General features: G+C 55.2%; 4 protein-coding genes across 6 annotated transcripts in view; 2 read left to right on the top strand and 2 right to left on the bottom strand.

The window, feature by feature from the left end:
• The window catches only part of CCDC13 (coiled-coil domain containing 13), a 38,984-nt gene extending 20,939 nt beyond the window's left edge, over positions 1 to 18,045 (top strand). The window contains exons 9-15 of the mRNA XM_034993024.1: positions 48 to 254; positions 2,335 to 2,474; positions 2,984 to 3,067; positions 5,298 to 5,420; positions 13,884 to 14,038; positions 16,845 to 16,959; positions 17,511 to 18,045. Coding sequence (XP_034848915.1) covers positions 48 to 254; positions 2,335 to 2,474; positions 2,984 to 3,067; positions 5,298 to 5,420; positions 13,884 to 14,038; positions 16,845 to 16,959; positions 17,511 to 17,712 — 1,026 coding nt within the window. The 3' untranslated portion in view covers positions 17,713 to 18,045. The remainder of the gene's footprint in view (positions 1 to 47; positions 255 to 2,334; positions 2,475 to 2,983; positions 3,068 to 5,297; positions 5,421 to 13,883; positions 14,039 to 16,844; positions 16,960 to 17,510) is intronic.
• A 5,595-nt stretch (positions 18,046 to 23,640) lies between these two features.
• On the top strand, positions 23,641 to 32,998 carry HHATL (hedgehog acyltransferase like). Of its 2 annotated transcripts, XM_034993015.1 has the most exons (13): positions 23,641 to 23,857; positions 24,229 to 24,290; positions 25,577 to 25,695; positions 26,099 to 26,166; positions 26,730 to 26,843; positions 26,960 to 27,154; positions 27,520 to 27,729; positions 28,081 to 28,252; positions 28,709 to 28,853; positions 28,972 to 29,007; positions 31,815 to 32,016; positions 32,413 to 32,554; positions 32,756 to 32,998. In XM_034993015.1, exons 3-13 carry the CDS (start codon positions 25,590 to 25,592, stop codon positions 32,878 to 32,880), a joined length of 1,515 nt encoding a protein of 504 aa, XP_034848906.1. In that variant the 5' UTR covers positions 23,641 to 23,857; positions 24,229 to 24,290; positions 25,577 to 25,589; the 3' UTR covers positions 32,881 to 32,998. The 2 variants fall into 2 exon arrangements, with proteins under 2 accessions (XP_034848906.1, XP_034848900.1); XM_034993009.1 differs by lacking the exon at positions 24,229 to 24,290 and having other exon boundaries at positions 23,642 to 23,857.
• Positions 32,999 to 33,228: 230 nt separating this feature from the next.
• Positions 33,229 to 40,217, bottom strand: KLHL40 (kelch like family member 40). Its single transcript, XM_034993006.1, has 6 exons — positions 38,939 to 40,217; positions 37,475 to 37,635; positions 37,084 to 37,191; positions 36,740 to 36,925; positions 34,612 to 34,758; positions 33,229 to 33,770 (listed from the first exon to the last, which is right to left on the bottom strand). Exons 1-6 carry the CDS (start codon positions 40,097 to 40,099, stop codon positions 33,659 to 33,661), a joined length of 1,875 nt encoding a protein of 624 aa, XP_034848897.1. The 5' UTR covers positions 40,100 to 40,217; the 3' UTR covers positions 33,229 to 33,658.
• A 14,489-nt stretch (positions 40,218 to 54,706) lies between these two features.
• ZBTB47 (zinc finger and BTB domain containing 47) lies at positions 54,707 to 67,391 on the bottom strand. 2 transcript variants are annotated; one of them, XM_034992993.1, is made up of 6 exons: positions 67,231 to 67,391; positions 62,044 to 63,864; positions 60,321 to 60,468; positions 59,056 to 59,171; positions 58,318 to 58,462; positions 54,707 to 58,084 (listed from the first exon to the last, which is right to left on the bottom strand). In XM_034992993.1, the coding sequence occupies exons 2-6, from the start codon at positions 63,520 to 63,522 to the stop codon at positions 57,723 to 57,725; spliced, it is 2,250 nt and encodes a 749-aa protein (XP_034848884.1). In that variant the 5' UTR covers positions 63,523 to 63,864; positions 67,231 to 67,391; the 3' UTR covers positions 54,707 to 57,722. The 2 variants fall into 2 exon arrangements, with proteins under 2 accessions (XP_034848884.1, XP_034848877.1); XM_034992986.1 differs by having other exon boundaries at positions 62,044 to 63,603.
• Positions 67,392 to 67,926: the final 535 nt, after the last annotated feature.

The following is a 67,926-nucleotide window of genomic DNA, read 5'->3' as shown; positions in this document are numbered from 1 at the left end:
TCATGGCTAAACTTGTCTGTCGTCTGCCCTCCTGCTTGGCCCCACAGGACCAGCTGAAGCAGCTCCAGGAGATTCTGGGCAGCCTGAGTCTGCAGGAGGAGAAGACCCGGGCGTCGCAGCACCATCTGGACCAGCAGGTCAACAGTGAGGCTCAGCAGAGCATCAGCCTCATCACCCAGCTGCGGGCCATGGTGGCTGAGCGGGAGGCCAAGGTACAGCAGCTGGAGTTGGAGATTGGCCAACTCAGTGTGCAGGTGAGTAGGGCGCTGGCCTGGCCTGACATCCATTTCCAAGCCCTGGCAAGTCCATCTACCGTCCAGACAAAGCTCGGCAACTTCCATTGTTTTCCACCTACCTTCACTCAGGCCACACCACGTCCTCCCTGGCTCCATTCTGCTTCCCTGCTTCCATCTGGCTTCCCACGAATTCTCACATACCTTTCCTCTCTTTGCTGATTATCTCCCGTCTCTGCACAAAACCTGTTTGTGGCTCCCGGTCACCCTTGGCCTCACTCAATCCTCAAGGGTCCAGGCTCCTTCCAGCTCTGCCTCACTGTCCCCAGCCGTGGCCCTCATCCTAACGATCCAAGATGGCGGCTACAGTGCCAGGCTCCACGTTCACATTCCAGGCAGTGGGATGGCCCAAAGGAAGCTGCTCTCCAGCCAGCTTGCAGGGCCCCACGTGACGAGCTCTTGCTGCCACCCCGCCTGTATCTCCTCTTCACCCCTCCCTTTCCCCCACACTCTGGCCACATGGCCACCATTAAGCTCCTCACAGCCCTGCTTTCTCCCCACTGCAGCTGGGCACATGCCTGAAGCACGTGCCTTCCCTTTCCTCCCCCACCGCCCCTGCCTGGCCAGGGGCCCCAGCTGTGTTCCTTGCCCCTCCTGGGCACTCTCCTAACTCCCTGTGCATCCCCAAGACAAACTTTTGTCACCCTGGGTGATCGTTTTCCTGCCCCCCCCAAGTCCTCCTCTCCTCTTGAGGCGGCGTGTACCTTGGTGCCTCACGCCCTGGCACAGGACTGAGAGGCCAGTGTAGATGCTCATAAATGCTCACCTAATGAGGGAGCCCCTGAAGAGCTGGACCTTGACAGATGCCTTAACCAGCACAGCCCGGGCTGCCGGGAGTCAGGCCCTGTGAGCTCTCTGTGGCTCCTTCCTGTGGTGCAGGTGCTCAGAGGGGAGGGGACCTGGGACTGGGACTCTGTCCCAGTGACAGAGAAGCCTCATAGCCAGGGTGACTGGTATCGCCTAAGGCATGTCACAGAGCAGCCTTGCCCTTTATTCCCAGGGATCCGTGGTCCCGTCAGAAGCATGGGAGCCCAGGAGCCCCTCAGCTGCAGCCTCAGGCTGGTGTTGGCTGGGGTTGGTGGTGTGTCTCCGAGCCGTCCATCCCCTGGGACCCCAGTGGCTGTGGTGGAAAATGCTGAAGTCCCCGAGGCTGAGGGGGAGCGCAGGGTTATGACAAAGGCCTGGGGACAGGGTGTGTGTGGCTGTGAGTGGGGACATTGCCTTGCAGTCCTTGCCCTGCTTGCCACTGGGAAGTGAAATCTGAAGGAGCACATGGGAACATTCCAGTATTTTCACCTCACCACTGTCCTGGCTCCAGGCACACAAAAGGGAAGCGCTTCTTACCTCAGAGATCATCAGCCGACTGGGGGCCAAGCATTACCCAGCAGACAGTTGAGGCATGCATCTCAGGCTGGGGGACATGCCAGCTTGTCTGGGGCTCACACCAACTGTCCACCTCTGGTGGCCTGACCCCCTGGTGGGGGTCCTCCGGGGCTCCTTCTTCAATCCGGCCTCTCCAGCTATCCGGAAGAAGGAGGTGTGAGGAGGGAAGGGGGCCTGGTAAGCCCAGCCTCCCTGCTAGACCGCTGGCCCTTGCTGAGGCCCTGGCAACCTCTATGGCTCCGGGTGTCTACTAAGTCCACGTGGCTCCAGCTGACAAAGGCAACTGGCCTCAAGTCACACCTGGCATTCACCCTGCGTGGGGGTGGCTGCCCCGAGAGGTGGGTCCACTCAAAGACATCAGTCTCTGATCTGGCCCGAATCAAAGGCCATGCACTTCCCTTCGGGACCTGAATGTAGAACAGCTTCCTGGCCCAGTCACCACCTCGTGCCATGTAGCTCCCTTTCTGAAGAGAGGCATTATTAGATGTCATTATCATGCAAGGAGTGCCTTCACCAAGCAGGCCTCGCTTTTCACTCCTGAAAAGAAGCCTCTTTCATGTCCCCTAAAAGCCCCGAACTCCAGCCAAGGCCCCCTCCTGCCTTCTCCAGGCCTCTGAGCCAAAGTGCTGAGAATCGAACCCACGTCTGTTCCCTGCAGTATCTTCAGAATAAAGAAGTGGGCAAGGGGTCCGGTGGGACTGAGGTCAACCCCGCCTACACCAAGTTCCTGGAGGACCCTGGCCAGCCCAAGCCCCCAGCCTCAGCAGGCGATCACGTTGGCAGGCTTGGATCTTCTCGGTAAGAAAAAAAAGGGGATAGAGTGGTTGGAAAGTGAATATTAATTATTCAGAAGAAAGGCTGCCTCTGCTCAGAAGCCACGGGTGCAATTTTAAGATGACTGTGGCGTTGTCCTTCCCAAATGTGGGCTTCTCATATTCCATTAGCCCTGCATCTGCATGGAGGAGCCAGTTAGGCCCAGATATTATTTCTGCAAGACATCTGGTTGGAGCTCCCTGTAATATCCTCTCTGAGCTGGCCTTGAAACGCACCTGTTTCTAGGATTCTCAAACAGCCCTGTCTTGGATTGCTCGAGGCTCTTATGTCTCCTGGTTCTGTCTCGTTTTGAGCCAGCAAGAGTTCTAGAAAGAAGGGCAGAAAATCTGCAGGACTGCCTGGCCAGGTTTGCTACGAGGGCCAGCACTGGCCACCTCCTCGGGCTCCCCAGATCCCTGCTGGCCCCTGCTCTCCTCCCAGGCCTGGCCCAGCCTGCCTTCCTGTGGTGATGTGCCCCTTCTGCCTTCACACAGCTCCGTGACCAGCCTGGGCCACACGCTGGTGGAATCTGCTCTCACGTGGCCTTCTCTGCCCAGTCCTCATGGGGCCTCACCCAGGTATGAACCCAGGACCTCAGGGCCCTCACAGTCCTTCCCACCCTGAATGCTCAGCCAGTACTGCCATCCCATTAAAAGGAGAGGAAACTGAGGCCAGGCCAAATCCAGGGACTCTTCCAAGTTTGCATAAAGGACATAGAGGATCAGGGAGGCCCAGTGCCTTATCCAAGTTAATAGAGGAAGTGGCTACTGAACCAGAGTCTTGACCTCTGGCTTGCAGTCTAATGTCCCTTCCTGCTACCACAGAGTTAACACAAGGAACCTTCCAGGGCCTGGAGCCCAGCTCCTTTCCTTGTCTTCTCTTCCCCACTGAGAACCAGTCTCTAGGGGGAGAATTTCATGTCGTATGGGTTCCCACTTTAAGTCACTGATATCCCCTCAGCGCTCTGGCCCCCTCTTTGTTGTTAGAATCAAGCCTAGGGCTTAAATGGGCCTTTTGTTCTTCCTGCCAGCTCACAGACAAATGGTGGCTTTGTCCTGTCTCTGAGCCCTGTCCTGAGCCCTGCCCACTGTCCACTGGAGCCATGCTCCTGCTGTCAGCCCCCATCCCCACCCCTCAGGCAGGTCAGCTCAGGTTCCAGGCCAGGCCTCTGAGTGGCCCGAGTCCGTGTTTGACTTGCTGTATGGCTCCAGGCATTGATCCTCTCTGGGATGCTGCTTCCTGACGAGGGCCTAAGACACTTCTGGCCTGACATTTGGCAGCACAGGGACTGTGGGCCAAGGCCAGCCCTGCAGCTGCCTCACCCATCAGCCTGGGGTCACAAGGGCGTTTGGGGGAGAGTGGGCTGCTCTGAGCCACAAGGGAGCACGCCACGCTTCCAAAAGTGGGAGGCCTCCTGGCGCCCCAGGGAGAATGGACAGGCTCTGTCTCTCTGAGGTTTGAGTCACAGTAGTGGGAGCAGGAAGAGGGCCACGGTGGTCCTCAAGATCCCTTCCAGGCCCGTGGGTCTGTGACCTGTGCACTCCACAGGGAAGCAGGACCAGATGTGCTCCTCAGCTGTCCAGACTGCTGGTTCCCAAGCTTCTGTCCTGCACACTACACAAGTACTTACTGAAGCCAACCACCCGTGGGCCCTGCCCCCACAGAGCATACCGCCCTCTTCCCTCAGTGATAGCACCGGCGGGAGCCACCCCAGAGAGGGGCTCTGTGGGGCTGGCGGGGTGTCTGGGAGGGGAGAGCCCCTTTCTTCTGCGGCTCCCCCTCTTCTCCCTCCCCCCACCCAATGAGCAAATCGTGGAGGTGAGTTGACCAGAGCTTTGCCAGAGCACGCAGGCTCTGATTCAGCAGGTCTGGATCTGCAGCCACTGACTCAGAGACTATACTTTGAGCAGCAAGGCCTTAAAGTGTATTTAGGTGTCAGAACAGAGAGGGGTCTGCAGTCCTCACACCCATCTCAGCCAACCCCCTCCATGTTCAGAGGGAGGACCCAGGCCCAGACCCCAGACCAAGTTAGCCTCTGGTCTCACACGCCCCAGCCCAGCTCTCCGTGTGTCCTGTGATGCTAGGAAAGCAAACCCAGGGCCCCCAGGGTCTCAGGGGGAAAGGTGGGGGCAAAGCAGAGAGCAGCTTGGGACTCACACATGGGCTCTGGGGGCTTTTGTTGGGGGGCAGAGTTCCCCTTCTGTCTGGGCTCCAGCCAGCAGCTAAGGGGCTAGTAGGCAGACCCAGTGATAAGGAGGAAAGCGGGGACCGGCTCGATCAGCACTGAAGAAGACTGACCAAGTCACAAAGCCAAGTGTCCAGGAAGGTGGGCTGGGCGTGGGGCCAAGCCAGGAGATGAAGGAGGCTGGGGTAGGCTGACAGGGCGACAGAGGCTGGGCCCACCTAAAAATGGGCAAGGTGGCCAGGCCCTTGGCCCCACAGGTACCCGGGGCACCCTAGGCCCTCAAGGGCCAAATTCCAGAGCAGCCAGCCCAATTCCAGGCCCCTACAGGGACTGGATGGACAGAGGTACTGATGCAGCTCTAGCCTGGGTGGGGTCTGGCTGTGCAGCCAGCTGAGTGAGGTCTAGAGACTTCAGCAGGCACAGGAATGGTGGGCTGAGAAGAAGACAGAGGAGGAGGACCAGCAGGGCTAGGAAGGACTGGGTTGGCTTCCTGCTCTGAGGCTGCCTCTGAGGCACCCTGAATGTTCTCCTAATCCTTCCCACCATCACAAGTAAGTGTATGTCTCCTGATAACCCCTCAAATGACCTCTGACCCCTGACCTCTGCCCCACCCTGGTCCGCAGGTTCTCAGACTCCCCCGAACAGAAAGGCTGGCAGGCACAGGTGGCAGAGTTCAAGGCCCTCTGGCAGGCCGCTGAAGTGGAGCGTGACCGGCTTACCGAGTTTGTCACTGTCCTGCAGAAACGGTAACACATGGCACCCAGGGACATGCTCTCATGGGCCTGTGTGGGCTGGGGGTATGAGAGCCTGGCTCAAGGGCATTGTTCTTGGGCAGGGACCCGGTCTCGTCCATGACTGGGTCCGCCTTCCTGGAGAGTTCGGCTTCCACGGTGTCGGTCTAGGGTATTTCCAGTCACCACTCAGGTGCTCACCTAGGTGTCCCACAGCCTTGGGGCCCTATTGTCACACTTGTGGTTTGCCCTGTCCTACATATATTCAATGGGACTGTTGCATCCATGCGGACATGAGGTGGGAGTCTCGGGGAGAGGCTCTCTGGAGTAGTTAAAGCAGTCACATCAGTCCACAAATAATTAAAATCTCTGATGAACACGGCACCTTCCTCAGGGCACTGGGGGAGTTGGTGGGAAGACAAAGGCTAGAAGGACATCAGAATTACAAAGGGCAAGAGAGTTGCTCAGAGATGGCAGCTGAGACTTCTTTGGGGAGGGGGAGGGAAGCATGTGGCCCAAGGCAGTGGGCCAGGAGGCATAGTTTTCTCCGAGGGGCTGTTGACAGACTTCCATTCAGATAAATCAGTGCTCCTCGCTCAAGTGGCCCTTTTGGCAAGAATTGCAGGTACTCAGGCCAACGCATGGCCCAACCATGTGACCTCCACACTGAAAAATATAAAGGACACCACTGAGTTCCTGCCCTACCGGGGCATGCAGCCAGGGCTCTTTGGTGACAGGCAGTAGAAACCAATCCTGGCTAAGTTAAGGGAAAAGCAGATTTTGGTAGGTGCTGGCCGACTTCAAGGGGCGGGGCAGGAGAGGAGCCCAAGGAAGTCTGGGAATCTTGGGGGCTGGACGCGGTAGCAGGAACCCTTGGCGGTCTCTCCTGGGGCGCTGGCCCAATGGCTTCCGCTTCCTGTGCCAGCACGTTCTGGGAGAGGTCTAGCTGACCTGGGTTGCTCACAGGTCCATCCCTGGACATAGGCCAGGCACCTTGACTGGAAGTACCTGCAGGTGCTCATAGAATGGAGGAGGGGCAGCTTGCCAAAGGGCAAAACAGAGTACCGTTACCAAAGAAGGAGTGAGGGGTGCTGGGAAGTGGTCAGTACCTAAGCAGTGAGAAGTGACCAGCTTTCAGTGTTTTTTCCCTTTTCATGTAATCCCTGAAGAGGATATGAATTTCAGACATACTCAGAGATAAGAGAAAAGTAACATTAATTCTTTTTCTGCAACTAAAATGTAGTGGATAGTACAAGCCTCTAGTCTACCAAATGGAAGAAACGTACTCCCATTTCCCTCGAGTGGCCCTGAGTGTTGGCCCTGAGTGAACCAAGGTGACTCCGTTATGCATTGCTGTGTAACAGACCATTCCACGCTTCGTGCTTCAAACACGATGGTTTATTCTTTCTCGAGGTTCCGTGGGTTACCTCAGGGATTCGATTCCACAGAACGCCTGCATCACTCACATGGCCCGGGTCCTCTGGAAGCTCGGCAGAGCTGCCTGGGTTCTCCTTTACTGGCCTCTCTCTGCACGTGCTATTTCCTCTTCCAGGGCCTCCCCATGCAGAGCTGGAATTCGTGTGAGGCAAGCAAGGCACTCACTATGAGCCACGCGTGTGTGCTTTTCTCTTAGCTTGACATTTTTGGGTTCACTCTGCTGTTCTGTGTCACTTTAGGGTGCAGGGGAGCTAGCCCTCGGAGGCTGTCCCAGGCCCATTAGCTAAGACACACGGCCTTTTCTGCTCTGGGGCATTGCTGTCCCACAGTGCTCACACAAGGAAAGCATTCGGATGCCCCCAAACCTCTTGGGATTTCTCACCCCAAAGTAGAGACCTGCCCTTCTCAGAGATCCCCAGTATCTACTCCCTTCTTTTTCTGGGGGGTCTGTTCCAGTCTCGCATCAGGGAGGCAGAGCTTCCCCCTCTCATACTCTGCCCTACCCCTTCCAGTGGCCTCAGGGCCCTGCAAGTCCCTGGTCCTGTGTCCTTATCCCAGTGAGACCACTGTGCTCTGCTTGGGGTCCCCTCACCCCCTCACCTGGTGCAGTCAGACTAAAAACAACAGTAGAGCTCGTCCTTGTTTCCCTTCTCTCAAGGCCTGTGTCCAAGGATCTGTGCCTCTCGTCCTGTTATCCAGTGTCTGAGAACATTGCTGTTTCTTATTTCTTATATTTTATCCACTTTTCTAGTTGTTTACAATAGGAGGGGCTAGTTCACTTAGTCTTCCATGACAGAGGTCACTAAACATGTCTCTTTTTGAAAAGCATATAATTGGCTTTATTTTTATTTTTTATTCTTTTTAAAGATTTCATTTATTTATTTGAGAGAGAGAGAGAACGCATGCATGAGAGAAGGGGGAGGGGCAGAGGGGGAAGGAGAGAGAGAATCCCAAGCAGACTCCCCCTGAGCTTGGAGCCCGACCTGGGCTGGATGCAGGGCTCGATCCCACAACCCTGAGGTCATGACCTGAGCTGAAACCAAGTCAGACACTTAACTGACCAAGCCTTAACCGACCGAGCCACCCAGGCACCCCTTGGCTTTGTTTTGAAATTCAATCTGAGACTTGGTGTTTGAGGAGGAGAGTTTAATCCATTTTTTGTAATATTTGGAAATACTTTGATCATCTCAATTAATATTTTCTATTTGCCACGATTTTTCTGCTCCTTTTTCTCTGCTGGCTAGGTCAGGTTTTATCTTTTCTATTGGCTAGGTCAGGTTTTATCTCCCTCTCTTACATGCAAGCTTGGAAGTTATATATTCTATCTCTATCCTTTTAGTGGTTACCTGTAACTTTTAACATAGAATTCAGCAAGTCTAAAGTCTGTAGATTTCTTTATTATCCCTTTGATAATAAAAATCTCATGACCCCGAGATCAAGAGTCACATGCTTCTCCAGCCAGGTGCCCCAATATATTTACAATGTTTAACTCTGATTCCCCTACTTGTGTCTTTCATGTTACTGGTTTCTAATATTTCTCTAATATTGCATTCTTCTTTCTAAACCCTCTGAAATTAACCCTCCAAATTCATCTTTTAAAAAATTAGTCAGTGTTCGTTTACTTTGGCCAACATACTTAAAAATGTCTTCCCTCACTCTTGCTTCTTGCATTTCAATCTCCCTTCTGGGTTCAGCTTCCTTCTTAGTGAAGTGCATCCTTTAGTTCAGCGAGACCATGTGGATGGTGTTTACTCTGGAATCTTTATTTTGCCTTTCTCTTGAAGGAGAATTTCATTTGGTGTAGAATTCTAGATGGTCAGGTACTTTCTCTAAGCACCGGGACGCTATGATAGCTCATTGTCTTTGAGCATCCATTGTCGCCAAAAAGAAACCTGCTATCAGTTTGGTTGTTGTTCCTTCATAGTTATGTCCTTTCTCTCTAGATGTTTTTTCAGATATTCCTTTTGTCTTTGGTATTTTGAAGTCTCACTGTGATGGGTCTAGGTACTTTATTTCATTGTATTTCTCCTACTTAGTAATTGAAGTGCTTTTTCATTCCGAGGACTTCAGTTTATATATTGCCAAGGACATCTCTCCATATGTTGCCTCTCCCCATTGTTTCTGTTCTTTCCATCTGAAATGCCTAGTCAGCCCCTGTTAGACCTTCTTCTTCTTTCCTCTGCAGTTCTCAAACCTTCGTGATATTTTGGGCTGATAACTGCGTGGTTTCTTCAAATCTTCAAATCTGCTCCCTAAATCTCTTCAGTTGCACTTCATCTGCCATGAAACCTATTTTAATAACTGTATTTTTTTCATTTCTAGCAGTTCTTTTTTGTGTAAAAAAGAAGTGTTCTTCATGAAGACTTCTTGCTTTTCTCCTTGTAATAATTTTAAACTTACTTCATCCCTTTAGAGTTGCTCTATCATCTTCATTAGTTAGGATCCTAAGTAATGTCTGTTGACTCCCCCTCACGGTGAATAATTTCTCTATGTGGTTTGTACTTCTGTGTTATTTCTATGAGCTTGTCTTCAGTGTTGTTGACTTTTTGTCTTTTTTCTGTGGGAGTTCTCAGGTTATGAAAGTGTTCCTATGGAATGGTTCTGCTTTTGTCTCTGTGGAGCTTTGGGGGTTTCAGTGGTCTCTCATTGGTACTTTATGCTAATTTATTTTTTTTTTAATTTTTTTAAATTTTTTTATTCTTATGTTAATCCCCATACATTACATCATTAGTTTTAGATGAAGTGTTCCATGATTCATTGTTTGTGCATAACACCCAGTGCTCCATGCAGAACATGCCCTCCTCAATACCCACCACCAGGCCAACCCATCCTCCCACCCCCCTCCCCTCTAGAACCCTCAGTTTGTTTTTCAGAGTCCATCGTCTCTCATTGTTCGTCTACCCCTCCGATTTCCCCTGCTTCATTCTTCTCCTCCCAGTACTTTATGCTAATTTATTGGTTTAGGGTTTCCTGAGCACATGAGTGCTGGGCTTGTGTTTCAATTTTCTCATGATCGGTGCTTCCCCCCTCCCACACTTAAGGCCTTGGTTGACTACAGGTTTCCTTACCACTTCCCTGGCTTACGGATGTCTCAGTCTTTTATTGCAAACAGGGCACTCTTGAGGCTTCCAGAATCATGCAGAGAGCTTCCTTGCAGCTTGCTGCTTAATAGGAGTCCAGGTTTACAGCTTCTGCCCTCACATTGGCATCGAAACTCCTGCTCTATGCGATTGAAGGTTTTATTAGTTTTTCTATTACAAACGTATACTTACTTATTGTGAAAAGCCTCCTTTTCCAACCTGCAGTTCCCCATTCCTCATAGAAAAGAACTGTCAGAACTTCTAAAATGTTTTCCTTGCACATCCAAAAATGCATCTGCAAATATATGTGTATACGTGAATATACATATGTGCACATATATGCACCTACATTTTTATTACAAGATGGACTCACACTAAACACATCTTTACATTTTTATGAGAGTATATCACTGTAAGTTTCTAAATGTGGAATCACTGGATCAAAGAATGTGTACATTTAAATGTTCACAAATAATGGTAAACTTCCCTTTTAACATGAATCCATTTGCATTCCCATTAATAATGTGAACTACCTACCATTTCCCCATGCCCTCACCTCCACAAAGTTTTATCAATGCATAATAATGTTTGCCAAACTAATAAAGGAACACTATTATCTCAGTTGTTTTTATCTACTTTGCTATAACCAAAAGTGGGGATGAGTATATTTTTCACATGTTTATAGCCTTTTACATGTTCTTTTCTGTTAAATATCTATTCAAAGTGTTGCACATTTTTTAGGGAGTCATTTATATTTTTTCTTTACATCCATAAAGAGCTCTTTATGAATTATATATAGAGTATTATATATGTAGTATAATATCATGTCTGTTTGTCTTTCATAAAGGTCTTATATCATTTATATTAAATTAATACCTGGGTAGGAGGACCTCCTTATCTGAGTATTCTTTATCAGTATCCCCACACTTAGAGTCCTTACAAAAGCAAAATTTTTACATGAAAATATTCACTAATGACTTGCCTTACTTAATATTATTCACTTTACACTGCCATTGGGTCAGTTTGGTCAGACTCTTGAAATATGATAAAAATCAATTACAAAGTGAAAAGGCAAAGTCAAAAAAAAATCTGGTCTGTCAGGAGGTTGAGGCACATGGTTTGAGAGAGCTGTTAGAGTCACCCCCAAAACCATGACAAACAAGCATTGAGCCGAATTAGCCCAGTTAATGATCGAAGAAGAAAAAAATCTGTGAGAATGAAGGCTGGTCAAAAGAGAATAATCAGAATCCCAATGGGAAGTCTTGAGTAGAACGTGAAGCTGTGGAGGCCCGCGGAGGAGCAGCTCCAGACCAGGCCACACTCCAGGTGAAGGAGTGAGAAGGAGTTGGCTCTGGTATGTGTTTGGAGGAAAAGCCATAGGGCCTGCTGATAAATTGGAAGCTGAAAGCAGCAGGGAAGAGAGAGAAGGCAAGAATGCCGCCTGGGTATTTAGACCAGGCATCTACATGGGTGGTGGGGACATTTATCAAGATGAGGAAGGCATATTTGGGAGGAGAAACCAAAAGTTTGGTTGTTCCTAAATTTTGTCGGAATTCATAAAGTGCTTTAGCATTGATGTGGTGTTTGCCGTTAGTTTCTTATTTCCCCTAGCACAAACAGAATACACACTTCAACAAAATGCAAACATTGCTGAAATACACGACAGAAAAATGAAAGCCTCTCACCCCAGCTGACTAGTCAGTAGCTGCTGCACATCCCTGTTGTCAGCTCATTGGCTGAGTTTCATTAGCACTGGTATCTATTTGTTTTTAAATTTTTAATCTGTTATAAAATTTTTAATTAGGTCATATATTATGCATAATCTTCTGCTATTTAGTTCACTCAATAATATATCTCAGACATCCTCTTCAGGTCAGTCCAAATTCTTTTTATGGTTAAGGAGTGTTTTTATTGTGTTAATCCACTATGATGTATTTGTCCTTTATTTACATAAATGGCATCATATTGTATGCATTCTTGTGACATTTGTTTTTCTTCTCCAATCCCATGATTTGGAGATCTGTGTTTATACATGTAGCCCTACCTCATTCTTTCTCATTGCCAGAGCAGTGCTGTCCAGCAGAACTTTCTGTGATGAAGGAGGTGTTCTAGAGCTCTGCTGTCCAATGCAGTGGCCATTAGCCACATGTGGCTTGGATCACTTGAAATGTGGCTGGTGTGACTGAAGAACTGATTTTTAATTTTATTTCATTTTCATTAATTTCAACTGAAATAGCTACCTGTGGACATGAGGCCGGCAGCCACTGTGTTGAACCCTGTCATGTTCTATCACATTCCATGGTATTATATTTACCACTTACTCTGTATTTCTTCTATTGATGGACCTGTAGATTTTTTTTTTTTGCTTTTGCAAATAAAGTTTCAAGGAGCATGCTTGAACAAGTCATGTTAGTAGCTGTATAACTGTGTTAGTATACAGCTTTGTGTTAGTAATTGTATGCTGTTCAAAATTGTCACCATTCAATTTCCGTCTTGACTCTGCACCGAAGTGGAAGACCACTTCCTCCAACACTATAAATTTCCAGACCTCCACTCTGATTTGCCTGTGTGTATGCAACCCTTTGCTTAGGTTAAATTTCAGGGAGTCCTGGCCTTCTAGCTGAGCCTTTTGTATCACAGAAGTCTGGAAGGCCATACTTCCCCAGCTCTAGTGAGATTAAACAAATCCTTCCTGTGAAATGGCCGAATGGCAATGTCTTCAAGTCCCATGAATTCATGATGGGCATATAGAAAATAATAATAAGTAATAACAATAAATAATAATAAACAGAAAGCAATCACTAAATCCGAGAAAAGCAAAAAAAATAAATAAATAAGAAAGAAAATTTGATCATTACCACGCTCCATGTCTGGATAATTGTTCTAATGTAACTCCCTGTGGTAGACAGGATTTTGTCCCCCATGCCCTTTGCTCTCTGCTGTTGTGCCTGTGAATACTTTATGATATATGGCAAAAGGGGCTTTGCAGATGTAATTATAGTTATGGGCCCTAAAATAGGAAGATTATCCTGGATTACCAGGTGGGCCCAATTTAATCGCTTGAGCTCTTAAAAGCAGAGAAATTTCTCCAGCTAGGGTCAGCCAGAGAAATGCTTCAGAGGAAGTCAGATAGATTCAAAGCATGCTAAGGGTGTCTGGTTGGCCTTGAAGATGGAGCGGGCCAAGTGGCCTCTAAAAGATGAAAATCACCCAGCCAGAGGCCAGCGGGAAACAGGGACCTCAGTCCTTCCATTGGGACTGAATTCTTTCAATAACCTGAGTGAGCCTGGAAGTGGATTCTCTCCCAGAACCTCCAGGTAAGAGCCCAGGTCAGCCAACACCTTGATTTTGGCTTTTGGAACCTGGAGCAGACAAACCAACAGAGCCTGCTGGGCTTCTGACTTCCAGAACTGTGAGATAATAAATATGTGTTGTTTTAAGCTGCTAAATTTGTGCTAATTTGTTACAGCAGCAATAGAAAACTAATACACCCCCTACTATTAATTCAGCTGAAAAATGATATGTAACTACATTAGGAGGTGGAGGGGTGATTCTGTTTGGTAAGGGAAGAGGGTTAAACTAAAGCTACATTCTCGTGTTGCATGACAGGAAGTCGAAAGATTATATTTAAGCCTTAAAAAATAGCAGTATGGACATCTGTAGAAATACGGCAGTAAATATTCAAAGAAACAGCTAAAAGTGTTCTAAATGATTGCTTCTGGAGAGCCGGAAATGGGACTGGGGAGGCGTGTGAGTGGCTGGCAAACTTTCCATTTTAAGCCTTGGAGAGAACTATATGACTTTCAAACACATGTTCCTATGTCCCCGCAGTAAAAACAAAGAACAAGTCACACCACCACCAGTGTAAGATGCGCCTGCCTCTCTGAGAGCCAGAGCCACTGGGGTGGGGGCTGCCCCTGCCTGCCCTGGGGTATGGCAGCCCCTCCTGTCTAATCATCAGGGTGGAGGAGAGCAACAGCAAGCTGCTGGAATCAGAGAAGAAGCTGCAGGAGGAGCGGCAACGCAACGTGGTGCTGGAGCAGCATCTGGAGAAGATGTGCCTGGAGCCTGGGAGGACGTCAGTCAGTCAGAGAGCAGCCCCCAGGAGCAAAACAGGTAGGGGCTGGACCAGGGGCCCCAGTGGCAGGGGGGTGGCCTTGCTGCTACTGGAGGAGCCTGTCAGCAGCACCACTGCAGTCCCTTCGAGAAGAAGGTGGGAAGCAGAGGCCTCCATCAGGGTGGAGCTCAGCCTGCCCATGCTGCTGGGGGGTCCTCTTTCCTGGGCCTCCTAGTCAGAACCAGGAGCCCCAAAGGGCTTGCACGTGGCCCTGACCCAGACACCTGCAAACCCTTATATGAGGTGGCAGTGCCTCTGCTAAATAGCCTCAGTTACCACCCCCACCCCAACCCTTAACCCTCTGTCCCGAGCTGACTTTGTTTAGAGTTGGTCCTGGGGTAAAGTTGGCCTGCTGAGGAGGCCAGGATGGCAGTGGCTGACCAGGAGAAGAATCCCTCTCTGCTTCCGACAGCAGTTGAGCAGGGATGAAGTGGCTTCTCTGTAGTCTTGGGGACCGGGCTTCTCTGTCTTGTGTTCCACCGTGCTCAACATGCGGCCGCCACGGTCTAAGATGGCTGCTTTAGCTTCCCCACCAGCAGGAGGAAGGGTAGGAGGGGAGGCGACAACCTGTTCCTCACCTTTTAAGGGCATGATCCTAAGGTTGCTCTGTCACTTCTGCCTTCATCTCCTGAGCAGATCCTAGTCACATGACCACGCCTAGCTGCAGATGGAGATCTTGCTGTCCTAAACTAAAAGATCTATTCTCTAACACAGTGATTCTTTTTTTAAAAAAGATTTTATTTATTTATTTGAGTGAGAGGGAGCACAAGAGCAGGGTGAGGGGCAGAGGGAGAGGGAGAAGCAGACTAAGCCAGGAGCCTGATATGGGGCTCAATGTGGGACTCAATCCCGGGACTCCGGGATCATGACCTGAGCTGAAGGCAGACGCTTAACCGAATGAGCCACCCAGGCGTCCCCTAACACAGAGATTCTTCAGGTGTGGTCCCTGGACCAGCAGCATCAGCATCTTGTGAGGCTGGGGCCAGCTGGGGGCATGGGATGCCAGAGCCAGAAGCGAAGGAAGGAAGAATCTTTAGTACGGAGGGGCTAGGACCTGCCTCCCTCTGACGTCCCCATCCCAACCCCCTACAGGCTCTGGAGTGGAGGTGTTCCCCCTACTGCCCTGCCTCTCAACATCCCAGTATATCCCCCACCCTCTCCCCTAGTGAGGACACTCAGACCTTTGTCCCCAGCCCAGATGAGATCAGAACATTTCAAAAGGATGTGCCAGGAATGAGGCACAAAGCAGGAGTTGTGCCCTTTTCTCTTCTCCTGCCAGCAGGGCCCAGACCTCAAGGGCCCTTCCAGTTGCTGCTGAGAATCCAGGCTGAGGAAGGTCCCTATAACTTAGCCCTGCTGGGCCCTCAAGAATAGGTCCCTTAAGAATGTGGTGTCTCTAGGCGTTGGGCTTATGACCTGAGTAACCCAACCAGGGGGTGCTCGGCCACGGCGGGAAAAACCATTTTGGTTCCGCCTAGACAGCAAAGAGCAGTGGCCTGAGAAAAAGTGTGTCCATGTGGCCTTTGCCACCTGCTGGCCTATCACGTGGGCAGAGCACCACTGCTTCAGGGAGTGGAGCACCCCCATCTGTAGAATGAGGAGACCTGAGTCTGGAATTTGGTCCCTCCACGGCAGTTCCACTCCAGTGGGGAAGATGGGTAATTACCAAAAAACCAGTAAAAGACATGCTAAGTCAGATGGAGGCAGGTGCTGAGGCTCGCTGCCGAGGAGGGGATAGGAGGTGCTGAGAGAGCAGCTGGTTTCCAGGAAGCCAGGGAAGAGCCCCCTGAGGAGTTGACATCTGCACAGGGACAGTGGGAGGGGCAGGGAGTGAGGCATACCGATACTCGAGGGAGGAGCAAGTGCAAAGGCACTGCGATGAGAGCTTGGTGGGAGGCTTGAAGGAACAGCAAGGAATAGCAAGTGAGGCTGGCCCATGGTGAGGGGAGGGGAGTATGAGGCAAGGTCAGAGCAGTGACAGAATACTAAGGAGGTGGTCCGATCACACAGAGCCTTGAGGTAAAAATGTGAATTCACCCAGGCCTCAGAGAGCTCTAGAGGCAAGAACTATTATCCTCATTTTACAGATGAGAAAACCAGCTCAGAGAGGTTGATGGTTTACCTGAGGCCACACGCAGGGGGTGAAAGCCAAGTCTACTGATGCCAGGTGATTTTTCCCTGGGCCACACCATTCCCAAGAACCACACCACCTCTGAGGGCCTTTTCAGCACAGGTTTTCTGACGCTGGATTGCGCCCAAATTCCCACCAGTTGCCTTTGATTTCTTTTTCTGAGTATTCTGTGGCCTCTGGCCCTGGCCCCCCTGGACTCCCTGTAGGGAGCTGCTGGTCAGGGTAGGCTTTGGAGGCAAGGGGGACTCAGTGGTATGAGGGCATCAGAGGCGGTTCTGATCTAGACTCATTGTGAATTGCAAAGATGGAGACAGTAAAGAGAGGAACCACCTTGGTACAAAGCAAGCACAATCAGGGCTGTAGCAGAGACTAAAGTGTGAGTCCAGGGGAATGCAGAGCCGGCATCCGGGAGGGAGGCAGCCCTTGTCCTGCATCTTAAAAAAAAAAAATTTTTTTTTGATTGAAGTATAGTTGACACACAGTGTTAGTTTCCAGGGTACAACATAGTGGTTTGACAACTTGGTATGCTATGCCTTGTCTTCCATCTTGAAGGAAGTATAATGTTTCAGCAAGCGGAAAAGCAGGAACTAGGCAGTGGGGTGGAGAGGGGAGAAGAAGAGCACTGACACGGGGCCACGGCCTCATCACAGAAAGTGGCTGCTACCGCCCCACAGGTCCGCCCACTTCCAGCACCAGGCACAACCCGAACAGGAGTGAAAGGAAGGACCCATCCTTCACCCAGCTCTCCAATGTGCCCATGGAATCACAGATGGAGGAGCTGACCACCAGGTGCTCTCCTGCCCCATCTTCCGGAGGGTGGCATTGTCCGCGCGGAGGTACTCTGATGGGCAGAAGCATCTTGTCCCTCCCAGTTTGACTTCTGTTTGCTCAGAGGGCTGCCTGCTGGGGTCCTGGGGTCTAGGCCTGCAATTCAGCAGCCTGGCGCCAGAGGGCAGAGAGACCCAGCCGCATCTCCGATGGCCTCCGAGTTCCGAGAGTTGGACTAAGCCTGGGTTGCTGAAGCCACTTCTCTCACTCAGTTAAACTTTCAGGGTCAAAGGCAGTGATGTTCAAGGAAGGATGGAGGGACCCCTATAGATTAGTACTTATCCTTGAGGCAGCCAACATTTGGGGGTGCTACTGGGTGCCAGGCCCAGGGCTGTGGGTGGGCCCAGAGAGGAATCCCACATGGTATTCCCCCAGGGTCCATGGGAGGAGGGGACGGGTCAGAGAGAACCCCGAGCCTCAAGAGCAGCCTCGCTGGCAGCCCCGTTCCCAGCACCCCTGTACACACGCATGCTCGCGTGGGCCGCACTGAGCCCTTTCTTCATGTGGCCCAGGCTGGCCATCCAGGTGGAGGAAAACGAGATGCTGAAGGCTGCCCTGGGCAGTGCCCTGCGTGGAAAGGAGGAGGATTTCCGAATGTACCACGAGACCCTGGGCCAGGTGAAAGGGGTCTTTCTGCAGGCCCTGCGGCAGCAGAAGGCAGACACTACTAGGATGGTGGCCCGGTGTCAGCCTGGTGGGACGGGGCAGCCTTAGGCCCAGAGAGGACTGCTCCTGCTCCCAGAAGCCAACCTGGGCAACCAGCTCCGCCCCTTCTCCCGGAAGAGGTTCCCCAAGGGTGAGCAGAGCCAACACCTCAGACCAGGAGGGCAAAGGAGAAGCCTTGGAGGAGCCCTGGAGGCAACCCTGGACAGGCCGGGCAATGGCAGGGGAGGAGGCCCGGCGACCTGCTCAGCACCAGCGAGAGCTCTGGGACGATAAGCCAGCTGTGGACAGACAGATGCAGCCCCTGGGCCAGGTGCTCTCGCCCCACCTGGCCTCGGGCCTAGCTGGGAGGCCCTGCAGGCCCACAGGCCTCCATCGGCCCAGGATGAGCCTCCCGCAGCCCCACCCACCTGCCTCACCAGGGCATTACCCCCACCTTCCCCCAGCTCCCCCCTCCACGGCTCCCTCTGTGGCCACCCCCCAACTTTCGCAGACTTGGGGGCACGTGCTCCCAGCCACTTTGTCAAGCCCTCTCTTCAGGGCTTTTCCTTAGCCGCAGACCCTCGGACTTATAATAATATTATTTTCACGACCGCCACAGGTCCCAGTGAGTGAGCATCTACCATGGAAACCTGACCCCGCCTAGTCCTCTAGTAACCCAGGGATTTGGCACCCTCTTTTGCAGATGAAGAAACTGAGGCTTATGGAAAGAAGCTGGGCTAACATTTAACCCTGGGCCGCCTGACTACAAAAGCAGGGTCCTCTCAGTTGAGCGATTCGCCAGGGTGGGGGTGCCCACCCCCAACCAGCTGCTCCGGGAGTCCCCTCCATTTGCTTCCACAAGGCTGCAGCTAGTGGGTGCCTGTTTGGGGTGGGGGCTGGGCAGGAGGTTTGGGCAGGAGGGTCTGAGGCAGTGAGTCCGGGCCAAGGCGTGGTGCTCCTCCCTCACGGCCGCAGAGGGGTGAGCCCCCCACGTCCCTCTGTAACTGTCACAGCGTCACCCCCGCCTCCCCGCACTCACAGCTCTGGGAAAGGGGGGCCCTAAGGAAAGTCACCCACAGCCACACATACCGACCAGACCCCCCAGGCCCCCACAAAGCCACAGGTGCACAGAAATACTTAGACTCGGGAGCACGCAGCTGTACGGGGCATACACGCACCCCCAGACAGGGCCGGCTGCGCACTCCCAGGCCCTCCACATGGGCATGTGCTCACACTCCCACCCACGCAGACCGGTCACTAGCAGAGTGACTCGCAGGTGCGGGCGCGCGTGCCGTGCGGAGACCTTCTGGAGGGAAGCCACCTGGGGCTCCTGGGACCTGTCTGCTCGGGCCCTGCCTCAGGGGTGGGGGCTGTGGAGGTACTCTGCGCTGGCCCCCCGCAGCCAGGACGCCCCTGACCCTGCCTGGAGTGACACAGGTCTAGAGGTCCCTTGGCGAGCTGTAGTGAAGGCCATCAGGACGAAGCAGCAATGCTGAGAGGGTCCTAAGAGTCCCGGGAAGGTAAGAGTTTTTCTCTGATTCCTTGTGAAAGGAGCTGGCCAGAGGGACTGAGAGGCCGCGTGCTGGGAGGGGACAGCGTGTGACGGTGAGGAGTGGGCCCCACGCAGAGTCGTGGCACCAGACCGAGTAGTCCGTACCTTCCCCTGTAGGCGTGGGGGAGCGCCACAGGGGATCTGAGTGTGGGCGGGGACAGGCTCCAGCCCTCATGGAGTCCCTGGGAGGGATAAGCAGGCAGAGGACCAGCTATCCTTCCTCAGGGATGGGCAGAGAGGCAGGGATCTCCTCAGGGAAGTGCAGGGTGGCCTAACCCACACCCTAACCACTCGAGGGTGGTTTGGCTGCCTTCCTGGCTCAGGGCTGTGTCTGAGAGAGGAAAGGGCCTCAAGTCACAAGGTCTGAATAGGTGGGGGTGCCAGGGGCACATCTCTTTCCCCATTCATCAGCTGTGTGGCCTTGCGCGAGTTGCTTAACCTCCCTGAGCCTCCATGTCCTCATCTGTAACATGGGGACAAGAATAGAAACCTCCTTCAGGGGCGGCTGTTACATGTGTCAGAGAATAGCTCAAAGACATTTAGCTCATTATGAGGTTGCCTTTTACTTCTGTCCAAGGGGCATGTATCAATAGATTGGTTTCATTCCACAAAGATAAAACAGGATTTACATGAGAGAGAGTGGGAAGTCAGGCCTAGTAAATCTTGTTTGCTCATTTGGGGGTCAGCTGATTAACTGGCATCTTGCAGAGGTCAACTGGGCGCTCAATCCTTGCTTAGGCCAACTGTGGGCATAAAGACAACTGTCTCAACTTACAGATTCTACGAGCAGCCTTGAGAGCTTTGCTGTGGAGCTGCGTGCCAGGGGTCCCTGTCACATCTGCGGGCACCTGCCATCAGCGCCCCAGCTTAGTGAGACCAAGGCTGCTCCATCCCCCATCAGCATCCCTCTGCGGGAGTCACTGTGAAAAAGTATCAAGTGCTAGAGCAGCGCTGGCCCCCAGGAAGCACTCAATAAATGTTGGGCCTCAGCATTAGCCCTGTTAGCTCAGCGAGCACCTTGTGGAGCAGCCCCCCGGCCCCAGGCACGACGGGCTCGGGTGCGCTCTAGGAAGGCCCCTGCCAGCTGGCAGACAGACTTACAGGCCACCATCCGCTCAGCCGGCCAGCTGTCGGGCAGGGAATGTCACTGGCATTCCAGGCTCTTTGGGCCTGTGAGGGGCCCGGACGTGATTCTGACTTGCTCTTTTCAGGGAGCTCCTGGTCAGGTCAGAGAGGCCTGGGCAGTAGGGCCATGATGGAGCAGGAGGGTATGGGATGCAGAGACAGAATGCAGCCCCTCCGAGCCTCTCAGCTTCTGTGCTGAGGCTTCCAGGCTCATCGCCCAGATCTGGATGGGAGGGAGCTGTTCATATTTCCCTGAGGGGTGGGGGGTGGCTGGTGGAGCCGGGGAGCAGAACTTTTTAAGGAAGGAAGGGGTTGTCAAAGGGGCCAAGGACTGGGGCCCTGAGGATCTATTGCAAGTGGGCCAGGCGGGGAGGGGGGCAGCCTGGTCTGTCCAGCTTAGTGCCCGTGGCCCCTCCCGAGCAGCACCACCTGTCCCTGGGACCCTGAGGAGGAACTCCCCAGCCCTCAGGCAGGTGGGCGGCCGGTGGGCTGGACTTGCCTTTCACAGATGAGAACGCTGAGGTCCCTGCCCAGAGCCAAAGTGGTAGGAGGGGGACAGAGGTGCTTGGAGAGCGGAGGGGCAAGGACAAGTTAAAAGGCTGGGCCGGGGAGAGGCCTCACGTGAGGGCTCTCCCTGGCTGCACCCCCGGCAGGTGCCGCAGGCCTGGGTGCTCAGGTTCCCGCACTGACAGGTGAGACGTGACAGAGCTGTGGGTGTGGCTTGGACACCATCCCCACGAAGGCCTCTCGGGCACCACCGCTGAGCTGGACAAGGTCACAGCCTGGTTCAGGCTGATTCGAGCCCCAAATACGTTCCGTTGCCACGGGGCCCCTCCCTGCTTTCAGGAGCTCAGGGCAGGATGGCCTGCAGCGGGGGTCCTCCTCTGAGCCCCCATATGCAGTGGCCTCGCCTCTCCCTCTCCACCGCCAGTGAGCCCACGGCCACCCCAGCCCCTCTCCACAGGCACCGCCTACAGCCCCTGAGCCTTGCATATACCCACGAACACAGTACACACATCACATATATACACACACGTGCACACACAGTGCATGCAGCAATACACATACACAACAAGCACATGCCATAAACAACATACAACGCAAAACACACACCCTACATGCAACTGACACAAAACACAGTTACAGACACACGGGATACTATGTGTTTTTACTCTGAGCAACAACACACCAAGAAATGAGAAAGGATGCTGAGACTTGAGAGAATTGACCCCCTGCCCATAGCATCTCTCCCAGTAGCCCTGGCGGCCTTCGGGAAGCTGACCCCAGGCCCTTGTGCTGGTCTAAGCTCCTTCAGCTTCCTGCTCTTGTTTTGTGGGCTGGTCATGCCAGGCACCCTCCCTTGCCACCACCCTCATACAGGGTGGAGCTGGCTTTGGACTGTCCAGCGCCAGGTCCAGGAGGCCTCCCTAGCCCTCTATCGAGCCTGCCATCCCCAAATGCCGGGCTCCCTGCAGACCCCGCTGCGTGGGGTCACCCGGTGCACAGCTCCTGCTATGTGAGCCTTGCCTCTCTGGGCTTCTGGAGCGAGGCATCTGTGGCTCTCTTTCTGGGCAATTCAGTGAGCCACGCCCTTCATGGAGTGAGTCATGGAATCCCCCCAAAAGCCCAATAAGGTCAGAGCAGGCCCATTTGCAAATGAGGATCTGAGGCTCCGAGAAGCGGATCCACCCCCCATCTGCTTCTCTGAGCCATTCTCTTTGAGCCTCATGGGGGCACCAACTCAGTGGCCGGCCCAGGCTGGTCTCAGCCCGCACCCCGGGTGGATTGGATGTGTAGGGTTCTTGCCCCTGCAGGGTGATCAGCTCCAGAAGCTTACGGGGCTGACCTCCTGTGCGTCAGTATCCTTTTCTATCAACTGGGGAAAATGGTAACACCTTCCCTAGGGGCTGTGGTGACATTAAAGAATCCATGTAAAGCCTTAGAACTGTGCCCGGCTACTGTGATTAGCTTACTACCCTTCTAACAACCATTGACTCTACCTTAGGACTCTGCTCAGGTGTACCCCCACCCCCACCCCTGTCCAGGAAGCCCTCCCTAACCCCTGCAGTCTGGCTCAGGCATCCATCCCTGACGCTGGCCAACTCTGGTGCCCACGATCCCAACAGCAGCCCTCACCCAGCCCCTATAGTGTGCAGTGATCTTCGTGTACACTTCTCGGGGCGGGGCACCAGTGATGAAGGTCTCCGTGTCATTCTGTGTGGCATGTATGCTGGGGTCTCCTTGCTTCTTCCTCTGGGCCAATGTGTCTGCTTGGGAGGCAGCTCATTGCCTAAGGGCATCGTGGGAGGGTAGGAGACTCTCCCTCCCCTTCTCAGACCTTGGTCAGGCTCTGGATGTTCCCCTGCTAGAGGATGGGGGAGGGACACAGGGCACAGCCCCTTCCTTCCCCATCCTCCGCTGAGCCCGTGGCTGGAGTCAAGGGATCAGCAGGAGCTCCAGGACCTGTCCTGTGACTTGTTACAGTCACACAGCTCCTTCAACCCCCCCAGACTCCGGATCCTGCTCACTGCATATGCATGAACTGGCCCCGACAGAGATGGCAGCTCCCCTAGACGCTGAGGTCCTCCTCCCAAAGGGAGACTGTCAGATGTTCCTGTCCTCTTGGCAGGTTCTTTAGGATACCCTTCCCCACTGGGAAGGCTGGGCTGAGGCCTTGGCTGCCCCTTGCACAAGTGAGGGCCATGTCCCCTGCCCCCAGAGGGCTCCCGGTTGGTTAGGGACACTCAAGAGATGCCAGCCACTTCAGGAGCCTAGTTAAGCCTTGCCCAGTGACCCTGCTGGCACCCCTCCACCTGGGCAACTGCCTATGGAACAGGGCTGGGGTATGGGACCCCCTCTGCCACATGTCAATCCTACTAGTCAAGCCAGTCCTCTCCCAGGCACCAATGCCTGGCCAGCTATAGGCCTCTTGGCATAATGAAATGAGCCCGGGCAGGGGACTAGATGGATCTGCCCTGCGACAGCCCTTAGGAGTTCACATGTAAAGGTGCGGGCTAGAGTATGGAGCGGAGCATGAAGTGTGCATGTGTGTGCATGCAGTGGTGGCAGGGCTCACAGGAGGTCAGTGAGGGCTGCCTGGAAGGCTTCTTGGAAGAGGGGAGTCCTGGCCAGCAGTGAGAGGGAGGCACAGGCTCTACAGACCAGGAGAGGCAAGCTGAAGTGAGGCCCAGGTGGTCCCTGTTGGAGCCTAGCCACCCCTTCCCCCCCCCCCCCCCCCCCCCCCGCCACGGTCCTCCCTGCGGCTCCCTGTGGCCAGCAGCTCTGCAGCGCTCGGCTCCGCTCCACTCTGCTCAGCTCCGCTCCGCTCCAGGAAGGCCACCTCCTCCCTGCCCTCCTCCACCCTCCTCCTGCTGTCACCACTCACCGCTCATAGCCTTGAGGGGGTGGGGACCCCAGGGCTGGACACACCCCACTGTGGCTCCAGAGCCTAGCTGGTCGGACGGACGCACGGTTGGACGCAGGAACCCGGAGCCCCGAGGTGGGCAGTGTGCCAGGGTCCCTCACAGCCTCCTCAAGGTCAGTGCCAGCAGGGGATTCAGCCACTCTGGGGTCCTTGAGACCTACGGAGCCCACCTCAAGCCCCTCATCCCAGACTTCAGGCCCTAAAACAGTCTTTACCTCAGGTGTACCTGGCGCAGGCAGGGCCAGGGGGCAGGGGGCACCGCTGTATCCAATGGGGGCCCAGGTCCGGGGGTCTATTGGAAGAGGTCCCAGGCCAGGGGCCAGCCCCGGACCTGCTCACGGAGGCCTCACTGGGGACACCCAGCACCGGCCATGGGGAGCTAAAATTGGAAAGCGGCAAGTGGGAGGCAGCTGACAAGGCTATTTTGTGGGCTCTTCACCGTGCTCTGGTTTCAAACTCCTGCTCCATTAACCCGATCCTCCAGGCCTCCCTCCCCCAACCTGGCCGATGAGGAGGAGCCTCAGCCCTCAGGCCAACAGTGCAGAGGTCGGTCTGGGAAGCCCCCTGGTATGGGCAGGGGCAGCAATGCTCTTAACCGAGATTCCAGAGGGCTCACTGGGAACACACAGTCCCGTCCCAGGCTCACTGTGTGACCTTGAGAGATCCCTGCCCCTCTCTGGGCCATGACCCCCCTGTCTATGTAGTGGGGAGAATGCTGACTGTGGGGGCCCGGAAGAGCTGGTTGCATTGCTGGTAAAGGAGATTTGGGGGAGAATCAGGGGTGGGAGACAGGGCCATGCCAGCCACCTCTTGGCCCAGCCCAGCCCAAGAAAGTGCCTAGCATGTTCTTCCCTTTAATTTGGCCCTGGGTCTGTTAACCGTGGCACCCTTGGGAAAGCCCAAGGCCAGGCTGGAGCATAGGAGGGGGTGGCCCAGCAGGACTCCTGGGGATGAACTAGGCCCTGGAAGAAGGGGGTGGCTAGGCTAACCCTGAGCCTGATACCGGTCAGCACCTTGGACAGAGGCCAGCACCATCCCTGGGGCTGTCTGGCCCTGCCTGGCCCCACACCCACTACCCCAGGGCACCTCTTCAAATAGCTCTGCCTCTAGCCAGCATCTAGGGCCTGAATACACAAGCACTGAGAGAGAGGGCGGTGTGGCCACGGACACAAGGCAGGGACCAGGGAAGTGGCAGGCTGGGGCTCAGGGGCTGGTTGGGGCAATGGGAATCAGTGAGAGGCTGGAGGATGAATGAGAGGTAAGGAAGCTTAATGCTGGGGACAGGACCTGGGAGGCCAGGAGATCTCAGAGAAGTAAAGGCAGCTCTGGAGGGGTGTGGGAATCTGAGAAAAGGGTACTGGGGGGGGGGGGCACTGTCAGTAGCTGAAGGAGGCTTACTGAGGGGGGTGGGGACCCTGGGGGCCAGAAACATGATTGAGGTGACATAGATGGAATCCCTCCACATGAAGATTATCTGAGGCCTTGGCAGGAGCAGTTGGAGCAAAAGGTGGGGACCGGTCCACCTGAAAGGTATGAAGGAGTAAATGAAGGTGAGGCAGGCAGGCTGAGAGTGAAGGTTAGGCTTTCAAAAGCCTTCAAAAGGAAGAGGGGGAGCAAGAACAGCTGCTAGGAATGGGCACCGATGTTACGGCATCTGGGAGGGGAGGGGTGGGGGACAGGGATAGGATAGGATAATAGCATGAGATCCCTGGAGGGCAGGAGGGGCAATCTCTCTTCAGAATGGGATCCCTATCACTTCTGTGGGGGACCATCAGCTGGGGCTAGACAGGGCTGGGGGGCAGCAGTGCCCTCACCCGATCTGTCTCCCCCAGCGCCATCCAGGCTATGAGCATCAAGACAGCATTGCCCGCGGCGGAGCTGGGCTTATACTCCCTGGTGCTGAGTGGGGCTCTGGCCTATGCTGGTCGGGGTCTCCTTGAAGCTTCACAAGGTAATGGCCGGGCTCTGGAGCAGGGGGTGGGACCCTTCTTCCCCTGCGGGCCTCAGGGTTCTACTCAGCAAGGCCATAAACTTCAAGGCTCCAGACCCAGGATATTCCCTAAGCCCCGGGGTTTGGGCTGAGCTAGGTGTAGTCACAGGGAGAAGACAGATGCAGAGGCACTGACAGAGACCTGCACACAGAGCCACAGACAGAGAGAGAGAGAAAGAGACACTCGGGGGTACAGTCAGGACCTGGCCCGAGACACAAAATGAGACCCAGAGAGAAGCAGAGGCAGAGAGAGAGAGACCTAGACCCATTCCCATCCCTCTAGGGTGAGGGTCAGCCTTGCTGTAGGGGCAGGTGAGGGTGTGAAGTCCCCGCAGCCCCCACTGAGGCCACACTCTGTTCTCAGATGGGGCCCACAGGAAGGCTTTCCGGGAATCTGTGAGACCTGGCTGGGAGTACATTGGCCGGAAGATGGTAGGTCCCGCACACCCCAGGGTCCCTGACTGAGGTCCCCGATCCCTGGCATGTGTCTCCCATCCCGGACCCTTTCTGACTCTCCCCCGTTCCAGATGTTCCCATGTAACAGAGGGCTCACAGTGAGGAGGGTCTCTGGCTTGAGCTTCAGAGCCCTCCATCTCCCCACTGGCCCATCCATTTCCCCACTGTGTCCTCCTGGGGCCACATCAAGCCTGCCCCCAGACACTGCTCATTTAGGAACTAAATTGAGACATGCTTCAGCAGGGGCCTCCAGCACCATCCTTCCCAGGAACAATGCCATTAATGGTGGAATGTCAGGCAATATGCTGAACAGAGGGGGGGTTCTGGGGGGCAGGGCAGCACACATGGTACCTCTTGTTTCTCTCTACCTACCTGGCTGGTACTTCCCCCAGAGGGGAAGGTGAGGGCCTCCAGCCATGGCTGTCCTCTAATACCTAAGAATATGGGGGCTGGGGAGGTAGATGCTGGGACTGTGCTCAGCCGAAGCGCCAGCCCATCCTGCCTCCTGCCCCTCCTTAACCTGCCTGGGCCTGCCCCAGGACGTGGCTGACTTCGAGTGGGTGATGTGGTTCACCTCCTTCCGAAACATCGTCGTCTTCGCCCTCTCTGGACATGTGCTGTTTGCTAAACTCTGCACGATGGTTGCCCCCCAGGTGAGCCGGACCTGAGCCACCCCAGCCTCCCCTGCCGGCTCCCCTTGAGCAACAAGGGTTGGGGTCCCACCTCCACTTGTATGGATAGATAAACCATTCCTTCTCCCTGTCCACAGCTCCGCTCCTGGATGTATGCCATGTATGGGGCCCTGGCTGTGCTGGGCACGATGGGCCCTTGGTACCTGGGGCTGCTGCTTGGCCACTGTGTCAGCCTCTATGTGGCCTCACTTTTGGGCCAGCCCTGGCTCTGTCTTGGCCTCGGCCTGGCCAGCCTTGCCTCCTTCAAGCTGGATCCCCTCATCTCCTGGCAGGTGTGCACTGGGGAAGGGCAAGGGTGGAGGGTGCAAGAATAGGACCCCAAACTGCTCACCCCATTTAAGCCCTTACTTTTGGAGTCTCCCCCAAGCATTTCCTTCACTTTCCCACCTGTCTCCAAACCTCTGACTGTGGCACATACCCACCCACAAAGTGGTCCCCTCCACCGCAGCGGGGACGTATCCAGCTTGTTCCCTGCTCTATCCAAGCACTCAACATGAATTAGCCTTCAGTGGCCAGTGTTGATTGGCTCTGCAAGAGAGGAAGGGGCCAGGACAATGCTGGGCCCCTATGGGAAGCTGAGTGGGCTTCCCAGAGATGGGGCACCTGGTGAGCTGGCGGCCTGTTCTCTCCCATCCAGAGCGGGTTTGTAACAGGCACTTTTGATCTTCAAGAGGTGCTGTTTCACGGGGGCAGCGGTTTCACCGTGCTGCGTTGTACCAGCTTTGCGCTGGAGAGCTGTGCCCACCCTGACCGCCGCTACTCCCTAGCTGACCTGCTCAAGTACAACTTCTACCTGCCTTTCTTCTTCTTCGGGCCCATCATGACCTTTGATCGCTTCCACGCCCAGGTGATCGGACACCCTGTGGGCTTCCAGAACAGGGCTGGGTCTCCCTCTTCAGACAGGGGCTCCCATCTCAGCTAGGGCTCCCAGGGCAGGCTGTGTCCTCACCCTCAGGCAGAACCCCAGGATGAAGCCATAATACCCTGTCTCCTCAGACCCCAGCATGGGGCCACATTCCCTGCTCAGACGGGGATCACAGGCTAGAGAAGTGGCTCCACTCTCAGGCACAGCTGCCAGGATGAAGGTGCGTCTCCCTTCACCTTCAGATCCCCAGACAGTTGGTGACCCCCCGCCCCATTCAGACAGGATGCCTCCAGGAGGCCTTGCCTCCCCACTCAGACACTTCGCATCCCCCAGATGAGCCAGGTGGAGCCGGTGAGGCGCGAGGGTGAGCTGTGGCGCATCCGGGCCCAGGGCGGCCTCAGCGTCGTGGCCATCATGGCCGTGGACATCTTCTTCCACTTCTTCTACATCCTCACCATCCCCAGTGACCTCAAGTTTGCCAACCGCCTCCCGGAGAGCGCCCTCGGTGGGTGCGCGACTGGGCCAGAACAGGGACTGGGAAAGACAGAAAGACAGACCCTCTGCGCCCCAATGGCGTCACTGCTGGGGAGCTGACACCCTGCGAGGGCACAGCACCTATCCAAGGGTGGGGGAGCCGGGATTTACTCTTTGAAATGCCTGGGACTTGAAGTTAGCTTTGTTCTATGAGGCCAGACGGGCAGAGCCGCCTCACAAGGGCCTCGGGTTGATTACCACAGCCTGGGTGGGGTCTCCCTGGGGCCGGCCGGGCCGGCTCCTCCCCCAGGAAATGGGGGGTGGGGTCTCCGTGGGGGCGGGCCGGCTGCCAGGACCTCCCCTACGACCTGCGGAGAGAGGGCGTAGGGGAGGGCCTGGCTCCGTGCCTCCCTACCACGATTTGGGGCGTCCGGGGAGCGGAGATCCGCGCGACGCCCCCCAGTCAGTGACGACACCCTATCCCCAGCTGGCCTAGCCTACTCAAACCTGGTGTACGACTGGGTGAAGGCGGCCGTCCTCTTCGGCGTGGTCAACACAGTGGCGCGCCTTGACCACTTGGACCCTCCCCAGCCTCCTAAGTGCATCACCGCTCTCTATGTCTTCGCCGAAACGTGAGTGCGAGGTCCGGGGACAAGCCACTGGGATCCCCACCTTCCCGTAGCCTCTTTCCCCCATTCCCCCGGAGCACTGCTCCTGGCTGATTCACACCCATCTGCCCTCCTCCCTCAGGCACTTTGACCGTGGCATCAACGACTGGCTTTGCAAGTGAGTTGGGGTGGGGTGGGGTAATGGTCACAGTCATCCCACCAGGTGTCTGAGCAAGGCAGTGCAGAGATGGGTCCACGTTTTAAAAGATCAGCCCTGGGCCAGAAGAAGCAAGGAGGAGGTCATCGCAGAGGTCTGGGTGAAAGACAGAGGTTTGGACATGGGTGGGGGCTCTGGAGGTGAGAGAAATGGCTGGAGTCAAGACACACAGCAGGGAGCTTGGACAGGACTTGGCCATGGATTGAGGGGATCAAGAAGGAGAGGGAAATGACTCCCAGATTCCTATGCCTGGGAAGATGGAGGGGCAGCATCCAGAGAGGGGTTCTGTGTGAGAAATGGTTGGAATCTGGGAGACATTCTTGTGGAGGTTCAGGGAGGTGGTTAGGTCTGAGGGTCTGGGGTTCAGAGAAGTCTGGAGGACCAATGCAGCTCCGAGCCTTATGAGTGTGGGAAGGTGGTCTTTAGTCCTTGGGAGTGCCTAAGTCCCAAGGAGAAAGAGTAAAGAAGAGGAGAGAAGGTGTGGCTGAGATTGGAGCAGGAAGAACTCCCATTGGGGGAGAAGAGAGAGTAGCAGAAGGGACTGAAAGGTGTGATCAGAGGAGTAGAACAGTCAAGACCACATGACAGTCTGGAAACAAGGAAGAGCATCCAGGCACGGTGGGGGCAGCTGGGTCAGATGCTGCTGGGAAGTTAGCTACTGAGGGGGAGACAGAGGAGTTGCTGAAGGGAGAAGTGAGGTGTGTTAAGACAGCAAATAGTGGGACATGCTCGGTTGCTAAGAGGAAGTCTAAGTTGGGAGGCAGGACAGAGGGGTGATTGATAGAGTGAGGTCCCCAAGGAGGAAGGAGGTGATGGAACCAATGCTAGGCAGAGGCTTGGCTTCAGGACAGGAAGGAGGAACAGAAGCCAGCATGGATGCAGGGTGGCGGGTTAGTGTCGAGAAGGATCCACCGGAAGCCTTCAGTTTTCTGCATGAAGTAGGAGGCAAGGTCACCAGCTGAGAGATGCCGGGTTGGGCACAGAGGGAGGCAGCATCTTTGGGCCCCGTTTCCTCTTGCCTAGCTCACCCACCACACCCGCTCACAGTTGGGGGAGAGATAAGGGTGGAGTAGCCACTGGAGAGCATGGCGGAAGAAGAAGCTGACTAGAGAAACCTTGGCATTGAGAGCCCAGGTGGGGTTGGAGGTAATGGATTTATGGACTCTAGCATGTAAAGGTGTGAGATTTTCCTTATCAGAGCTTAGCCTCTTGGGTGCAGGTGAGGAGACCATGGGAGATTGGGCTCTCCCAGATTGGTGAGAAGGAAGAAGTGAAGGATGAGGGGTTTTAGGTTATTTATAATGATGATCATTGAATTTAAGCCAGTTAAAGAGGGTGGTAAAAATAGGGTTGCAAGGTGAGGAAGAGGGGGAGGGGGAGGGGTCAATGAGATTGAAGAACTGGAGCTGGGGGGGGGCATGTCAGGAGGGGCTGGGTGGAGAATGATAACTAGGAAGGAATGAAATTTCAAGTGGTGACAAAGTTGGAGTATGACCATGGGAGTGGGTGGCTGAGATGGTGTGGAGAAGCAACCACTGGAAATGAAGAGGTCAAGGCATGAAGAGGCCAGTTACTCAATGGGTCTTCTACTGAATTTATTTAACAAATATTTATTGAGTACCTACTATGTGCCAGGCACTGTTCTAGGCACTGGAGATACAGCAGTGAACATGGCAAAGACCCTGAACTCATGGAGCTTACAGTCTAGTGGGGAGAAACAGACTATAAACAGGTAAACAGACACATAAATAATTTTAGAGAGTGGTAAGCATTATAAAAAAAAAAAAGTGTAATGGGATAGAAGCTGGCCACAGGGTAGAAGCTTCTACAGTTATGGTCTGGGCAGGCCTCTGATATTTGAATTGAGACTTGAGTGATAAGGAAATCTAGGGAAGAGAATTCAAGGGAGAAGGAACAAGGGCATACGTTTGAGGCAGGAACCAGCTGCCTGTGTCTGAGGGACAGGAAGGCCAGTAAGGCAAGAATGAGCGGGAAATGGTGGGTGAAGAGGTCAGGGAGGGAGGCGGAAACCAGACATCGTGGGATCTTCTAGCCTTAGTAGGGAGGTGGTTTATTCTAATTGTAATGGGGAGCCTTTGGGGGAGGGTTTGATTGTGGAAGTCATGTGCTCTGATTCTGGGTGCTATGTGGAGAACGGTTGGTAGGGGTCCAAGGCAGAGGCAGGGAAGTGACTTAAGAGGCTCTTGCAATAATCTATGAGAGGAAATGACCCGCTGGGCAAGGGTGGTGTAGTGGGGGTGGCAAGCAGCAGTCAGGACTGCGTGGAGCCCATAGAATTTGCTGGCTTGGATGTGGAGAGGGGAACGGATAGTCCAAGATGGCACCACGTCTTCTCGATGCAACTGAATGGATGGAAGTGTCATTGTCTGAGATGAGGATGCAGCGGGTTTGGACAGGGATGGGGGACTCTGTCATTCAAGTGAGATGTCTAGTGACAGTTGGATGTGTGAGTCAAGAGAGCAGGCTAGAGACACAGATTTGGGGCTCGTCAGCCTAGAAACAGTGTTCAAAGTCTTGGGTCTGGATGAGATCGCTTGGGGAATGGATGAGGAGACACCGAAGTTCAAAGCTGAGCCTTCCACATTCTGAAGTTGGGTGGAAGAGGAGCAGCCATCTGAGGTCAGGGATGTTGGACGTGCCCGGGATGATGGTGTTGAGGAGGGTTGCCCCTGTGGCATATCCTTTGCCCATCTCCTACCTGCCCTCTCCCACACCCCCGCTAGTCCTTTCTCCTGCCTTTCTTGCAGGTATGTGTATGACCACATTGGTGGGGAGCACTCCGAGGTGATTCCAGAGCTGGGGGCCACCGTGGCCACCTTTGCCATCACTACTCTGTGGCTTGGACCTTGTGATACTGTTTACCTGTGGTCATTCCTTAACTGCTTTGGCCTCAACTTTGAACTCTGGGTGCAGAAGCTGGCCGAGTGGGGGCCCCTAGCACAAATTGAGGTGAGTAGGGAAGGCCTGGGGCAGGGGTTGGCTGGGTCACTGGAGGGGGTGCATTGCTGCTCTCTGGAGTCTTCCAGCCACACCTGGCCCCCAGTCCGGAACTTTCTCACCACAACTTCCTGGCTGTCAAGGCAGTGGCTCCCCCTCTTGGTATCCAGCACCCCCTTTTGTGGAGTGTGGACACCTGGGCCAGGCTGTGATGGTCAGGCCCTCCCCTCTCTCTGGTCCTCAGTATTCCCATCTTTAACAACAAGGGAGGGCTGCCCTGGGGACTCTCAGAGACCCAAGCACATCCCCAGGACCTGGGGGAGCCCCGTGGGCAGGACCTCTGACCAACTGTGTCCTCTTTCCCCTTGACCTCTTGCCCCACTGCCAATGTTTTCCTGGACTGGGCAGGCCTCTCTGTCGGAGCAGATGTCTCGCAGGGTCCGGGCCCTCTTTGGGGCCATGAACTTCTGGGCCATCATCATGTACAACCTTGTAAGCCTGAACAGTCTTGAGTTCACAGAGCTGGTTGCCAGGCGCCTGCTACTCACAGGTGAGAGACAGGGAGGTGTGGATACAGAAGATGCCAGGTATCAACCTTGAGGACTGTGACCTCCTGAAATGCCCCCACCCCACCCCAACACCCCGGGGACCTAGCAGGGTGGGCCAATCAAGTGGGGAGGGGCATGAGAAGAAAAGAGTCCCTGAGGCTGGGGTCCTGCTCCCAGGCATCGATGACCTCTTCCCCACACAGGGTTCCCCCAGACCACTCTGGCCGTCCTATTTGTCACCTACTGTGGTGTCCAGCTGGTGAAGGAGCGAGAGCGAACCCTGGCCCTAGAGGAGGAGCAGAAGCAGGACAAAGAGAAGCCGGAGTAGGTGGGAGGAGGCAGAGGGGAGAGGGATAGGCTCTGCTCAGCTATTTCCGGGCCCAGGCCCAGGCCCAGGCCAGGCCGGATGGGGCCTGACCGCTAGAATAAAAGACTTTTCTACCACAGTTTGGCTGTTCCCTGTCCCTTCCACCAGCAATTTCCTGGCTCCTTGTCCATGCTCTTTGAGGAGGTGGGGGTTCTGAGCCCCAGGGAGTGGGGGGGGTCAGGCTCTCAGTGCACACAGAATGTGGAGGAGATACCCACATGGAGTGCGGAGGCCACTGACCTGGGCAACCCAGCAGCTGAACACCGAAGCCTGGAATCTTCAACCACCTGGCCACTGACCCTTGGAGAATCTGATTCCAGACCCTGAGCTACTTGCTCAGAAGTCACTTTATTCCTCTTAAGGACCTATCCAGGCTGCAGAGTGTGCTTGAAAGGGACACTCCCCATATGACAGGCGAGGAGATGGAGTCCTGTGGGTACATCCACCGCAAACAGGCGGGCTGGGACTGGCCCAGAATGCAACCTCCCTGTGGTTCTGGCTCATGGAACAAGAAGACCGGGGATATGGGGATACCAGAGAGCCCTAAGTCCCTGGTCCCTGCTGGAAAGGCTAGGACTGGGCAGCGATTTCCCTCCCCTGCTGAAGAGCACCCCCAGGTGGCACAACGGGACCAAGGTGGGCTCAGGCTTCTCCCAGCCTCTTCTCCAGAGCCCTCAAAAGTCCAGGCCTGTGTGGCCGCAGGGTGGGAGGGGTGCTTAGTTCAGGCCCTCGGGGCTGGTCACATCTTGGTCAGGCGCAGCACGTTGAGCCGAACGGGTAGGCAGGTGGCGCCAGCTGCGTAGGCTATCTCCCTCAGGACGCCCTCCCACTTCTTCTCGTCCTCATTATATCTGGGGGTGGGAGGGAGGAGTGAGGACAGGGACACAGAGCTGGGTCAGCAGAGTGCAGAGTGGGCCCCAGCCGAGAGGGGTGGCTGACGATGCTAGGCCTACCCCTGGGGAGTGTCCCTGAAGCCCCAGGCCCATCTCCAGAAATGTCTGGTCCTGGAGAATTCTCATGTCCTGGGAAAGGGCCCCCCAAAAGGTCCACCCCCAAAGAACAGCCACCCCAGATTCCAGGAAGGGTCACCTCTCAAGGAATGCCCCACACTTCCAGGAAGACCTGCATTTTCACAGCCCCTCCTCTGGAGAATTCTGTATTCAGCACTCCAGAAGTCCCCCCAGGACCCACCCGCCCCCATGGAGCAGTGAGAATAACTGAAGGTTTAGCAGGTGCTCCAGGCACCGAAACCTCTTTCCTCCACCCCCAGGAAGGGCCAGCATGGAAAGCAATGGCTCTCAGAAGTTGGGGTCCAGCTTCTTCTCAATTCTGGCCCCAGCTCTCCCCTCCAACAAGAGTATCCAGGACAGAGCAGGGAGGAAAGGCCTGGCTGCCTCTTCAGGGCCCCCTCTACTCCCTGGGGCCTGTTTCCTTGGGTCTGGGCCCTAAACTTGGGGCAGCTCCGGTCTGCAGCTCGCTTGATGCTCCACAGCGGGGCGTGGTGCCCTGTGAGCAAACCGGGCCCTTGCCAGCCAAACCGGAAAGACTGGGCTGAGCAGGGCGTGTCTGCTGTCCCTGCCGCATGGGACCGCAAGAGGGATCACCCCAGCCCCAGATGAACTCGCCAGGCGCCGCTGGGGGGCATCAGCCTTCCTCGGGGGCTTTGGTCACCTCCCTGGGCCCCGGGCTCACCTCCAGATGTCGTTGAGCTCTGTGGGGACCAACTCTCCAGACTCGGTCTCCAGCGTGGCAAAGCCACCGATGGCGTACAGGGTGCCCGCCAGGCTGACCAGGCTGAGCGAGCTGCGTTCCTGTGGGAAGGCCTCAAAGGGTGCCCACCTGGTGGGGAGGAGGGGGCGTGAAGAGGTGCATCACCCAGCGGCCCCAGCGCCCACAGCTTCAGCTACACCCCTTGGAAACCCGAATCCCAAGCACCCACGCTCCCAGCACAACCTTCTGTGTCCTGACCCTCCCAGCACCGCTCTCCAGCCTTCCCCGTTCTCCTGCCCCTCCCGTTTCCCCCCACGGTCCCCTGGTCATTGCACCCAGCCTGCCCCGTGCAATCCACCATGGATCTCCCCAGTGGCCCTCCTTTGCTCCTGAACTAATTCTCCCAGGGGAGCTGCCCTCCCCTGGCGCCCCTGCCCCAACCTTCTTCCCCTCTTCACTGCCCAATTATTCTCAGGGTGTCTTCACTCCCCTCCTCTGGCCATGAGGTTGGGCCTTCATCCCTACCCTCCAAAACAGCTCTCCGGTCCCCAGCCACCACAGAGCATAAAATCCAGGCACAGGGACGCCTGGGTGGCTCAGTTGGTTAAGCGACTGCCTTCAGCTCAGGTCATGATCCCAGGGTCCTGGGATAGAGTGCCGCATCCGGCTCCCTGCTCTGCAGGGAGCCTGCTTCTCCCTCTCCCACTCCCCCTGCTTGTGTTCCCTCTCTCACTGTGTCTCTCTCTGTCAAATAAATAAATAAAATCTTTAAAAAAAAAAAATCCAGGCACAACACACATCTCTACTGATGTGACGTTCTCACCTCCCACCTGCCCAGCCTCTCATGTCCTCAGATTCCTGCCTGGATAATGCATCTGCCTCCACAATCCCTCAGGGCTTGGGCCTCAGCTCCTCCCTCTTACACTCTCTCTCCTGAGGGAGCTCATTCCCTCCATTGACTGTTGGCCCCAAATCTCTCCAGCTCAGCATTCTCTCTACCCTGGCGGGCTCCTCCTGGACACTCCCAGATCCCACAAATCCACATGTCCTAACTGGACCCTCACATTTCCAATCTAACCTCAGTGGTTCTCCAGTAAATGACCTCCCACCCTCTCTCAAAAGCATCCACATCTCCCTCTTATTCCCAACATCCAATCAATCTCTAAATCTTATTTCTTCTATCTCCTAAACTCTTGCTACTCTAAGTGGGGCCCATGGACCAGCAGCATCAGCATCACCTGGGCGGCGTGAGGGGTATTAGAAATACACACTCAGGCCCTTCCCCAGGACCAAGAATGAGAATCTGCATTTTAACACGACTCCCCGGGAGATTCGTGTGCATATCACAGTGTGGGAAGTCCTGGCCTACATCTTTCTCCTGTGCGCCCCCTCGGCCTCATTTCCACCGTGCCCCCATCTGCAGGCCACCACCTCCTGCTCTATGGCTGCACCCCTGCCTCCTGGAAGATCTCTAATCTGTTCTCTACATCAGCTGTTACCTAATAAAACACAGATGTGAGCCTAAAACCCATCACAGGCATTTCACCGCCCTAGGATTGAGTCCCTTGGCCCTGTTTGCCACCTCTCCAACCCCGGTGCCCCCATCCCCACCTTCCTTCCTCCAACCTTTCCTCCAACAGGCCTGCCTTTTTTTCTCCTAACTGCCTTGTCACCAACTTTCCTTGGCCTGGGAAGTCCTTCTGCCACCATCCCTTTTGCTGGCTAAGTCCAAGGGGGCTGCCGGCTCAGGTTTCCCCTGGCCTCCCAGGGCAGGGCGGCTTCTGTCTTGGTCACCAGTGTATCCGGAGCACCAGGCCACTGCCCGGTATGACTCTGAGTGAGGAACCTGGCATCTCCCGCCCCACTCCTGGGAGCTCTCTCCTGCAGGCCAGGCTGGCCCTAACCCTGGCCCCAAATTGTGGGGGAAGCCCGCCTCATGGCGATGAGGACAGAGAGGCTATTCCTGTGCTGATGTCAAGGGGCAGGGACCATGGTTGCTGCCAGGGCCGTCACGGAGAGACCCAACAGGTTCAAAGCCACACAGCCAGGCAGTCACAGGGGGGCCCTTGGTCCCTGACTGCCCACTGGAAGGGGCGGGGAGCAGCCATACTTGTTGTCCGCGATGCTGTACACTTCAGCTGAACTGGTCAGCCCCGTGTCTGTGACGCCGGCGGCTACAAAAATGCGGCCATCGTGGATGGTGGCCCCGAAGAGGGAGCGCGCAGTCTGCATGGGGGCCAGCTCGGTCCACTCGAACTTCTTGGGGTCGTAGACACACATCTTCTTCAGGCACTTTCTGGGGGTGGGGGACCGGGAGCGAGAGGGAGGAAGCCTGAGCACAGCGCCCCTCCTCCGGTTCAGTGGCTCCGGACAACCCCCGACAGCCTGGGGAGACTGTGCCCCCGCTCTAACCTACAGCCCTGCTCCTGCACTCGCTCCAGGCCCGAGCCTCACCTGTCGCTGCCTTTGCCGCCAAGGACGTAGACCAGGTCCATGTGGGAGAGCACCGCGTGGCCGTACACGGCATACGGCAGCGGATCCGATTCGCCCCATTTGAACGACCTGGAGGAGACCGGAGTAGGGCGAGCGCCCGGTTCAGGAGTGCGCTGGGTCCCCGTCTCTGCATTCACCCACCAGCCAGCACATATTCGGGGTGCACCCGGTGCATAACCGGCACCTCTCGGGTCCTGGCTCCCACCCAGCGGCCCGCCGCCCCGCCCCTACCCAAGCCCGCCTCCGCCCGCAGCCCCGGGCTCTGGCTCCGGCCCCCGCCGCGCCCCCAACCCCGCCCCCGGGCCCCGCCCCGCCCCCGGACTCCTCAACCCCGCCCCCGGCCCCTGCTCACTGCCGGTCGTAGCACATGACCGAGTCTAGGCTGCGCTCGCCGTCCTTGAGCTCTCGGCCGCCCACCACGTAGATGGAGTTGAGAGCCTCTCCCAGGCCGAAGAGGCAGCGCGGCGAGGGCAGCGGCGGCATCCCCAGCCACTCGGAGTCCAGGTGGTCAAACTGCGGGCCGGGCGTGCAGTCAGCCACCGGCCTCCACGCCCGCACTCCCCCAGCCACCCCGGGTCACAGCGGAGGCCAGGTCTCCAGCTAGGGCCAACGCAGCCTGGAGGCCATCCCTGGAGACAGTACCCTATCCTCCTACCAGGCTGAGAACAACCGAGGCCCTCCGGAGGTCGGCGCCCAGAGACCACATTACAGCACCACGATGGGGCACCCCACGCAGAGACCTGTCCCTTCCCACTACGACTCCAGAACTGAGGCCTGCCTGCCCTCTGTTTTCCACCCCAGCCCACTGCACAGAAAACCTCCAAACACAGCTCTGCCCCTCATCCCTTAAAATCTACAGTGTAAGTCTGCGGCCCTGTCCCATCTCCATAGTCTTACAACGATATTTGTGGCTCATCTTTCTGGAAAGTTTTCTGAAGCCTGAGCAATGTGCTGATGAACACTTTATAACCATCTGTAACCTTCAAACAACCTTATCAAGCAGGAAGGATAATATCCCCAGAGAAAACAAGCAAGGTCCATGATATGCTTTGGCTGGTGGAGCTGCCCCCCTCCCTCCCTGCCCCGGGTTTAACCCTGGTACCAAGTTGCCCCTCACCCTTCTCCACACCTGGTCAGGCCTCACTGAGCTCACCACTCGCTGGGCTCATTCCAGTCTCTGTCCCTTGCTCACCATTCCTCAGGCAGAAACACCCTAACTTCCCCTTCAAGTGTCCAAATTCCACCCAGATGGCAGGACTCAAACCTACATGGCCAGTCACCAGGGAACCATCTCTGCCCTCTGAGATCCCATGAGACACTACAACTTGGACTGGTCACCCCACTCTACTGGTCCTTTCTGGGCCTCGGTTTTCTCATCTGTGCAGTGAGAAGACTAGGCAGGATGCTCCCTTTGTTTGGGACACTCTGTTCTATACTCCAGTCTGGGCCTCACGCAAAGGTCCTGCCCCAGACTGACCCCTACACTGACCTTGCTCCTCCTTCTCACTGTGCCTGACCTCAATCCCTGTGCAGAGACAGGGCCTCCAACATATCAGACCTCCCTGGGGCTCACATCCCCCTGAAAGAGACGTCAGAGTTACGCAGCTAATTGTCAACTGCCTATAACTGCCTTCAAGACTTCAGGCAAGTGGCTCTCAGTCAACCTCCCTGGTCTACATCTCATCCTAGACCCAATAACACCCCCCAACAAGTGGACACAAGCCTCTCATGGGCCCCAAAGCTGACCGCCACCCCCGCCCCCGTTCCCGTTCCCAGAACCCGGCACTGGCTGCCCTTCCCAGGGCTGGGCAGGCACCTGCAAGAAGTAAGCACTCATGGGGTCCTCCTTGTTGTCCTCGTTGTAGAAGAGGCCCCCAGCCACAAAGACCTGGTTCTCCTTGGTCACAAGGCTGACGTGGTTCTTAGGGATCTGGGTGGAGAGCGAGGCACAGTAGCACTCGTTGGCCGCGGGGTCATAGGCCACGGCCCCCTCCTCACCGAGCATGAAGATGAGGTCCTGCAGGAACATGCCAAAGCGCAGAGTGTCATTGAGGATGCCGGGGATGATGCGTTCAGCCTCCTCCTCGTCGTCCTCTGCCTTGGCTTCGCCCGTGCCCTTGCCAGCAGCCTTGGCCCCGGCTGCCTCCTGCCCCGTGTCCTTCTTCTTCTTGCGCAGCACGGTGAGGCGGCCCTCGTGCGCGTCCTTCACCATCTGCACCTTGCGCAGCAGCTCGGGCTGGGCGCGCACGAGGGGGTGCTTCTCCACGCGGCTCTCCAGGAAGGCCCGCGGCAGCAGGCGGCAGCGCACGCTCTCGAAGACGGTGGGCAGCGCGCGCTGGCGCTCCTCCCGCGTCTCGGCGTCGCCGCTGCCCGCCCACCGCATCACCGCCTCGAACACGGCCTCCTCCTTCTCCACGTTGAGGCCGTCGCTGGAGATGATGGCGATGAGCTCGTCGGCCGAGAGCCCGAGGAAGTCGGCGTCGCGCGCCACGAGCGAGAAGCGCGCGCACACGAAGTCGCGGGCGGCCACGGCCAGGCGCGCGCAGTCGAGCAGGAGGCCGAGGCGGAAGACGGCCAGGCAGTTGGCGAGACACAGGCGCTTCTGTAGGAAGGACACGCAGATGGTGAAGATGGACGGGATCTGGAAGCGGTGCGCCGCGGCGAACAAGTCCTGCACGCTCGCCTCGTCCAGCGCGATCTCCGACGTGTACAGGTAGTGCAGCACCTGCGCCACCACGGCCGGGGACACCTCCTCCAGGCGCAGCTCGCCCGCGCGCTCAGGCTCGGCCAGGAAGCGCGCCCGGAAGTAGGGGCTGCAGGCGGCCAGCACCAGGCGGTGGCACGGGAACTCGCGCTCCCCGGCCCGCACCACACAGTCGAGGAACTTGCCGTGGTCCAGCATGTCCTTGAGCCCGTCCTGCAGGAGCGTCTGCTGGTACAGACGCTGCTCCTCCGCCTGCTCCAAGCCCAGCGCCATGATGGGTGGCTTGGGGTGCCAGGGCCTTGCCAGGGGCCTCCTCTTTCTATTCCCCTGCTTTCCTGCTGGGTCACAATCGGTCTACGCAGCTGTCTTCGCGGGGCTATATATAGAGGTGGACAGGGCCCTGTAAGGCGAGCTGCCTGGCTTCCTGCGCATGACGCAGAGGGGACAGCTGGGCAGAGGCCCCCTCCCAGAGCAGCCTTGACTCAGCCCCAGGGGCGCACGGGACAGGGGTGGGGTATTTGGGCCTATGAGGGCCTCGCTGCCTCATTTCTAAATGGAGCACAGCAAGGCCTCGACTACATTCCTTGGTCAGGCGGTGCCCCTGAGGGCCCGTGATGACCCAAGCTCTGCCCCTCAGGCCAGGGAGCGAGAAGCTTTGGTGTCCCTCTTCCAGGATCTCCCTTCGTTCATGCCTTCTGGGCCTTTCTGTCTGGGTGCTTCCATCTTCCTCCCTGGAGTACATCTCACCCCGTCCACCCTTGGATACAGTGTGCTTGGGTTTCCTGTTCAGTGAACTTGGAAAGGCATTCACTCATAGGGGACCTCATTGCCCTACCTTTAAAATGGGAAGACCTTTACCCCTTTCTACTCCAGATCTGAGACCCTCCTTAGACTGTGCAAGAAAGCAAAAAGGTGCCTTAGGTAAACACAGTCACTTCTTTTCTGAAGGGCCTGCACAGGTCACGTGGCTCTGTTGAGCCTCAGTTTCCCTTTCCACACAACGGGGAGTTGGATGAGTTAGAATCTAAGGGCCTCAGTTACAGTTCTGCTGAGGTTCGGAAGCACTGAGGCTCAGTGTTCCTGGGAGTACGCTGTCACAGGGTTTTAACATTGTAAGGTGTCAGACGTGCTAGAAAAGTAATTTCCTAGGCTTCAACTATTCTAGGTATTTAAATTCCCAGGGTTTTAACATTCTAGCGGAGTGACAGTCTGGATTCTAGTGTTCAAAAAGTAACACTCTAAGAGTTTAATATTCCAGGATAGCTGTCTATGCTCACTGTTCTTGGTCCATACTAAGCTTGACCTGAGTCTACCTTGGCCTTGGGGCCCTTGCACCCTGTCTACCATCTAAAGGGTGTCGGGGTAGAGGCCCAGGATAGCCAGTCCTGATGCCCAGCCTTCTCTGGACTTACCACTCTTCCCCCACTACACATACACACACACACACACACACACAATCAGCCTCAGCCACCAAGATTAACTTGTTCCCAAAGTGCCAGAAGCTGCAGCTGTGGGTTAAATTTAGCCCCCAGGACACTAGTGTAAACTATTATGGGGCATTCTCCCATCATTCCTCTGAGTCACTTGTTTATAACCTCAGGCTTGAGGGGCAGAGGGATTGGAGAGGGGACCTCAGGATGGGCCAAGGCTGAGTGACCTCCCCTTTTGTGATCTCAGAGGTGTCACTGCCTGTCCCTGAGCAGTGCCCTCAACCATCGTTTGCACACCCCACCAGCAGGTCTTAGAGGGGCACGCAGCCGGGCAGGTCCTGGAGGTGGTCCTGTCCCTCTTGCAGAAGGGGTAAAGTCTCATCCCAGGGCTTCCAGCCTAGCCCCCAATGCAGGGCATTTCCAACAGGCACCGTCAGTGAGGAGATCAGGCTCTGAGGGGCTGCGCAACTTGGGCAGGTCACATAGCTGGCAAGTGGCCGAGCCAGGATTCCAAGCAGATCTGCTCACCTCCACAGACTGTGGGAATCCCTCCCTACCATACTGCTTCCCACAAATTAACGACAAAAAAATTAGTGGTAGCTTCATTTTCCAAAGACCAGGACAGAAAGTACATACGGAACAATTAACTTATGTTTATCAAATGACTCAATGACGTATTTTTAGATTATGATGAATCCCATAGTGCTCACTCCCTCCCAGGCATTCCACTAGCATATTTATATGTAGCTCATTCATTCATCAAGAACCCACTGTGCACTCTGTTCAGTGCTAAGGATTCAACAGTGAACACATCAGGCAGGAATTCCTGTCTTTATGGAACTTAGTTTCAGCCAAAGTGGTGGGGGGAGTCAGCAACAAGTAGTTATACAAGATGTCAGATGATAATAACTGCTAAGTGACAAGTAGCAGAGAAGGGGGCATGGAAAGGGACAGGTGGTGGTGGTAATAATTTTAGTGGAACAGTCAGCCTGGACTCACTGAGAGGACTCTTTTTGAGCAGGTTCAAGCCAGGAGATAGGAGGATTCCAGGGCGGGGGCGGGGTTACGACTCGAGGTAGGAGGAGATAAGGGCAGAGGGGTAAGGGTGGGGGAATCATGTAGGGCCACGTGGGCCAGTTTTTCCCTTCAGTGAAATGGGGAGCCACTGCTTATTTTTTAATTGTAGTTATGGGAAATGTAAATATATCCACAAGTAGAGAGAATAATATGCCAATTTCCCATGTACCCACCTCCCCATTTCAGCAACTATCTAGTCACCAGGTCATGGCCGATCCTGTCCACTCTGCCCCCAGCCACTCTGGTAGTCACCCAGGGAGCCGGCCAGGGATTGGACATGAGTACAGGAGAGAGAGGGACAGAGCATGACTGCGTGGCTTTCAGTCGAATCAAGGGAGAATGTCATCTCACTTCATCCTTTTAATTTTTACTCATTTATTTTTTTTTAAAGATTATTTATTTGAAAGAGAGAGAGCACACAAGCGGGGGGAGGGACAGAGGGAGAGGGAGAAGCAGGCTCCCCGCTGAGCAGGGAGCCCGCTGTGGAGGCTCCATCCCAGGACCCCGGGATCACCACCTGAGCCAAAGGCAGATGCTTAACTGATTGAGCCAGCCAGGTGCCCCTAATTTTTACTCATTTAATCTTACCCAAAATTATGAGGTAGTTATTATTTACGCCCTTTTACAGAAACTGAAATTTAGATGGCCAGCAAATAGGGATCAGTCTTATGATTTTGTTTTTGTTTTTGTTTTTTTAAACAGCTTTGTTGACGCATAAGTGACATAAATGAACTGCACATATTTAAAGTGTACAATTTGATAAGTTTTTTAAAAGATTTTATTGATTTATTTATTTGAGAGAGAGAGCACATGAGCGTGAGATAGAGATAGCATGATGGCGGTGGGGGGGACCACAGAGGAAGAAGGAGAAGCAGACTCCCCACTGATCAGGGAGTCCAACAATGTGGGGCTCGATCCCAGGACCCTGGATCATGACCCGAGCTGAAGGCAGAAACTTAACCAACTAAGCCACCCAAGTACCCCACAATTTGATAAGTTTTGATATATATGTATATACATATATATGTATACATACATACATGCATACATATACATACATGCATGCATACATACATATATGTATACATACATATATATATATACCCATGAAACCTTGGCTATATATACATATATATATATCCATGAAACCAGCACCACAATCAAGTTAGAAAATTTATCCATCAGCCACATGTCCTCGTGCCCTTTTTTAATCCCTCCCTCATCTCTCCCTACAACACCCCAAGCCTAGACAGTCACTGATCTGCGTTCTGTCACCATCATCCGTTTGCATTTTCTGAAGTTTTATATAAGCAGTATCATGGAGTCCCGTCTGTCTGTCTTTTTGTTCTGACTTCTTTTGCTCAGATAATTATTTTGAGCTTCATCCAGTTTGCCTACTCATGTTCTGCCTTCATTAGGAATCTTAGCATATCACAAGGGTTATTTAAGAAAAATACCAAGTGAGGGATGCCTGGATGCTCAGCTGTTAAGCGTCTGCCTTCGGGCTCAGGTCATGATCCCAGGGTCCTGGGATTGAACCCCTCATTGGGCTCCCTGCTCAGCGGGAAGCCTGCTTCTCCCTCTCCCACTCCCCCTGCTAGTGTTCCCTCTCTTGCTGTCTCTGTCAAATAAACAAATAAAACCTTTTTAAAAAAGAAAAAAAGAAAAATACTAAGTGAAAATCTTAAGAAAATTTACATGTGTTTTGCCAAGGTCAGAGAACACCTTACAAATGTGCCAAGAAACTCAACAACGTCTGCAGCCCTCATTGCATGAGCAGGCCTCACCCCCAATAAAGGCTTGTGGGGTGGTGACTTGGCTGTGGAGTATTTGCTGGAGTAGCCATGTTATATGTCCATATGTGGCAGACATTTGTCACCCTTGGTGGTCTCCTCATATCTCCTAAATAGTCTTTCTATGTTTGGGACAGTCCCACATCAGTGGTCCTTCCCCAAGGTAGAAGCCAGAACTTAGGTTCTCAGCCTCCCTGAACTCTGACAGTCTAGAAGAAAAAAAAAAAAAAAAGCTATCAATAGCCAAGGGACCTCAAAGAGACAGTCAGATCCATGTAGAGTGAAGCCCCCCAGGTCACAAGGCCTTTCACGCATGCTGACTGCCACTGGGCTCTTTGGTGCTGCACTTTTAAAAAATTATTGCGAAGACGACTTCTGGCCCACACAATATGGGACTCATTTCTCCCTGTTCTTCTCTGTTAAGTACAATGATAAACCATGGAAATATGCAAGAGGCACTTAAAGGGTAACTCAGAAACGTGGGAGAAGGATGACTAATCGGTTTAGGACCCTAAGTTGAAGGAACAACTCAGCAGCAGGTGTCTCACACCCACGTACCCAACAAAGGATGACCCGGGTAGGTTTATTCCTCTCTCAAATTGAACAGGAGTCCCACTGACGATACCAGACAACTGCAGCATCACCAGCAAGGGGAGTTTGTCAGAAGCCCACTAACAACAAGCAGCCAGGGAAAGCACTCTCCTTCCACACCTGCCTGAGACCCACCTCCCCTGCCAAGGGACCCTGGGCAACCTGGCCTGGGGAAACTCCTTCTGCTCTCTCTGGCAGCAGCAGCAGGAACAGGTGGGAGCCCCAGCAGCACAGATAAACCAAGCAGGTGAAAATAACACTGCAAAGTCTCTGAAAATTAAATTGTTGTTGGAACCTCAGCCCACAAAAGTAGGCCAGCACCTGCATGCCAAACTTAAACAGGGCAACCACCTGTTATAAAAAAAAAGAACCAAATAGAACCCAAAGTCTTCTAAACATAAATTCAAAATGTCCAGGGTACAGTAAAAAAAAAAATCACCCGTCATAATAATAACCAGGAAAATCACTACTTGAATGCAGAAAGAATCAGCTGATGCCAACACTGACATTAATCAGATGTTGAAATTATCTGGCAAGGATTTTAAAGCAGCTATCATAAAAATGCTTCAACAATCAATACATGCTCTTCAAATAAATTTGAAAAAGAGAAAATTTCAGTAAAGAAATAGAAGTTATATAGAAGAGCCAAATGGAAATAATAGAACTGAAAAATACAATAACAGAAATAAAGACATGCTGGATGGCCTCAGTAGGAGGGGGGAGATGACAGAGGATAAAATCAGTGCACTTGAGGACAGGTGAATAGGATTTACCCAATCTGAAGAACAGAGATAGAGTGGAATGAAAAACAAAACAAAAACGGATGGCATCTTGGGCCCATGAGACAGTAACCAAAAATCCCCCATTTGTATCATGACAGTCCCAGGAGGAGAGGAGAAAGAGGGGCTGGAAGAGTAACTGAAGGACTAATGGCTGAAAACTTCCAAAATTTGGTGAAAGACACAAACCTGCAAATTCAAAAAGCTGAGCAAACCCCAAACAGGGATAAACCCAAAGAAATCCATGCCAAAACACATAAACTTCCAAACACTAAAAACAAAGAAAAAATCATGCAAGCAGCCAGAAAGAAAAAAAAAAAAAAAACCTATTACCTATAAGGGAACACTAATTCAAATAATGGTGGATTTCTCATCAGATAACATGGAGGCCAAAAGGAAGCGGCACAACATTTTTCAAGATCTGAAAGAACTGTCAATGGTGAATTCTATATCCGGTGAAACTGTCAGGAATGAAAGGTAAATAATTCCAGGGAATCTACAAAAACAAAAACAAAAACAAAAAACACCTTTCAGAACTAATAAATGGGCTCAGTAATGTCGGAGGATATAAGATCAACCCACAAAAATTAACTGCATTTCTCTCTACTGACAATGAACATGTAGAAACCAAAATTTAAAGCAATACCAGTTATAATCACTCCAAAGAAATGAAATATTTATGAGTATTCCTAACAAAACACATACAGGATCCATGCTGAAAATTACAAAATGCTGATGAAAGAAATCATGGAAGACCTAAATAAATGGAGAAACACTATGTTCATGGATTGGAAGGCTCAGCACATAAAGATGTCAGTTCTCCCCAGATTGAACTATAAGTTTAATTCAGTGTCTATCAAAGTCCTAGAAACATTTTTAATAAACATAGACAAGCTTATTCTAAAGTTTATAGGGAAAGGTGCAAGACCTAGAATAGTTAAAACGATCTTGGCAAGGAAGAATTAGGTGGGAGGAATCACTCTACCTGATATTAAGCCTTCCTATGTAGCTCTAGTAATCAGAATTGTGTGGTACTGGCAGAGCACCCGACACACAGATCAGTGGAGCATAATAGAGGACCCAGAAAGAGATCCAAATATGTTCAACTGATTTTTGACCAAGGTCAAAAGTAAGTCAATGGAGGAAAGAGACTTTTCAACAAATGGTTCTGGAGCAATTAGACATCCATAGGCAAAAAAAAAAAAAAAAAAAAAGTCTTCAACCTAAATCTCACACCTTATACAAAAATTAATTCAAAATGGATCGTGGACTTAAAATGTAAAACATCTAAAACAACCTTGAAAAAGAAGAACAGTGGGGCGCCTGGGTGGCTCAGTCGTTAAGCGTCTGCCTTCGGGCTCAGGTCATGATCCCAGGGTCCTGGGATTGAGCCCCGCATCGGGCTCCCTGCTCGGCGGGAAGCCTGCTTCTCTCTCTCCCACTCCCCCTGCTTGTGTTCCCTCTCTCGCTGTGTCTCTCTGTCAAATAAATAAATAAAGTCTTTAAAAAAAAAAAAAGAAAAAGAAAAAGAAGAACAGGGCGCCTGGGTGGTTCAGTTGGTTAAGCGACTGCCTTCGGCTCAGGTCATGATCCTGGAGTCCCAGGATCGAGTCCCGCATCGGGCTTCCTGCTCGGCAGGGAGTCTGCTTCTCCCTCTGACCCTCCCCTCTCTCATGTGCTCTCTCTCATTCTCTCTCTCTCAAATAAATAAATAAAATCTTAAAAAAAAAGAAAAAAGAAAAAGAAGAACAAAGTTAGAGGTCTCACACATTTTTATTTCAAAACTACAAATCTAAAGGAATCAAAACTGTGTGGTCCTGGTATAAAGACAGACGTATAGGCCAGTGGATCAGAACAGAGGGCCCAGAAATAGGCTCTCACATTTATGGTCAAATGATTGGTGGCACCAAAACCATTCAATGAGGAAAAGAAATGGTCTTCTCAACAAATGGTCTTTTCAACAAATGGTCTTCAGAGAACTGGATATCCATATCCAAAAGAATGAAGCTGGACCCTCGTCTTAGACCAGAACAAAAATAAACTCAAAATGAAGAGCAAAAACTAGAAAGCTTTTCGAAGAAAACATGGGTGAAACTTCATGACATCGGATCTGACAATTTCTTGGATAGGACACCAGAAGCACAGACAACAAAAGAAAAAACAGATTGGACTACATCAAAATTTAAAACTTCTGTACATGGGAGAACACAATTGACAGAAAAGGCAACCCATGGGATAGTAGAAGAGATTTGTAAATCATATAAAGGGTTAATATCCAAAAAATATAAAGAACACCTAAGAGTCAACAATAACAATGAAATAGGCAACCTGATTTAAAAATGGGCAAATAGGGGTGCCTGGCTGGCTCAGTCGGTAGAGCATGTGACTCTTGTTCTCAGGGTTGTGAGTTCAAGCTCCATGTTGGGTGTAGAGATTACTTAAAAATAAAACCTTTTAAAAAAAATGGGCAAAGGACTTGACTCAACCTTTTTTTTTTTTAAAGATTATTTATTTATTTATTTGTCAGAGAGACAGAACACAAGCAGGGGTAAAGGCAGGCAGAGGGAGAAGCAGGCTCCCTGCTGAGCAAGGAGCCCGATGTGGGACTCGATCCCAGGACCCTGGGATCATGACCTGAGCCGAAGGCAGACGCTTAACCAAGCCACCCAGGCATCCCTTGACTCAACCTTTTTCCAAAAAGGTGTACAAATGGCCCATAAGCACATGAACAGATGCTCAACATCACTAATCACTAGGGAAATGTAAACCCCAACCACAAGATACCACCTCATGCATTAGAATGGTTACTATTTAAAAACAAACAAACAAACAGGTATTGGCGAGGATGTGCAGAAATTGGAACTCTGGGTGACTCTGTCAGTTAAGCGTCTGCCTTCAGCTCAGGTCATGATCCCAGGGTCCTGGGATGGAGCCCCACGATGAGCTCCTAGCTCAGTGGGGAGCCTGCTTCTTGCTCCCTCCATCTGCCACTCCCCCTGCTTGTGCTCTCTCTCTCTCTGTCAAATAAATAAATAAAAATATTTTTTAAAAAAAGAAATTGGAACTCTGTGTGCTGTTGGTGAGAATGTAAAATGGTAGAGACAGTATGAAAAACAGTATGGCGGTGCATTAAGAAATTAAAAATACACTTACCATATGATCTCGTAATCCACTTCTGGTTATACACCCAAAGGTATTAAAAGACAGGTATACCCGTGTTCATTACAGCAGGATTCACAACAGCCAAAAGATGGAAGCAACCCACGTGTCCATCAGCGGATGAGTGGATAAATAAAATGTGGTTTATACACACAGTGGAACATTATTCAGCCTTAAAAAGGAAGGGCTTTCTGACACAGACCACAACATGGGTGAACCTTGAGGACATTTTGGTAAGTGAAATAAGCCAGTCACAAAAAGACAAATCCTGTCTGATTCCACTTATGTGAGGTACCTGGCATAGTCAAATTCATGGAGGCAGGAAGTAGAATGATGGTTGTCAAGGGCTGGGGGCTGGCCTGGGGGAGGCATAGGGAGTTAGTGTTTAATGGGTACAGAGTTTCGGTTTTACGAGATGAGGAGAGTTCTATGGATGGATGGTGGTGATGGTTACACAACAGTGTGAAATACTTAATACCACTGACTCTACCCCTAAAAATGGTTAAGATGGTGACTTTTATGTGTATTACCTCAATGGAAAAAAAAACAACAACATAGAGAACGCTGTTGGTCCCACACCTGGAGTTGGCTCCTAAATAACAAAGTAAGTAAGCATCTTTTTTAGAAAATGTGAAACAAAACTTTTAGGGAGGGATGCCTGGGTGGCTCAGCCAGTTAAGCGTCGCCTTCAGCTCAGGTCATGATCCCGGGCTCCTGATACTGAGTCCCATATCAGGATCCGTGCTCAGCGGGGATCCTGCTTCTCCCTCTGCCTGCCGCTCCCCCTGCTTGTGCGGTCTCGCTCTCTCTCTCTCTAACAAATAAATAAAATCTTTAAAAAAAAGAAAACTTTTAGGGAAAAAAAAACAACAGCAGAGTATCTTTGGCATTTGACTAGGGAAAGAGTTCTTAGACCTAACACCAAAAGCATGATCCATAAAAGGAGAATTTGATAAGTTAGACCTCATCAAAATACAGAACTTTTGATCTGCAAAAGCCCATGTGAAAAGGCTGGAGGGACACACTGCAGACTGGGAGAAAATATTTGCAATATCTAGACACACAAGCAAATCTCAAAACTCAACAGTAAAAAAAACCCCAACAATCCGACTGGAAAATAGGCAGAAGACCCGAACGATATTTCATCAAAGATGATGTACAGATGGCAAATCATCTCCTGAAAAAATGTCCGATATCATTACTCATTGGGGAAATCCAAATTAAAACCACAATATCACTGCACATCTGTCAGAGTAGCTAAAATAAAAAATCGTGACAACACCCAAATGCTGGTGAAGATGAAGAGAAACTGTATCCCTCACACATTGCTAGTGGGGATGCAAAGTGGTACAGCCTCGTAGAAAATTACTTCGGTAGTTTCTGATAAAACTAAACATACAACTATTTACATAACCCAGCAATTGTCCTCTTGGGCATTTATCCCCAAGAAAGTAAAACTTATGTTCATACAAAACCTATACGGGAATATTCATAGCAGCTCTATGAGTTATAGCAAAAAATGAGAAACAGCCCTGTTCTCCTTCAGCAGATAAATGTAGTACATACAAACTATGGAATACTACTCAGCAATCCAAAAGAATGAACTACTGATATACACAGTCAATTGGGTCAATCTCCAGGCCTTTAGGCTGAATGAAAAAAGTCAATCCCAAAAGATTGCATACCATATACATTACTACATTTTGAAATGACAAAAATTTTTAAATGGAGAACAGATCGGTGGTTGCCAGTGCTTAGGGACAGGGTGGGCAGTTGCAGGAGGGGGTTGTGTGTAGTTATAAAAGGGCAAAAAGGGCAAGAGACAGAAGCATGTGGTTCTGGAACGTTCTGTCTCCGTTGTGGTGGTGGGTATGTGAACATACACGTATGATAAAATTCTATAGAAGTAAATACACACACAGGTGAGGACAAGTAAAACAGGAAATCTGGGTAAGATCGGTGGAGTGTCACTGTCAATGTCTTGGGTTTGGTATTGTGCTAGTTTTGCAAAATGTTATCATTGGGGGAAACTAGGTACAATTACACAAGAGGTTTCTCTGTATTATTTCTCACAACTGCATATGAATCTAATTATTGCAATAAAGATTTCTTTTTTATTTTAAAGATTTTATTTATTTATTTGAGATAGAGAGGGAGAGCATGACTGGGGGCAAGGGCAGAGGGAGAGGGAGAAGCGGACTCCCCGTGGGCAGGGAGCTCCATACAGGGCTTGATCCCAGGACCCTGGGATCATGACCTGAGCCGAAGGCAGCCGCTTAACTGACTGAGCCACCCAGGCACCCCTATTGCAATAAAAATTACAATGAGGAAAATGATCAAAGATCACCCAACATTTAAGAAATTATCATAAAAAAAGGAGAAGGGAAAGGAAATTAGAGGCAACAAAGATAAAAAATAGCTGAAAGGAGAAAAAATTCAAACATTGCTAGTAATAATATCCGAAAGATGTTTACATAATAACGGGATACACACTATAAAAAAGGAACTCCCAGAGAAGCAAAGAAGAACTTTTGGAAATTGAAAAGTATAATGGCAACAATGTAATACTCAATAGAAGGGTTGGAAAACACATTTGAGGAAACCTCCCAGAAAGTAGAAGAAAAAAGGTGAAGACCATGAGACTGGGGAAGAGAATGAGAGAAGCTGCCCAGAGGTCCAATATCTAAATGACAGGAGCTGAAGAACAGAGGAAGGCTTGGAGAAGAGACAGTTGAAAGCCATATTTCGGGAAAGTTTCCCGAACTGACAGGGCTCACCGAGTCCCCCACTCACTGGGTGAGAAAAAACCCACACCAAGGACATCGCTGTGAAGGCTCACAATGCTGGAGGTGGAACAGAGGCCCTGAAGGCTTCAGGGGCAAGAAGCAGACCGCCCACACAGCATCAGGGGTCAAGACAGGATCGGGCTTCTCAGCCGAAACACTGGCATCTAAAACCCTGAGGAAAGGGCGCCTGGGTGGCTCAGTCGGTTAAGCGTCTGCCTTCGGCTCAGGTCATGATCTCGGGGTCCTGGGTTCGAGCCCCGCATCAGACTCCCTGCTCCGTGGGAAGCCTGCTTCTCCCTCTCCCTCTGCCCCTCTCCCTTCTTGTGCTCTCTCGCTTGCTCGCTCTCTCTCTCAAAATAAATAAAATCTTAAAAATAAAATAAAATAAAATCCCGAGGGGAAAATGATTTCCAAGCTAGGGTTCTGTACCCAGGCGAACTCATCCCCGTGTGAGGGCAGAATAAAAATAGTCAAGATCTTCAGAATTTCATTCCCTGAAGTGATCCCGAAGAGAAGCTACATCCCAGGGTTAGGAAAAAAGTAGTCCACTAAGACATAAACCTTCTAGAAGTTAGTTTCCTGCAGTAAACTTGAAGGGATACAGTCTTAGCAAAGTGTGACAGGGAACGTAGGTCCGCTACGGTCCGGGGGATGTTGTCAAGCCGAAGTGTCCTTACGGGAGATGGCATCACTTTGGCACACACCAGGGTCATCTTGCAGCCCTGCTCTCGAGCGGTGATGATGATGACGAAGCCGTGTTAGGATGGTCACCAGCTCGCTGCTGCCTCCTGCATGAGTAGGGGAGGACCCACCACGTCGGGCCTGGCCACGGCTTTCCCTGTGCCCCTCAGCCCCTCCTCAGGAAGCCCCTGGAGGATGGGCTTCACCAAATTGAGGGAGCAAACCCGATAGAGGAAGATAGAGGATTCGGGGGAACGGGAGATCTGTCTAGGAATTGGCAAAGGGAATCCCCAGAAGGGTGGGAGATCCCACCACGACAGCCGGGGGAAATCGACCAGTGCAGGTGTGAGCGAGGGTTCTGGAAAGACAGTGCCAAGAGGGAGCCGATGGGGCACCTGCTGTGTGTGCACTTATGAGGAGAGTCACAGTTATGGCAGAGTTTGGGGACACAGAAGCGATAAGCACCTAGAAACTGAAGCAACCACATTTTAAAGAGACAAAAGTAAAAAGTTGTACAGGAAAGGAAATGGAATCATATTCTGTGACATGGCTTCGTTGAGATCAGTGTTTACATAGTCATAATAATATATGCACTGAATGTTAATCTAACCCCAAATAATAATATAACTACGCTTGGAGAAAGGGGAATAGAAGCCGTGTGTGTGTGTGTGTGTGTGTTGGGAGTGTTGAAGATAGAAATCAATAAATGATACCTAACACTGAATCTATCAGGAAGTAGGAGTGGAGGCGAGATTTCATAGGCCTGAAAGTCAACGCCAAAAATACCAATTGAATTGGAACTGGTTGCCTATTCGAAGTGGGAAAAGAGGAGGTACAGGCCACTGCAACTTTTGTTTAAAAAAAAAAAGGCCTTCCAGAAATATTTGACTTTTTCAACTATGTCTAAGAAAAATTTTAATTGTAAAAAATTGATATTTTCCCAGGGATTCTACACAACACAATGCTGGGTGGCATTGGGCTGGTGCTCACAGCATGTACTGGCCTTACCCTTCACCCAGGAGCCGCTGATGCTATGGAAGGGGGCATTGTTTGGGGAAGAATCCGTTATGGAACCAGCCCAGAGACTTCGCCTTGCCAGGCTGGGAGCTTCTTATAGGATGCAGTATACACTCCAGGCCTGTGCCCAGGATGCAGGCATGTGCCACGGTTTCTCTCAGGAGGCCTGGGCCCCAGAACCAGGACTCAGGGTGGGAGAGGGACCCTTTGGGCCACCCAGTGCCTTTGGACCGCCTTTTTCTGATCGTGAGTGCTACCTGCCCGAAGTAGAAGACATGCTCGCCTTCCCAGCCTCCCTTGCAACTAGAGTGTAAGTATAGGAACTATGCTCCAGGACATGAGGTGTTAACGAGCTGTTTGGTCCCAGAGAGCAAAACTGGGGGAGGATGAGTGCTCCAGAGATGCCAGCCATGGTGTCCACCACCACCCCGCGGCCTCTTCCTCCCAGCCCAGCGTGACTCGTGCCTAAGCAGCACTCGAGTAGGCATTTGGAAACGTTACTAGAATGAGGCGGGGGGATGGCGGGGGGGCTGAAGGAAGAGGCTGTGCAGAGAGGCGTCATGCCAGCAGATGGGTGGCAAGACGGGTGGAGAGCAGAAACACGGAAGCAGCCAGGCCCTCAGGCTCATTGGCGGGCGCCATTTTGAGGGTGACTGAAACTGAGTGAGCCTGTTCCTTTCAGTCAAAGAAGTAGGGCTGTGTGGAAAGGTGCAGGCTCCCAAATTCTGGGACCTGCCGTTTGGACCCCTGCCCTCGGAGAACAGGAATCCCAAGTCCTGGGACCAGCGCCCCCACACCCGTCTCCAGCCTCTGCTTGTCAGCGTGGCCTCACAGAGCGGGGGGCACCCACACCTCCTCTCTGGCTCAGGAATCCACCCAGCCCCTCCTGGTCAGACCCCTCCTCATGTATCTTGGGCCAAGGGCCACAAACACAGGGGCCTTGTTCCCCACGTAGTCCTGGGGCCGAGAGTCCCACGTGGCACAGAGCCAGGGCTCCATACATCACCTGCACAACGAATTAATTCTCAGAGGTCCCCACGGAGAGCTGTCTGCTCCCTCCTTGGAGGCCACTAGCTGCCTTCCATCTGAGCGTTTGTCTTCCCAGGGCCCACGTCAGCATCTCTGATAGCTGGCTCCTTCAGACGGCCCTTGCCTGCCAAGTGCTGAGCACATGAGTGGGAGCGGCCCCGGCTGTCCCGGGGGTCCGGTGGCCACAGGCCTGGGCACTCGTGGAAAACTGTCCTGCAGGGGCCCTGGCCTCCTGCGGGCGCCGCCTTTGGGGATCTCTGCATCAGCAGCCCCAGGACCTCTCCTCTTCCGATCCCCTTCCACATCCAGCTCAGGACCAAACACTGGTTTGGGGGACATGTCTCCGCTCTTGCCTCAGCTCCTGACTCTGGGTGGTCCTAAAGCCCAGGCCCCCTTACGGGAGAGAGATGTGGTCTGCAGCTGCTCGAGGGCACAGTGACCCATGCGGCCTACCGCTGAGCTGCTGGGCTCCCTTGTTCTGGTCTGGGTCTTTCCAGCCAGTGGTCAGGGCAGGCAACATGTAAAGAAGAGGCCGGGCCAAGGGACAGTTGTACTGACTTTATTCCCCTTCACGCTCGTCCTCACCCTCCTGCTATCCCCCCATGCACTTGGGGCCCAGACATCAAGGGTCCACACACCTGGCACAGCCATTCCGCTACTGTGGACCCCCCAGTAAGGGGAGCTGTGGCCGCACATGCCAAGGTCGGAGGCTGAGGCTCTAGCCCCAGCTTATCTCTCGGCTCACCCCCAGCTGGCCCAAGACCAGGGAGCCCAGGAGAAGCTGGGGAGGGGGCAGGCCCAGGTTTCAGACCCGAGTTCTGGCCAAATGGGCTGAAAAGTCCATCTGGACTGAGGGGTTCCCCCCACCCAGCACAACTCCAGTGGGAGGTGGTGATCCCGACCCCCTTCCCTGCCACCAGCCCTGGGAAGTGGGTATAATGCCCCAGTCCCCTTACTCCAATATCTAGGTGCTTGTTCATTTGTTTTAAAAATAAAAAGGAAATGTAAAAGCTGGTAAAACAAGAACCCCTACCCATACTGGCACTGCTGAGGTTCCATTATTGCTTCAGACCCTTGTGATCTGGCTGGAAAGGAGCTTTTACCCACACTGGCCCAAGGGGAAGAGAGCATTTAGCACCAGGGACCAGGGCTCCTGTCCCCACTGGGACAGGTGCCTCCCAGGAGAGGGTTTGGCTGTGCCCACCCACAGCTACAATGACCATCGTGACCAGAGCCCAGCCTGCCGTCTGGACCCCTGCCCTCCGAGGAGAGGTGTATTAGAACATGGAACCCAAGTCCTGGGACAGGGTTTTGACACCAGCTCCCCCCCCCCATACCTTACAGGGACCTGGACTGGCCAGGGTCCCCCAGGCTCACTCACTAAGGCTGCAGGGGGGCTAGCTGATGACAAGGCCACCAGTCCCCATGGGAGACCCTGGTGCCAGTGACAGGGGTTGGGGAACCCATGGGTGTCCCGACCTACAGCACATCGGGGGAGATCAACTTTTTGGGGGGAAAATGTGAGCCAGCTCTGAAGAGCTGCCAGGCACTGGGACCAGAGGTTAGAAATAGCAAGGAAGAGGAGGAAACAGAGAGGGGGGGGGACCCTGAGGACGTCATGGAAGCCCAGAGATCAAGGGGTACAGGAGAGGGAGTATAGTAAAGCAGGAGTCTAGAATCCCCAGCCTTGGGGTAAGGGAGCTGCAGAACTGGGAGCCAGACAGGGAGCTTTCCTCTCTCAGTGAGGGGCCCACCTTCTCTCTCCAAAGGACAGCAGGGCCGTTCTGGAGGCTCTGACTCCGCATTACTCCTGCTGCAGCCCCAAATGCAACTAGGCCAGGGCACTGCCCCCCTCTGCGCCCAGAGAATTATCAGGGCTGTGTAGCTTGGATTATAAATCCTCAAATCACTCGGGCTTCTTGGACCTGCCCACATCTGTACAGAATAAAGTGCTTCGTTTATTGATGATTAAAATGTCCCCAGCCCCCACCCAGCGCCATGGGCCTCACAAGGAGGTCAGAGGGGTTCCGACCCCCTCAGCCCTTGGGCTGATGGGGCCCAGTCCCCCCACCCCCCACCCCATCCCCTGCCGCTGTCCCCCTTGGGCTTAGGCCTCTTCCCACTCCAACCATGCTTGGGAAGGTGGTGGTGTGGGGGTAGTCGTGGGGGTTTAAGGTGCAGAGTATAACAAACAAAACTGTATAAACACAAAAGGAAAGAGCTTAACTAGGAAACACGTAGCTTATGGAACCTTCCTCCCCATTTTCAAGGCAGGAATAAAGACGTTAAATGACAACAAAAAAAGGATGTCCCTACTAGTGCCGGCCTCATGGCGGCAAGCATTGGGCACAGGCGGGGGCTCCCCCAGAGCCCCCACCCCCCACCCTGTGGGCTCCTCTCACCAACAATGCTACAGGCGCCCCACCCATGGTGCAGAGGCCTAGGAAGGACAGGGATGCTGGACGCTGGCCTGGGGTGGGTTGTGGCCAGGCCCAGGAAGAGGATGAGGCCTCTGCCTTCAGAGCAGGGATGGAGACAGACACACACACATCTCCGCTGGTGTGGGAGAGACGACCAGGGCAGCTGGTGAGGACCTGGGTGCTCTGTGAACAGCCGCCCTGCCCCCTGCTCCCCTGCTAGCACCTTGAAACCTTAAAACATTGCCTCCTTCTCAGGGCCTGCCCTTGGGGTTCACCCAGCTGCAGGGACTCTTTGCAGCCCTTGGGATCTGGTGCTGCGGGAGCCAGCCCGTCTGCCCACCCAGGGCCTAGCCCCCAGCCCCGAGGCTCAGAGGCTTCTGGGGATGTCTTCTCCTGGACTCAGGGACCTCGATGCAGCCTGGTACAGCTCAGGGATCCCTGTGCCTGCCGGCAGGGTGGTGGCTAGGAGGGCAAATGCCTGGGGTCCAGCCCCTGCCTCCCCCACTGCACACAGTGCAAAGCTGGGTCTGCAGCCTTCACACTTCGCCACTCCCCCCCACAACACGCTCATGGGCATCCACAGTCAAGCCCCTGCCTCGGTGTCCACAGCCCTCAGACGGATCCACAACTCCTTCCAGGGAGGCTGACACCCCAACTTTTCCCCAAAGCCTCCAGGATGAAGGGGCAAGTTAGGAGGCACAGGGGAGGCAGAGATGGGCCACTGAAGCTGACCCAGGCTTGCCTGGCCAGCCCCCTCCGGCTCAGGCCCCAGCAGAGTGACCGGTCACACCTGCTCCCCAGCCCCTCCCTCCCTGCTGTACCTGCCGCCTCCAGCAACCCCCTCACCTGGAGGGGGTGCTGCAAATAATTTCCTCTCTTTTCTTTTTCCTTCACTTCCAAAAACAAAAAAAAAGCAAAGGCTTCAAGGAGTCACTGAGAAGGGGGGCACTTGGGAGTGAGGTGTCCTCCACCCGCACGGGGGCCACCAGCCCGCACACCCCCAGGGTCGGGGCCTCAAGCAGCACAGGTCCGGCCCCGTCTGGAGGGGGGGCGGCGGTGCCAGGCCGGTGTCGCTGCCCTCCCCCAGGCAGGAGGGGAGGGCCGGGTGGGGGCCGGGGGTCCCCGCAGAGGCAGTCAGTTGTTGGCGCTCATCCTCCCGCCGGAAGTGGCAGTGGTAGAGAAGAGTGGGGGGGGGGGCGGCAGGTGCGGGGGGGGCGGCAGGGTCTGGGGCAGCCCCGGGAGCAGGGGCAGCGCGTGAGCCGGGGGCTGGGCCGGGGACAGGCCTGGGCCCGAGGCGGGGCCGTCGCTGGCCAGGGGGTGACTGACGCGGAAGCATTTCTCCTTGTGGGCCTTGAGCATGTTGGAGAAGCGGAAGCGCTGGCCGCAGACGTCGCAGGGATACGGCTTCTCGCCCGTGTGTGTGCGCCGGTGCCGCTTCATGTTGGGTCGGCTGGTGAAGCTCTTGCCGCAGATCTCACAGATGTACGGCTTCTCCCCTGGGCGTTGGCATGGGCAGGGGGGCGTCACCGAGAAGTCCGCGCCCCCGGCACCCACGGGGCCTCCCTAACCCGGGCAGAGGCGCGGAGGATGGCGCTGAGCCCCAGAGAAGGCTGAACTGAGGCCCGGAGCGGAGAAGGGGCATGGCTGGGGCCATCACAGCAGGCCCCCGGGGCCGGGCCGAGGAGGGGTCCCCAGCCGGCACCACGCCCCCCCGCCCCGGCAGCCGTACCTGTGTGGGTCTTCATGTGCTCATCGAAGTACTGCTTCATGTTGAAGTCCTTGCCGCACCACTGGCACATGAACTGCTTGTGGCCGATGTGGATGCTCATGTGCGACCGCAGCTGGTACTTGTACTGGAAGCGCTCATTGCAGTTCTGAGGGCGGGGTGGAGGGTGAGGCCAGGGGGCAGGGTGGGGAGCACCTGCCTGGGACCGCAGGGACGGGGAGGACACACACGGGGAGGGGCTCCTGGGGCAGGCGGCACACTGACAGAGAAGCGGCCAAGGGCGGGCTCGGCCCAGGCGGGGATGGAAGGCAGGAAGTGGGAAAGGCCCCAGAATGGAAGGAGTCCTCCTGCGTCAAGCCGAGGGCCCCCCATCCTTCCTATTTGTTGGAACGCCCGCCCACCCCCGCACCCCGCCCATCGCGGCCTGCAGCTCTATCCCCGCTCTGCCTGAGATGTGCCCCCCTCCACCTCTCCAGAAGGCCTGCCCCCTGCCTGGCTGCAGCCCAAAGAAAGACCCACCCTGAATGTGTGGGGGCTGGTTTAGGGTGGGGTGGTGGAGGGTGGGGGTGGGGGGCAGGCAGGTGGGCGGCCGGCTTAGGATGCGGGAGGCGGGGGCCACAGACACCAGGGGGCCACCCCTCTTTGTGAATCCTGGACTCCACTGCCCCCTGAAGCAGCTGCTGCTCCCCCACCCCCGCTCGTCCAGGGTGGCCCCTGGGGCAGGTGGACAAAGGGACTCACCTCACATCGGAAGGGCTTCTCCCCAGAGTGCTGCAGCGAGTGCACTTTGAGAGACATGCTTCGTTTGAAGGACTTCCCACAGGTCTCGCAAGTGAAGGGCATGTCCTTGGTGTGGGCTGCGGGGCAGGCCATTATGTCTCAGGGGGACCCCCATGGCTGCTCTTGGGGGATCCCTGCCTGACCACATCCCACACTGGGCCTCCTGGGAGGCCCCCCCCCCCCCGCTTCATGGTCTGCCTCAGAGGCTCCATCTAGGACCTGGGGCTGACTTCCGGGCAAGGACCCCAAGCGGGACTGGCTTTGGCTCAAACCCTGGCTCCACCACTAGCTCTCTGCACTGCCTCAGTGCGCCTCAGCGTGTCCTTCTACAGAGAGAGGCCAGGGGTGGTACTGAGACTCAAAGGTGGGCTTTACAGGGGATGACACTGGGCAGTCCAGAGGGAGTTGGCTGTGCTTCCCCCAAAACCACAGACAGGTGAGGACTAACAAACTCTTCAAGGAAGATCTGCGAGGAAGCAAGGGGAGCCAGAGTCCCCCTTGCAGCTCAGAGCTGGGGAAGCCGAGCCCAGGAAGACCACCAGTCCTGGGCTACCCAGCATGCTCCTGGCCTGGACCTCCACCCCAGGGTCCCAGCTCCCAGGTGGCCGGAGAAAGGGGTAAGGCCTGGCAGGGAGCCACATCGCCCTTGAGCTCCAGACCCCAAGCAGGCAAGAAAGGAGGGCCACCTGAACACCAGATTCGCAGCCGTGCCCTCCTAGAGGGGAGGAACAGCCATGCCCAAGGCAGAGGAGCCCAGCAGACATTCATGGGGGCCTCCTCATTCAGAGGAGCCTGAAGGCCTGTAAGGGCCAGAAGGTGAGAAAAAATTAGAGGCACAGCTGTCCTCAAACTGAGACAGGGCCTGTGTCAGTCCATATGGCATTTTGTGTAATTTAGAAAAGGGTACTTCTTTCCCTGGTGGCCATAACCCCATGCTGAGATGCACAGTCTGGTTAGCAGTGTGCCAGCTGGATTCTGGTCCCCACCTGCCATCTTGTCCAGGAGCCCTTGTGCAATGTCCCACCTGCCCAACCGTACATGGTAGTCCCGACCTCTGAGCCTATCCAGATCACAGCTGCCACTGCAACCAGCCTGTCCAGGATTCCCAGTTGAGAGGGGCCTTCTCACGCCTTCACACTGCCCTGGGATGGGAAGTCCTGCCCAGCACAGCCAGGAGCTGGCCCAGCTCTGACCTCAGGCCCCATCCCCTCCCGGCCCAGACTCACCAACCATGTGCTTGCGCACGTGGGCCATGGTGTAGAACTTCTTCTCGCAGATCTCACATGAGAACTTCTTCTCTGCATAGCCATGCACGATCTTGTTGTGCTCGTGGAGGGACCAGAGCTTCTTAAAAGCTTTGCCACACGTCACACACTGCAGGGTGAGAGGACTTTAGGCCTTGGGTCCTGAGTCAGGACCATGTGCCCTGGGACAATGTGCCCCTCACTGGACCTCAGTTTCTCTACCTGGACTGTGCTGGAGGGAGAGCCCTCGATGTCCAGCGACCCGCCAAATCTGCCGCTCTGGGACTTGGGGATGGTAACTCCCTAAAAACATGCCCACCTACCCAGGGCTGCAGCCTGGGGCCCTCCCTCATCCTTGAACTCAACTTGGGTCAGGGGCCATCTATACCAGGAAGCCCCGACTCCGTGCTCATTTCAACAAGGCACCTGTCTACAGAGGGAAGACACATAATCGGCGGAAGGGCCATGGCATGTGAGGAAGCTACACACAGTGCACGAAGAAGCCCTTCTCAAATCATACGTCCGGCCTCCCCACTGCTGGGACCCATGCCCTGACACCCGGGAGATCCCCAAGGAGAGAGGTGCCAAAGTGCTGGCTGGGGAAGGGGTGGAGGGGGACTGCAGCAGGTCCTGGGTCCCATGAGGAAATGGAGGGTGGTGGGAACATGCTCCCCTCCTCCTCTTGTCCTGCCCATCCCTGCAGGAGACACTTCCGGAGGGCTGGAGTAGGTCAGGGCTTGGGCAGAAAACGGGTCCGGGTGCCCAGGTCAGAAGAGGTACATGCATCTTTCCCCTTCAGAAGGAAGGTTCAGGTGTGTGCAGGTTGGAGAGGCAAAGGGCAGCCCAGTGGGCAGGCAAGTGGGAACAGGTGCAAGAGGGTGGGGCAGGAGACCAGGCAATCCCCCAGGTAACACTTGCTCCACAGGGCACTGCAATTAGCAATTAGCTCAGGCAATTAGCACCCGCCTACCTGCTGCCCCCACAACCCCCTCCGGGCCAGCAAAGATAAAAAGCAGCCTGGCGGGCCCCGTGTTGCCCGCACCCTGAGAGGCTAGGTCGGCACACACTCAGGCCGAGCCGAGGCCTGGCAGCCAGCCCAGCTCCCCTGCTTGGCCCCGGCAGCCCCTGCTCTCCCCAAATTTCTCATCCAATCCCTCTTCCCAGGCCCAGGCCAGCTGGCATCTCCAGAGAGCTGAGAGCAGGGGCTTCCTCCTCCAGGCCACCCCTTGCTCTATTCAGCCTTTGTGCAAGTGCCAATGGCGCCCCCTCTGGGCAAACCCTGCCCCACCTTGTCTGTGCTTCTGTGCAGTGCACGATCTGTGAAACTATACGTGGTGGCCCTGTTGGTCTTCCAGCAGCCCTAGGATTGACTAAAATACGGGCTCAGCCCGCAGAGCTGGCTCAAGTACTCAGACAACTCCCTCCTCTCATCCTCCCCTTCGCCCCTCTGGCCAAGAGTACTGTTTGTTCCTGTCCGACCTGCACGTGTCTCCATGTGCCAAAGCCCAGCTCTACCTGCCTCCTCCAGGAAGCCCTCCTGGATGTTATCCCCTGAACTCGGACCACCCTGGGCCCGCGTTGGCCCCAGGGCCCGGCGGTAAGTCTGTCTGGGTGATGCAGGCAGCAGGACACTGGGGGCGCGGCCTGGGTGGCCATTCTGGGGAGCCCCCCGCCCCGCCCCGCCCGAGGAGCCCCCGAGGCCCACCTGGATGTTGCGCTCGCAGTCTGTCTGCCGGTGAAGTAGCAGCTCGCTCTCCAGCAGGAAGCGCTTGCCGCACTGGTCGCAGATCTGCATGCGGCTGTGGGTCACGTTCATGTGCTTCTCCAGGTACCAGCGGTTGTTGAAGACGCGAGGGCACTTCTGGCACGGGTGGTGCTGCTTCTCTTCCAGCTTCACCTTGGCCCCCAGCCCGTCAGTGGCCTGTGGCCCTCGGGCCGCTGCAGAGGCTCCCCCCGGAGCGGGCTTGGGCCTCTTCCCGCCCCGCGGCCTGGCCTCCTCGGGCTCAGGGGGGCCTCGGCGTCGGGCGTTCTCTCGAGACCGCGTGGCCATGCGACTATGGGGAGGGGGCTCTGCCCTGCTGCCCCGCCGCCCCGCCGGCCCCTGCCGGCTCCCCGCCTCCCCTCCCTCTTCCTCCTCTTCCTCCTCCTCTGAGCTCTCTTGATCCTGCTCACTGTGCCCTTCCTCTTCCTCCTCCTCTTCCTCCTCCTGCTCGCTGTGCCCTTCCTCCTCCTCGTCTTCCTCCTCTCCCTGACTGCCACCCTCCTCCTCCTCCTCCCCTCCGCTGCCACCACCCTGTTCTTCCTCCTCCTCCTCCTCCTCTTCCTCCTCCTCCTCCTCTTCCTCGTCCTCGTCCTCCGAGTGTCTCTGCAGCCCGTCCTCCCGGCCCAGCACCACGGTGGCCGGGCCCGTAGTGGTGCCCGGCTTGCCCTCGGGCCCCGTGGACACGTGCAGAGTCTGGTTGTTGAGGTTCACCTCCACGATGATCTGGGACTGCTCCCGGCGGCTGTAGGTGCCAGAACCCCCCAGCTCTTCCTCCAGCCCCTCCCCACCCTCCAGCTTGCAGAGGCTGCCGGGGGGCCCGCCGGCCTCTTGCACGCCACCCTCCTTCTCCTCCTTGAAGAAGGGCTGAGCTGGCCCGATGGCGGCAGGTGCCGTGCCCCCCGCGGTCCCTGCCCCGTCCTCGACACGCACAGAGTAGGGGTCGGGGCCCTCGCGGGCATAGATCTTCGGCAGGCCCGGGGCGTCCGCCTCCTGCTTGATGTCGCAGTAGTAGGGTGGTGCGGCCGGGGTGCAGCCGGCGGCCGGCTGGGCCAGGGCCACAGCGCTGGGGCCGGGGGGGCCTAGGGAGCGGGCGTCCAGCAGCTCCTGGCAGGACGCGGCGATGTCGGCCATCTGCAGCAACGAGGCGGCACTGAGCACCTCGTGGACGTTGGCCGCGTTGACCAGCAGCTTGGAGGTGTAGATGAAGTTGAGGATCTGCTGCAGGCCACCGGGGGCCAGCGCCTCTAGGGACAGCTCCACGCGCTGCAGCTGCTTGTTCTGCGTGAAGAGCGAGTGGAAGAACTGGCTGTAGGCGGCCAGCACGCCCTTGTGTGCCGGGAAGACGCTGCGCTGGGGCACCAGCACCAGGTCCACGTCGCAGAGGTCAGGCTGGAAGAGGCGCTGCTCGTTCAGGCGGCCCATCAAGCAGGCGAAGTGCAGGGCCACGTCCTCCACCAGCGAGAACTCGGCCGCCGGTGAGTCTGTTGTCTTCTCAACCAGCAACTGCGGGGCGGAGGGCACAGGTCAGGTCAAGGCCAGCAACCCGGGCAGCGCCCCACCGTGCGGGAGGCAGCCTGCCCGTCCCTGCTGGCTCCGCGTTCTGGGAAAGGAGCCGAAGCTCGAGCCAGGACGCAGGGGAACCAGGACTCGGGCCCGAGCCGGCCGCCCCTCAGAGCTCAGACTCCAGTCACCACCGGCTGCTCCTGGGTGAGTCCGTTAACTTTCCTGGGCCTCCAGCGCTTCCCTGTGAGACAGGAAGTCGTCCTGGGCAGGGAAGGGGAAGAGAAGGAAAGAGGAAGGAACAGGGACTAGGGTCACCGGCATCCAGGAGTGCGTGGGCCTTAGGGGCTTCCTGGGATGAGGGGCTTTCTGTGCCAACACTGGGCCGGTCCAGGCGAACTAGGGCGAGGTGGCCACCCCAGACGCGAGCATTCCTTCAGCATTTCCTGAGCTCCACGGATTCTCTCCCTCACACTCACTCACACGTACAAATAAAACCACGCCTGCCCAGCCCCAGGCCCCTCAAGAATGAAAGTCAGGCTCGTTAGCTCACTGCTCGGCTTCGGGCTGCTACCGCACCCCTGGGCGTAGTACCTAGGAAAGCCCTCGCCTCACCAGCAGTGGGCCTCAGGGCCTGGGCCTGAGGCTTTGCAGGGGTAGAAATTCTTGGGAAGAAATCCAGGCCCAGGCCTTGGTCCTCCTGCCCTGCTGGAGGAGGCTGGTGGGATCTAGCCAGCCCGTTCCTACTGGGCCAGGCAGCTGCCCATGGCCTCGGGCCTGGCTGCCGGCAGCTCCCCCCTCACACAGGGGTTCTGTGGGGGTAGAAGGACAGAACTGTGTCTTCTGTCCACCACGCTTAGACACAGGAGGCCCCCAAGGACCGCCCTAGACCCTCTTCCCTCTAGGCCCCCAGACCCCAGGTCACGTGTGGTCCAGGCCCAGAGGCTCTGCGCCCCATCTTGGAAGCCACACTACCTGGGGCCTTTGGAGCCCGAGAGAGGCCCTCAAAGTCTGATGGGTCAGATTATCAGGCCCTTGAGCCACATCCAGCACCTGTGAATTGTCCAGAATAAGGGCTCGCTTAATCATTCCCGGCTCCTCCGCAGCAGCTTTCCCAAAAGGCGGATGGCACCGAGAGGCAGGCTGCCCACTCCCTTGCCTGGGTCCGGGGCACAGATGTTCAGTTAATATCTATCGATCAGCTGCCTGGCTGGACCAACCCCGCAGGTTCCAGTTTCTGGCCGTCCTCAGGCCCTGTCGAGCTGGGTCAGAGCCTCCTATATTTGAGGGGTACCTTGCCCCACTGCCACAAAGCCATCAGCTCTTCTCCCCCAAGCACCTCCCTGCAAGCCCGGGATGAAACCCCAGTTCCGTCCATCCACAGCCCACCCCAACCCTCCATGCTAGTCGTTCCACTGCTGGGGCAGCAGTAGGGGGCCCAGACTGGGCTGGGGCGGGGTGGGGGGTGGTATCTATGTTCAACTTCTCAGTTGAACCTCGAGGAGCCACAGGGGCAATCTGCTTCCAGATCCGCCCCTGCGCACCCTGCACCCCGCCCCCCTCCGCATACCCAGCTACTCGGGGGGCAGCGCCCACCCGATGCTCTCTCTGATCCCAGGCTGGCCAGACTCTTGACCATGGACGCCATCTTCCTTGAGTTCTCCCACACCTCCTTCCTCTCCGCCAAGAAGCCAACCATCTGCCCCCTCCGTCTCAGGGCTGCTGGCCTGTCCAGGGCTGGCCAATCTAACAGGGATATGGTGCCAAGTCCCTCCCATCTCCCTCCTCTGACTCATTCTGATTCATCTTCTGGGACCAAACTCTATTGCACAGATGGGGAAACCGAGGCTCGGAACGGGAGGGTCGCACAGCGGGCAGGAGCAGAGCCCCTGGACTCCCAGCTCTGCTAAGGCCACCCCTTCCCTGCTGGACTGGACTGGACACTCCCCACAGATGGATTTCTTGGCTCTCAATGCCTTACAAAGCAGGAAGAGGCATCTGGGGAACCTCTGACTCAGGGGACCTGCTGTGCTTGCCCAGAACCCCACCGTTACCCCCTGCCACCTGCAGCCTCCTCCCCTGAGCTACTGCCACCTGCAGGTCAGTGAGGGGGCAGGATGCAACTTCGGTTGTGACAGGGCCCCTAAGGGCCACCAGGGGCCAGACAGTGGCAGAAGTGGCTTGGCTAAGGGCTCGTTAAAGCCAGGCCACAGGGCCCCCAGTCCACTCTGCTCTCCCCTCACAGAGTGCCCTCCAGTGCCTACCTGGCATTGGAAAAAAAGGGCAGTGCCTGACCTTCCCGTGTGCAGATCTGGTCCCAGGGCCCTCTGGCCTCAGCAGGGAAGGAGGGGTTAGCCTGGAGGATACTGGTGCCCCAAAGACTCCGTTCCCACGGCAGTAAGCCCCAAGCCAGGGCCACCCTGCACCCTGGAGGGGCCCAAGAGTCTCTGCCAGGCACCCTGACTGGACTTCCTTGACAGGGCACACCCATGCTGCCAGAGTTCATAACCCGTCAACTACCTCAGCAGGGCTCAGCCACCCCTCTGCCTGGCACCTCCCATGCAAGGCCCACCAGCTGCGCCGGCCCCCCTCCCCAGCCAGATGTGCCAGTTCCCTGAAACTGCACCCATCCCTCCCTATCGGCTAGGCCAGCTGCAGCCATACACCCCACCCTCAAGTGCAGGCCAGGTCGGTCTATCTAAGATGCAAGGCCAGGGGAGTGGTCAGGCACTCCCGTTGCCAGGGGGTTTCAAGCCCTCAAACTCTACCTGCAAGCCACATTGGGGGCGGGAGTGAGGTGGCGGGGGAGGCCAGGTGCCAGGGACACCTGCGGAGACTGCGCCCCAGGGCCAGAGCCTTCTGCATCCGAGGGATACCCGGTCTCCATGCCATGAAGCCACCAGCTCCCTAGCCTGTCCCAGTGCCTCCCTGGAGGCCCTGGGATGAAACCTGGGCAGGCATCTGCAGCACCCCCCCACACACACACACACAAACGCCCACGCCAATCCTCACTGCCGGGCAGCCGGGGGTGGGGCCCACACTGAGCAAGGGGACACAGGTTGATGACTTCCAGACACCTCCTTTTGGAGAGGGGGTGTCTGTACCAGCCTCTTCTGCACTCACGGCCCCACTCCTTTCCCAGGACACAGGCCCAGAGAGGGCAGAGGACTGGCCCAAGGTCACACAGTAGTTTGGACCGGAGCTGCGGACGTCCCGCCCCAACACACCCCGCTTGGCCCAGTAGCCCCAAATCCCCAGGCAGGGCGGCTCCAGCGCCCACGTGGCCCAAGGCCCAGGCGGGAATCCGACCTCCCCCCTCCCCCCCATCACCCAGTCCGAGGGCGGCGCCGTCCCAGGCTCAGAGAAGCGCCCCCCTCCGCCGGTGCCTAGCAAGACCTCAGCCTCTCGCGCCCGGGCCCCCACCCTAGGAATTTAACCCCCTCCCCGCCGAGGGCCGCGCCACAGCGCCGCATTCCGGGCCCGCGGAGACCCGGGAGAAGGGGCCGGGGAGACCCGGCGAGGGAGAAGATCCCTCCAACTCCTCCACCCGGAGCCGGCGGGCCGTGCGCTCGGGAGGCAGAGCGGGCAGGTGGGCGGATAAGCGGGGGGACAGGCAGGGCCTTTGCGTACCATGGTGCCGTGGCGCTGGGGGCTCACAGGGCCCCGCGGGATCGCGCTGCCCCCGGCGGCCGGGCCGGGGCCGCTCCATGAAGCGCCGCGCTGGGGGCCGCCCCCGCGCAGGGCCCCGCGACCATGGCCCCCGGGGGCGCGGCCGGGCGGGCGGAGGCGCAGGGCCGCGGCGAGTCCAGCCGCCGAGCAGCTGCGGCCCCAGAGCCTCGGGCGCGGCGGGCGGGGGGCGCGGGGCGCCGATTGGAGCCCGCGCGTCAGCTGGGGCCGCCGTCTGGACGCTTAAAGGGCCAGGCCGCCCTGCGTGCCGGCGGGGGGCGCGGACACGCGTGGTGTGCGCGGTCCCAGTGCAGCCTGCTCTGCCTCGGGCCGCCGGGGCCCCCAGCCAGGCCCCACCGCTCCCATTCCAGCGGATGGGCCCCGGCCTCACTGTCCCGCGCCGAGCCCCCGTTCTGCCGGGAAGTTCGTCCCAGAGTCTAATCTCGGTGCCTTCCAGCTGCGCCAGAGGCGGGGTCGGAGTAGGAGGCGGCCCTGAAATAGGGAGGCTGGGCGCGCCCACTCCCCAACCAGCTGCAGAAAGCCTTCCACCCGCTCCCTTGAGACACCGAACCCCCGGACCCTAGCCTCCCTCAGCACCCCTCACCCTCTGGCCTGGGCTGCTCTGACCTGAGGGTGACTCTGGGATCTCCGGCTAGCCCG

Source organism: Mirounga leonina, unplaced genomic scaffold, assembly GCF_011800145.1.
Source record: "Mirounga leonina isolate KUSES-001 unplaced genomic scaffold, KU_Mleo_1.0 Mir_115, whole genome shotgun sequence".
Classification (NCBI taxonomy): domain Eukaryota; kingdom Metazoa; phylum Chordata; class Mammalia; order Carnivora; family Phocidae; genus Mirounga; species Mirounga leonina.
This window is presented reverse-complemented; position numbering and strand designations above follow the sequence as displayed.

What these genes read in the sequence shown, in the direction of transcription:
- ZBTB47 (XM_034992986.1), bottom strand. An exon ending in AGAAGCCCTTCCGATGTGAG is followed by an intron (nt 58,463 to 59,055) that starts GTGAGTCCCTTT and finishes CCCCGCCCTCAG; the next exon opens with AACTGCAATGAGCGCTTCCA. An exon ending in GCACATGAAGACCCACACAG is followed by an intron (nt 58,085 to 58,317) that starts GTACGGCTGCCG and finishes GCCAACGCCCAG; the next exon opens with GGGAGAAGCCGTACATCTGT.
- KLHL40 (XM_034993006.1), bottom strand. Translation starts at nt 40,099, where the DNA reads ATGGCGCTGGGCTTGGAGCAGGCGGAGGAGCAGCGTCTGTACCAGCAG. An exon ending in TGAGTGCTTACTTCTTGCAG is followed by an intron (nt 37,636 to 38,938) that starts GTGCCTGCCCAG and finishes CCCGGCCCGCAG; the next exon opens with TTTGACCACCTGGACTCCGA. An exon ending in GTCATGTGCTACGACCGGCA is followed by an intron (nt 37,192 to 37,474) that starts GTGAGCAGGGGC and finishes GGTCTCCTCCAG; the next exon opens with GTCGTTCAAATGGGGCGAAT.
- HHATL (XM_034993015.1), top strand. Translation starts at nt 25,590, where the DNA reads ATGAGCATCAAGACAGCATTGCCCGCGGCGGAGCTGGGCTTATACTCC. An exon ending in AGTACATTGGCCGGAAGATG is followed by an intron (nt 26,167 to 26,729) that starts GTAGGTCCCGCA and finishes GGCCTGCCCCAG; the next exon opens with GACGTGGCTGACTTCGAGTG. An exon ending in CCTCCCGGAGAGCGCCCTCG is followed by an intron (nt 28,253 to 28,708) that starts GTGGGTGCGCGA and finishes CCCTATCCCCAG; the next exon opens with CTGGCCTAGCCTACTCAAAC.